This window comes from Leopardus geoffroyi, chromosome A1 (genome assembly GCF_018350155.1).
Source record: "Leopardus geoffroyi isolate Oge1 chromosome A1, O.geoffroyi_Oge1_pat1.0, whole genome shotgun sequence".
Lineage (NCBI taxonomy): Eukaryota > Metazoa > Chordata > Mammalia > Carnivora > Felidae > Leopardus > Leopardus geoffroyi.
Window position 1 is genome coordinate 48,055,897 of NC_059326.1, and position 72,089 is coordinate 48,127,985.

At 38.4% G+C, this 72,089-nt stretch overlaps 1 long non-coding RNA gene across 1 annotated transcript; it reads left to right on the forward strand.

Moving 5' to 3' along the window:
* The first annotated feature begins 6,344 nt into the window (after nucleotides 1-6,344).
* Nucleotides 6,345-25,047, forward strand: LOC123598571. Its single transcript, XR_006712700.1, has 2 exons — nucleotides 6,345-6,588; nucleotides 24,734-25,047. It is a non-coding gene; the product is annotated as an uncharacterized LOC123598571 (long non-coding RNA).
* Nucleotides 25,048-72,089: the final 47,042 nt, after the last annotated feature.

Here is a 72,089-nt window from a genome sequence, read left to right on the forward strand (position 1 = left end):
ACTTAGCACTGTATACTGATTAGAGTGTGTATACTCAAACATTTGTTAATGAATGAATGGTTACTTCCACTGGGGAAAATACAACACCAAGGCATCAGTGACAGTAAATTCTCTGCTCACTGAGCTCCCTGATGTCTGTGGCTGGGTCTTTTCTAACGCTAGTAGCATAGATGGTAACTGAAACCCTAACTTGAAATTCTGGGTCTCATATTTCTAATGTCTACTTCAGTATCTACCTGGTTCCACACAGGCACTCTGTAAGTGTTTGTGGGATGAAGAGAGCAAGGAAAGGAGGAATGGGAAGGACAGTAGCTTATGCTAATGATGCTCAATCGTTTCATCCTGTTTAAGAACCACGGACTGGGGTGCCTGGGTGGCTCAGTCGGTTAAGCGTCCGACTTCAGCTCAGGTCAGGATCTCATGGTCCGTGAGTTCGAGCCCAGCGTAGGGCTCTGTGCTGACGGCTCAGAGCCTGGAGCCTGCTTGGGATTCTGTGTCTCCCTCTCTCTCTCTCTGCTCCTCCCCCGTTCATGCTCTGTCTCTCTCTGTCTCAAAAATAAACATTAAAAAAAAAAAAAAAAAAAAAAAAGAGCCACGGACCACTCAAAATGCTTTATCGGGATCATGTCATTTACTTCTATGAGGTAGATCCAATCAGTTTCCCCACTGCCAAAAGACAAAGCACAGAGAGAGAAAGTGATTTGCCCAAGCTCACACAGCTGATAACTGGTAGACAACAGGATTTAAATTCAGTGTTCTTTATCACGGAGTTATACTGCCTCTTGATAGAACCACATGGAGTTTCAGTACAGCACAGACAGGAGGGAAGGAGGAAAGAATGGTTACTAGCAGAGCATCAGTGATAGCCGATATATGATAGTGGTAGAAGCACTAGAGAAAGATCCAAAAATCTTACGTCTCAATAATAATCTTTCCTGATTCATTTAACTTCATCTAATATCTCTGGATTCACTATTCTAATCTGCTAAACGGGTATAATCATCCTAGAACCAATTTACTCAAAGTTGTTAATTTATGTAAACACAATTTCCACTGAGTGAAGTATAAAGTCCTGGTACTACGTCAGCTGAATATTCTGATAGCCCTTATATACATGGCACAGTGCATGTAATTAATCTGTTATGCTCAACACATCTTCACGTAGCAAGTAAAATTGACCTTATTTGACTCAATAGAAGCACTAAAATGAGCAGTAATAGACTCTCCATACATTCTTGGCAAAGGCAGTTTGATAAAATACACACATCTTAAATATTATCATAGACTTTCTATAAAATTTTTACGATGGAGCATGGATGGAGTCTCAGCTTAGTGCATGATGCATTGGGCCTTACCCAACCACCTTCCAACACAATGGTGGGGAAGAGGGTGGGAGGGGGTAAATGTCTAATCAGAGGAAAGAGCTCCACCTACTGATCAACAATTCCACTTCCTCCCACAGCCTTGGAAATTCATGTAATCTGTACCTTTCGGAGCACAATTACCGCTACCCCCACCCCACACACAGGCAAACATACAAACCCTGTCATTTATTGAGCATTTATTACTTGACAGACAATTGACAGTTATTTTCATTAGTTCTAAAGGCAACCTTAGCAGGAGTAGTCAACGGCAGACCTGAACCCAGATCACCTGCACTCAGAGCCTGAGTCTGCCATTTTCTAGGTGTGTGGCCTTGGGCAATTCACTTTAGCTCCCTGGGCCTCCATGTCCCCATCTGTGAAATAAGGTCTATAATAACATCTATCTCATTGGGTTGTTATGAGGATGAAACGAATCAACGTTTTTGAAGAGTTTACAAAAATGCTTGACATATAGTAGGTACTTGTGAGATAGATTTCAAGAAGGAAAGAATGGTTGAGGAGGCTGAAGTTTATAGAAGTTTGTCACAGAACTCTTCCAGAGGAGCTGAACACAGACTCTCTGACCCTCAATGTGCTCTTAAGCACTATGCTATGTATCTTCTTAATATGAGATATATCATCAAAATATAACCTAAAGGAACTAAGGAGGACATGCATTTGGGATCTTGTTCACCGATGGCGACTTTCTATTTTAATTAAGTTTCACCTTTTCCATATTAGTTCTCCATTCTTATCTTGGATTCCTAATCGGTGCCCAACCCCCCAGATTCATCCAATTGTTACTATAAGAATTTTCATGAAAACTAGCAATAATTCCCCCAGATTATTATGGTCACAGAACGTTTCTCATTCTATTTTTCTGGTAATTTTGAGGGCTTTTCCTAAACATCTCCTTGCTATTGCTTACAAATTTCTTATTTCAAGGTTCTGTCTCAACCTGATTGTTAAAACCACTACCCAACTTCTAATATAAAGGCCTGCAGCAGTAATGATCATGTGTTCACTATATTGAAGCTGCTTGTAGGAATGCTCACGAGGATCATAAAGGAAAGACTTCGTGTTTTTTATAAACTTGAATTAGTGCCGCTAAGGCAGTAACTTCAGACTTGCTGGAAGAATTTGGAATTTGGGTTGAACAGTAGGATTTTGATGACTCCTAACTGAGGTAAATAGGCTAAAGGTGGAGGGAAATATTAGACAAAAGTTCTGAGCATCAGCAACCCCAAAATGAAGACGAATAAGAGACAGATCCATAGGAAGACTGGTAGCCTATGGTTTCTTTTCCTTCCTGCATCAATTAGAAGGTATAGTCATGATAAATGATATGTGAGATGGGATAAAATATTTATTTGAGAACATTTTCCCCAAAATAATTAATTGGGGTGACTATTGGTGATTTTTCACACCATTTTAAGCATGGTTGGATCTCTTTATATTTTACATGGGATTTACAAAGTTTATTAAGCACCCAGGGGGAAACAAAGATAATCAAAATGTTGGGAAATAGAATAGATGAAGAAAAAACAAAGGACTGCGGGGAATGTAATCTTGGGGAAAAGCAATTAGGGATAACATAAGGGTTTTCAAGTCTATGGATTGCTATTTGTTAAAAAACCAAGTTATTTGTTCCCTATTTCAATAGAGATCAGAAATAGAAATGGACTTGTCGCAAGAAAGCTTATGTTTACACACAATAAAGAACTTCTTGATTAAACTCTAGAACTTATGAGGGAGCAAAATTGTGGGTCTTTGCTTTAGGAAATCTTTAAGAATTGAAAAGGTAAGCCTTGGGTAATCTCATGTGGTGTTGGGTTGAAGCAGAAGGCTTAACTGGAATTTCTTTAGGTCTCTTCTAGTACTTAAATGTCATGATTGCATAAATAAGAATGCATCCACAAAGCAGGAAGAGAAGTAGACAGAACAATCAGGCGTGACCCACTTAGCAATACAGTTGTTATTCCTGAACAAAGATTTTGGAAATCTCTGTTTTGAATTAGAGTTACAATAGCCAAAACCTTGTGACCACCTTGGAAGATTCTGGTTGGGCATTCTTTTTTTTTTTTTTTTTTTTTTTTTTTTAGCTTTATGGGTAGGGTTACCTTGAGTAACAAAGGACATAATTGGACAAAGGACATTTGTGTGGAAATTTGTGACGTGCGTGTGTGTGTATCTAAAAACAGTTCATGTTGTAATAAATATAATATCTTACATTTGTCTGAGACAGACACAATTTAGTCAGTTACTTTTTGGTAGTTTTCTAGTGATAGATCCTGGACTGAAATTAAAGGCTGATGTCTAAATCTGGAGGTGATGGTGAGATGTCCCCCAAGATTTTGGAAATTAGGTCGTCCCTTATTATTTTTTTAAGGTTAACTTAAAAAAATTGAAGTTAAAAAATTCTTGCACAATGGCTATGATTAGCCATTTAATATGGTAAATGGAGAATTTAGGAACAATTGACACTTGAATCAAAGTAAACTGAAGAAGAAATATCAGCAAGGAGAACTAGAATGTAGTTCTAACTTTATAAGAAACTTAGACATTTACTTCTTATCCTGTCCTAGAGAAAACCTCTGTGAATATGACAAGACTCATCAACTATGGAAGCTTTGAAAAGGCCAAGTCACAGAAGCCAAAATTATCAGGGGAGACTTGGTAAGACTCTCTTCTATTGGCTGAATGTCTTACACTACTTAAGGTTCTCTTAGTCCTCACGTTCTGATTCCATCCATACTCACCAAGATGATTTGGCTTTCCACACCTCTTGACTGTGGGAGATAGTGTATTGATCTGCCAACTCAATCATTCTAACCTTTTTGACAGTTAAATTTTTCATTGTAAATGACTTATAGATCAGTCCCTGTGAGCTGAATAAATGTAAATCTACTCAGGAGAGATGGTTCACCATCGGCATGCTGATATTAGTGGTCCGAAGCTGAATCTATAGGTTTCATATCCCGTTCTATTCACCAAGGCAAATGCCAACATTCAGGGGTTTGATTAGCCTCTCTCTCTCTCTCTCTTTCTCTCATTACTTGCCTTCCTCAAGCTGAAAAGAAAATATGATTTAAAAATATTTTCACACAAATGACTCTTCTCCAGCTCATACACATGAGAACTCCCTCACTAGTCCTAGAGAGTGGAAGTGAGAAGACCAAGTTAAGACTCAGGAGAAAGAGGAGAGACTCTCAGGCTGTCCAGCAAGAAGAATAATTCTTATGCCACAAGTGAGTGAAAAATGACTCACAAGGTCAGCAGCCACACTTATCAGAGACTTTGTGCCTCAATGATTTTGAAATGTAACAGCCCTGGTATTTACTGCGACATATATTAGCAGTTTAGGAATGGCTTTGTCTAGATAACTGGGATCTCTATGGTGCCATACATCATAAAATTCTATAGACATACGTGCATTGGCTTCAGATGGTAATGGGTTTCCTGACTCTTGCACAAGCACTCTAGTGGATCTCGCTACCACACCAACTCCAGTTGTGACCTTATCAGACTTCATAGGCTAACTAGGCTTTGGCTCGGGCAGTTTGTGAATGGCAGTGGTCCAAGAAAAACCAGGTGCTACAGGAAGTGGAATTGGTGATTCAGTCAGGTGCATTCTTCCTTATGATTCAGGCTGACCCACTAACTCATCATTGTGAGTGGGCTCTCTGCTTTCAGGGGTGCTTATGAATAAGATGTATAGTAAAGGTCTTAATCACTTTTGCTGACTGAAGAGCTTTCACAGAGATTACTCTATGTAATGCCTTCAGAATTTCAAAATGGAGGAATCAATTCTATTGTGGTAATAACTGTTATTGCTAATACCATTTTAGGTATGCTATATGCTCTACTTCCTATCTTTACTCAGTATTGAAATGTAGAATATATTATTACATACTCAGGCATTTTGCTCAGAGGTACTTTTGCACTTGGTAGTGGGTAGAATGTATTTCTTCTTCTTCTTTTGTTTTTAACTTGTCAAATCTGTGGACTTTAAAGCAATACTTATAAGTAAGGTTACGTATTCATTTCATTTGTTTACGCTCTTTCTTTAGAACTTAAAAAGGACTCTGAAGTAGAAGCAAACAAATTAGTAAATAAGAAAATGGAAGCAAGAAGAAAATACAGCTGAGAATGTATGGCAGGAGAGGAGTGAGCAAACATATATTAAAATATCTAAAGCACATATTATTGCTAACCTATAAAATACAATTATAACTAACTATTCTCGCCTAACTCAGAATAATTTAGGTCTTTCGCTTTGCTGTGAGACGGATCCGAGTTTACATCTGAACTCTGCCATATACTAGCTATGTCATTTTGGGCACGTTACTTGATGATATAGACTATAAAATGGAGATAAGAATAGTATCTACTTCAAAGACTTATTAATAAGTATTAAAGAAGATAGTCCATGTAACATATTTAGCATGATGTTTGGTACATAGTAAGGTCTATCCAATGGTAACTTTTTATTATGATAATAATTATTATATTAATTCCCATAAATTGATGACTGGATGGAGAAGTTCCCAGTTGCCTTTTTTTTCTTAACAGCTTTACTGAGATTCAGCTGCTTTTTAAAAACACGTATGCTTTTGAAGATTAGAAGAAGCATGAATCCAGCAAGCCATGAAGCATATGACATCATTCAAGTCCATTTTTTCCTAAGCACAGAGCAGGATCTCTCAATGACACCCCCAGTCAGCTCCTTCAGGGCTGGAACGAGGTTCTTGCTGTATTTCAGCCGTGCCTTCTCCTTGTCATTTTCAACTTTTTAAGGCTACATCTGTGATACCTAAAGGTTTTGATGGCCAATACAGGGATCTGTTAACGAGATATTCATTAATTTTATAAACAGTTGAAGTTTGCAGAGACTGTAGTTTTTTGGTTCGTCTTCATTTTGAAGTGACTTGAAGATCTACTTATCTTGGCTGCCCCTCATTGTGCATGACCTGGAGAAAATGGAATCTTCCCAGGGCTTTGGCAAATACCTTGTATAACCTGCATAGATCCTCACCTAATCCTTCCGTCTCTTCTTCCTTCTTGAGGAGCTGTCCCTGATTCTCTGCCATAGGCACAACCACCTACTTATTGAGAGTGAAGCTTTGATCCTGAAATACAAGCATTATCATAATGAAGCTGAAGCTGCCTTGGGCAAGATCACAGCTCACTATGAATTTGGGGAAATAAAAATCTGCCAAGGAAGGTAACACCAAGGGGGCAGGGGCTGGTTGTGGAAAATGAGGGGACCTCACTTTCCTTTCTAAAAATGTTTTATGACATTAGGGAAAAAGATCTAATTCTAGGTATTGTTTATTTCTTGAGGGCATCTACTATAAGGAAAATAAATCATCTGCCAAAAGTTTCTTTTCAGACACCCCATATTTTTTTTCAACATTTCTTTTTATTTTTTTCTTTTTCTTTTCCTTTCTTTTTAATTTTTGAGACAGAGACAGAGAGCACGAGTTGTGGAGGGATAGAGAGAAAGGGAGACACAGAATCAGAAGTAGGCTCCAGGCTCAGAGCTGTCAGCACAGAGTCCAACGAGGGGCTTGAACCCACGAACCTCAAGATCATGACCTGAGCCAAAGTCGGACGCTCAGCTGACTGAGCAACCCAGGTGCTCCAACATTTCTTTTTAAAATATAGTGATAATGTTTACATATAATTCAGGTAAATTCAAGACTAGCAGAATTTTCCATCTGAAAATAGAGCAGCCATATTTGAGGTGATAAGCTTAAGTGTTCTAGAAATGAGCTCATCAAGCCCTCCTGTGCATTTCCCCAGCATCTTCTGTGAACCTTTGCCTTTAAACAGATATTCAATTAAGTAGAGTGGTTGAACTGCTAAAATAAAATCTCTGCCCTGGGTGTATTTGTCCTTGTCAGTTCTTACCTGAGCAAATGCAGATCTTACATTTCAAACTTTTGTATAGTCTCTGAACTTGTTCTCTTCTCAAATTACTAAATATGATTACTTTGGTGAGCTCTGGAATAAGAGTGGGTTCAAGTCCCAGTTCAAGCACTATGTTGTGTGCCTTAAAGCAGGCCATCTTGGGGCACCTGGGTGGCTCAGGTAAGCATTTGACTCTTGGTTTTGGCTCAGGTCATGATTTCACAGTTGATCAGATCAGGTCCTGTATGAGGCTCTGCGATGGCAGTGCAGAGCCTGCTTGGGATTCTGTTTCCCTCTCTCTGCCTCTCTCTGCCTCTTTCTCTCTCTCAAAAATAAATAAGTAAGCTTTTTTTATTTATTTATTTGTTTTTTTTCCCATTTTATTTTTTTTTATTTTTTTTTCAATATATGAAGTTTATTGCCAAATTGGTTTCCCTACAACACCCAGTGCTCATCCCAAAAGGTGCCCTCCTCAATACCCATCACCCACCCTCCCCTCCCTCCCACCCCCCATCAACCCTCGGTTTGTTCTCAGTTTTTAAGAGTCTCTTATAAGTAAGCTTTTTTAAAAAGAGCTAGAAAAAAAGCAGTCCATTTCATTTTTTTTAGTCTGAAATTTTTTCATCTCTAAGCTAAGTATTAATAATAAGTTTGTGAAGGTTAATACATGTCAATTGCTTAATGTACTACCTAGCACATACAACTTGTGTTATCTATTGCTGTATTATAGTCATCAGTATTTCAATGTTAAATGTTAACTCCAAAAGAGATCAGTTTAAAGGATATGGATATATGATTTATAAAAGGAGAAATTCAAAAGGCATCTAAACTTATGAAGAAACATCCAAGTTCACAAACACCCAGATAAATGCAAATTAAACATTGATCATTTGTACTCAACAATTGAAAAAGACTATTGAAAATGATAATTTTCTGCTTAGGCAAAAGCACTGTTAAACAGGCAGTTACTCTCATACCTAAGTGCGAGATTATAAATTGTTATAACCTTTTGGGAATATGTATCAAGGGTTTTAAAAGTTCTCATACTATTTGACCCTATAATTGGATGTGTCCCTTAAGGAATTAGTCAATGAGGCTGTCAGAGATTTTTATTAAAGCAATATATATAATAATGATAATTGTGAGACTAATGTGTGAAAAGAGATGAATGGTAAAATCTACCAATGGGATGTTGTGAAATTTAAATAGAGTTCTTATAGGGCACTTAAGGTTAGGAAAAATACTACAATATTATACAACTGAATAGAGTGTATGATCTCACTTTGTTATTACATGTGTATTGTATGTGAGTGTTAGTGACACCTTTAGACATCTCCACATGAATGGCCAACAGACATCTCAAACTTGACCTGTCTACATCCTAATTTTTTTATTCCCAGCCTCCTGTCCCTAAATATCTCCTTAGTCTTCTTCATCTCGACAAAGGGAAATAACATCCTTCTAGTGGTTCAGGTCAAATCTTTCCTGAACTTCTCTCTTTCTCTCATACCCACACCCAATCCAGCAGCTAATCCGTTTACCTCTTCTTTCAAGCTGTCTCAAATCTGACCACTGTCCATCTCCAGCTGCTTCTCTGGCTGAGGCCTCTGTCACCCTCTGGCTAGGTCACTGCAGACGGCCCCCGGACCTGAGTGCTCACACCAGCCCTTCAACCCACTGTGCTCTTTTCTCAGCACAACATCCAGGGTGAACCTTTAAAACACGTCCAATCATGTCACTCCTCTGTTCAAAGCCTCCAAAATAAAGCCAGCTCTCTTATTGGCGTATAGAGGCCATTCTGACTGGCATTTCTGCTCTCTCTCTGGATTCATTCTCTACCACTCTCCTCAAACCATTGGTTCCAGCCACTCTAGCCCTTTGTGTTCTTTTCTAGTGGGCTTTTCCACCTACTCTTTCCCTCTACCAGAAATGGTTCATGTAGCTGGTGCCATCACTATCTTTGGGAATTTGCCTGCGTGTTACCTCTCCATGTGACCACTCATGTTAAAGGACCCCTTAGATCCCCTGCCAGAACCTCCAAACAAGCTCTCAGGGTCCGTTTGTGGGAGAACGTAGGGTAGTCGAGCTTCCAAGACTCCAGACACATCCAAATGAGACACTGCACGTGGCACTTTCTTTCTTTCTTTCTTTCATTCATAAAAAGACCCCCAACCTTAAAGCCCCAGTATTTCCTCTCTCTGCTCCCTTAGAAAACTTTTCAAAATAGCACTCACCACCAAATGACTTACTTATACTTTCCTTATGCATGCTTTCTCCCTCATAGAATGTAAGCCCTCTGAGAGTTAATGACATTTTTTTTTTTTGCTCACTGTTGGATCTCTATTACTTAGAACGCTGCTTGGCTTATTTATTGAATAACCAAGCAAATGAACAAATAACATATCTTTAAATTAATTCGATGTTTTTTATTTCCTTGTTTATACTTTTCTGTACTTTAATTTTCAAAAATGAGATTTTTTTCCTTACTTTTATTATCAGAATAAAAACCACTATAAATATTGTTCTTTTTAATTTTTAACTTGGCAATTGCTTAGTAATTTAAGGACTAACTGAATACATGAATCTTCCAGTCTTGTCTGTATTTTGTCTATGGAGCTCACTATACAGCCCAAGTCAGCCTGATAAAGGGCGAAGTTATTTGCCTTTCCTTAACTCCTTAACTCTCACTTCCTCTTTTTCATGGCATTATTGAAAAATACCATATTTTCCTCACTTTCTAAATCTGAATCACCATGTATTCAACTGGTGAGTTAATTCCTTGCCTGTCCTTTCAATTTATTACTACCATTATGAATACCTTAATTACTTCACTGTAACCTTTACATTTCTAGCACCCCTCTCCTCTTCTTCCAGTAGAGCAAATGCTATGTTGTTGTCGGTGTATCTGTGAACATACAAAGGATGCTAATATTTATATGATGGTCCAAGTTCTGGGAATCTGGTCTAGTCATTTTACATATACTGTATCCTTTTATTCTCAGAATAACCTTTTTTAAGCAGCTATTATTGTCCCATGTGACAATGAAGAAAATGAAGCTCGGGGGGCTTTGGAAACTCACCGAAGAGCACACAGCTAGGAAGTAGGAGAAAGCACATCTAGCTGACTCCAAAGCCCACACTCTTTCCACTTTTTATAATACACTGTGGTTGCCTCCCAGCTTGCAATTTGTTTATTTCTACATTTATACACTGCCTCTATTCAGAAAGGATTTGAAGGAGATGATGCTATTGTTATTATTACTCTGGCTTCTACCTCCATTCTGCCCAAGCCCAGGAGGTTGGGGAGGATGGCATGGGCTGGAGATGGGTTGGGGGAGAAAGCTCATCCTGTCCCCACAACCCATCATCTTTAGCATCAATTACCAAGGGTGGGGAACTTGTAACAGAATCTGTAATGTGGGGTATGCCTGGTAGAGGCAGTGTTGGGGGTGTTTGCTATAGGGCGATTCTAACCTTAGCTTGGTAACCACTAACTATACTAATAGGTCTTTGATTTAGAGTTTCCATTGGTCCTTTGGTGACTATTTTCATTGCAAAGTTACTTTTTCTTTTGATTTTTTTTATCACTAAACATATCCTTATTCAATCTTCTTTGTGGAGAATAACTTCATTAGTTTTTAAGAAGGGAAAAAGATGGTAACTAATGTCTGTGGAGTAACACTTTAAATATATTATCTTGTCTAATCTTCACAAATCCCCACGAAATAGATCTCATTATCCTTTTTTTTTTTTTTTAACAGATGAAGAAATTTGGGTGGAGAAACATTAAGTAATTTACATGGCAGGGCCCTAATGTAATTCTGTTGGACTTTAAAGTCTATTTTCTGCCTACCACTTTGTGTGTTCATTCTAGATTTTACCTATCTCTGCAAATATTGAGATATGTTGGATTATGGCTCTGGCACCCAGGATCTTTTTAAAAAAGAAGAACATATAGAACAGTTTTAGAGTTTGAGGCTGCTGAGGAAACCGGCATTATTCCAACCAAGTACAGAGATGCAGCCTCCTGGGCTTCCCAGGAGGTCTGAGCATTGGCATACTATTGATGTATCTATCTATGATTTGCTTTCTGATTTGAAATAGGTCTCTACATGTTTGTTTGTAATAAAAAGATGTTGATATTCCTTACCAAAATTAACATTACCAGGCTGCTTTGATGTGTAAACATTTGTGTAAGAAAGTTTAAATGACTTGTCTGGGACAACATGAGGATTAGCAAAATGGCTTCCTCAGCTCCCTTTCTTATTCTGACGGATATAATTCTATTGCTAAACTCACACTGCAGTCATATGTTATTAATGATATATCACTTATCTAGAATGTGATCTTCTAAAAGTTGCTTGCACTTGGGAAGAATCAAGTTCATCTCTGATGGTATTTAAGGGGCTGTAGAAGTAAACTAGTTCCACCAGTGTCGGGAAACTGTGAGTCATTTCATCTCTCATGCTATCTGACTCTGAATGAAGAAGGGCAATGTTCACATAGAAACCGTATAATTTGTCACGTTGAGAACAGACTGATCTTGTTCTAATGCTCTTGCAGAACTGCAGATATCTTTATATAAGGAGAAGTTTTCAGAATTTAATAAAATAAGGTTCAGCCTTAAGGAATGTGACTAATACATCTGAGATGTGTGACTCAAAACACGAGAAGGAAGAGATGCCTGTAGTTTTAACGTTTGAACAGTTTTGAGTTACTTGAGTTTTTTTTTTTTTTTTTAGAAAAAAATAATAGCTCATTGTTTTCATACTTAAAACATTCAAAAGTTCCTTTAGTTCATAGACTTAAAGGAGAATCAACCACTGGACAGAAAAAGATTGAAAAAAAATAATGGTCCCTAAAGGATAATATCTTAGTATTGTTATCTCATTAAAAAGTGAAAATACTTGATGCAATTATTTGCATATTGACCTTAATGTGTGATATCAATCCCAAGATAATTTCTTAAGATATTTTTCTAATGTCCACATTTCCCTGAGTACTTCGTGCCGCTCCCAGGTGTGTGTGTGTGTGTGTGTGTGTGTGTGTGTGTGTGTGTGTATGATTAGGTCTGCAGACTTGTGGGGACAAGTGTACATGCAAGTGCATGCAAAGGTAATAGCCAGCCCATCAGGGATGTCAAACATGCTGTATATTGGAAATGGGCGATGTTCCGTGTTTGATGACCCTTGCCAAACTGCAAAGTGCAAATTGGCAAAGTGAGTTTTAGCACTCACATAGTTTTGAAGATGGAAGAAATACATATTTACTCAAATCCCTAATTCAATAGAGTTGCAGACTGAGGATTTCTTTATAGCACATATCCACCCTTTTATACTTAAACATGCCACAGATTGTTTACTCACCACATAGTAAGGTTGCACAGTGTTCTCTCTTATGTTCTCAACACTTACTGCATAGCATATAGTTACTACCAAATACCTGTTAGCTACTGAATAGATGAATACACGAATAAGTGAATGAATGGTTAATGATAGAATGAGTCTCAGAAAGGCTGTACAAGCACACAACCAGGAAAAGAAAGCCAGGTATTTCTTATTCTTCTATTTTATAGTCCCTGTGAATTCTCTTTAGATGACTTAATTCCTTATTCTCTTTTACTCTTTATTCCTGGAAATACCACCTGTTCCTGGCTGAACCAGGCCCTTCTTTTCCCCTATTTTCACTTCTTTCCCAAAGTTTTGTTTAGTAACTGGGAAAAAAGCAACTTCTTCCTCAACTCCACTTTGTCTGAACATGCAGCACACATGAGTCACTCATCACTTCTAAGACACAATTGAGCCTTCCATCGCTCATGTTTGCTATAAATATTTACTGCCCCGATCTCTGATGTACTTAATGTTAACACAATGTCTGGGCAACCTCAGACCTTTGATATATCTATACTAGCCTCAGTATTTGTCTAGTCTAAGATCTCAAACTAATTTAAGTTGTAAATATGGGATCCATTCCAGTTAAGTCAAGGTTTTTGACAAAGTTGAAAACACTGTGTCTTTTTTTCTGGGTTGCTAGGTGTTGTTCTAGAGAATGCCTGTATGTCTATCCATCTATCACTTGTCCCCAAATTCTTCTAATGATCTTATGGAGTAGAAGGTGTTAGCCCCATTTTTTTTTTCAGATGGGGATGTTGAGACTCCAAGAAGTGGAGTGACTTTTAGAAAGTGCTACATCCAGGATTCAAAGTGAGATCAGTTTGATTCTTCAGATGAAGTTTTTTCCACGACACTGTGCACTTACTTCTTCCCACTCTATACTTGTAGAGGTCATTTAAAGGCACTGGGACCATTAAGAACTGACCAGTGTGTGCCTATCAGAGCAGACAACTACTCATTACCCCTTGCAGGTCTCTAGATCCTGGGAAGGCAGAGAGAACAGGAGAAAACAAGGGTGTAGAAAGCTGTTCTCTTGACACATCTCTCATCCCAGTTTATAGTGTTACTGAATGGGGAGTAAAGAGATATGACCACTTCATATTTTCAGAACCAAGGCTCATTAATCTCCCTTTCATATCTATGGGGACACTTCATTTTTACTCACTTGAGCTCAGAATACCAAGTTGGGGTGGGGACATCAGAGCAATTGGTCAGTTATGTTTTAGAAGGCATTTGCATATGATTTCACATTACTGCTATAAAAATATTCTCACACTTTTCCATTTTCACAGCTCTCATTCACTTTCTCCATTTGAATACTATCTATATTTTGAATAAGTAGACATGCAGTGTCTATCTTATGAGATTTACTCTAAAAGGTGCCAGGAGGATATGAATATGTATAGTGTCACTTCTGCTCCCTTTCCAATGGAGGAGAAAGGCATGTGACTCTTGCAAGCTAAACTGAGGTCAACGCTATAAATTCCCTCATTCATCCCTTCCATCAACAAACATTTATTAGGCTCTACTATGTGAAAGACATAAAATCGTAGAATAAAAGGCAGACATAACATGAAGGATGTGCAGATAAGGAGGTACAGAAGAGACAGAACTTACAGAGAACAGAGAAGGTTTCATGAATAATGTGGCATTTGTACTATATCTTAAGTAGAAAATTCTATACAGATTTATAAGGGATGGGGTCAGGTTACAGAAGGGAAATGGTAAGTTGGCCAGTTTGAATGAAAAAAAATTGAAGAAAGCAAGTGAGGAAGAGGCCAGAGAGGATTAAACTCTTTCTGGAAGACAGGAACCACGTTTAACAAGATTGCTTTATCTTGTCAGTATGTACTTGGAGTGATGCGCAAACCTCACAAATCACAAGTGTAGATCAGTAGGCCAGAAAATATATTTATGGAAGACTGGTGGTGGTAGTAATGGTGATGCTGTTGGAGGTGATGAGGACTGTGGTGATCTGGTGTTAGGGCTGATAGAAGAGGAAGAGAGGACACAGTAGGAAAGGCAGAGTATTGGGAAGGGAATGGAGATTCCACGTTTTTCCTGTACCACATTATTGGTGAAAGTCTATCTTAATTCTACGTAAGGAATGCAGCATCAAAGGTGGTATTGCACAGGGGAGATCATGAAATTGATAATACAGTAGATTTAATAGTCAGCTAAACTAATTAAAGAAGGCTATGAATCTAATGAATGTGATCAGGCCTCTTTCAAACAAAAGAAGACCCAATTAAAGACAAGTAAAACTGCTAACAAGGGAACAACCTAAGATATATAATTAACCTGTAGAACTCAGTGTCAGAGGATAGAATTAATGGACAGTATTAATTTAAGTAGAACTGTAAGATGTAAAAAGCATTTGGCACTTACATGAATAAACAATGTTATTAGTATCTAATATCCCAAGAGATAAGTATCATTATCATTTGTTAATGTCACTTAAGATACTGAAATACAGATTCTATTGCTTCCCTTATGAAGTTCAATAAATATAAGAATCTTACATTATACAGGCTTGAGTTAATTAGGAGTTACATGAATTCCATAGTGCAACATTGTTGAAATAAATAGAATCGACATAGCAATTGATCTATGTTTTTGTTGCCAGAATTGTTCTCCCTTTTTTCAGAATTCCCATTAATATTATTTTCAGCTGGTTTTCAATGTCCCTACAATGGTTTCCATTATTGCCCTAGGGACATTATTCTTTAAAAGAATAGTTGTTGCTGTATAGCGGCTTTTCTTTACTCATTGGCTTCTTTCTTTCTTATCCATCAACTAAATCTCAAGTCCAGATGTACATTCTTCAAAAAAAAAAAAAAAAGGCAAAAGTTCTTACTCAAGTCTTATATATATATTTATTTCTTCCTTCTAATTGGTGCAATTCCATATTCTTGAATCCTTTTTTCCTGAGCTGATTTCTTGCGTGTATTCATTAGTTTGACAAACATTTTGGGATGCTGACAGAAGGTTTGGAATGGCTTTGGAATATGACGGGTCAATGTTTAGATTCTGGCTATGGTGCATAACATCCAGGTGGCCTTGGACAAGTTGTTTGACCAACTTGAATCTTGTCCTTCATTTGTGAAAGTGGGTGGAAATGCCTCCCTAGCAGGTTTCTTGTGAAGATTCAAGACAATGTCTGTCTAGTGTCCATATGATGGACACTCAAGAGGTGTAGGCATTTGGGGCTATTTTCCTTACTCTGTGGCAAATGCACTGGCCTACTTTAGTTTTGCACTATTGTGCCTTAGGGAAGAATTCAGAGCAAAGTGTCTTTTAGCTTTTTTTCATTTCTGCTGCTGCTTCTTGCTTTCTATATATTTTACTTCTGGAATCTCATTTCATGCCTAACTAGACTCTGAGTCTCATCAGGAGACTCCCAGGGCTCCTGTCTATTTTCCAGAGTTGGTATATTTGTGCTGGCTGACTAGGCTACAGGGAAGGCCACCCCTGCATCCTCGGAGAGCTCACTTTGATGCAGACAGTGTTTCCTTGTCCTTTCTTCCAGATTTATGGGCTATTGTAATGATAGGGAAATAAAAACTTTATTTTATGAAATAATTTTGTTCCTGATTTATAGGAAGGAAATGACTTCGTAAGAAGGAGATTTCTTCTACTGTAAAGGTTCAAAAAGACATGAATGGTATTTCTGGAATAGTAGAGAAAATTTTATCTGTTTATTGCTGCCTGCAAAATAGATAAAATATTATGAAGCTGCAACATAACATAAAACGTACCTGCGTGTTTCCTTGTTGCTAGCTTATATTTTTAGTGCTTGGCTGTGTTTTAGCTTTGGGTTGTTTTAGAAGTATGTCAAACAGTGCCCCCAGACTTGAAAATGGGAGAGGAACAGAGAAACATCCCCAGAACGAAGATGAGAAACAGAGATAGGTAGAGAGTGGAATAAAATTCAAGTAGGGTGCTAGGAATCAGGGAGTCTTGCAAGTTTAACTGAGTCAGGGTTTGCAAAGGAACTGCAGTAAGTTTGGAGTCCAATGCCTGGTATAGGGCATTAAGGCAATAAATATCTGTTGACTGACTGCTGGCAGCTACATGACGTCTTCCAGTTCTCCATATGGAAGAGACCAATCTCTCCTCTTCCTTTTAGTCAAACCTTATAAAGGAAAAACTTACAACTTCTTTAAACTACTGGAGAGAAGACTTCTACATTTTCTTTCACCCTTTCCCTCTCAAAGTCTCGAGAGCAACATCCTGAGGTTAGGGCAAGGAGAGATTGCATGTGTAGCTCAGGGGTGCTAGGCTCCCCCCCTTTTCTGTCTAGTCTCTCTAGAAGGTGGACACCTACCTGTCCTACTTCTGTCCCTCCCATCAAGGCACACCTGTCTCAGGGCTTAACACTTACTACCAAAAGACAGGTCAGAGGCCTACCTGACCCTGGGTCCTGATGGGGGCACTCATTCTGCAGTCTCAGACATGCCTCTTCACAGTACTTCCCACAAAGGTTTCCAGGTCTAGATTTCTGGGAAATTTGAGGGAAGTCTCTTTCCAACTAAAAACCCAATCTTATTTTCCAGTCCAGGCTTACAACAAAAAGGTATTTGGATTCCTATCTGACTTTTGAGTATATGTTTCAGTGGATGTCAGTCTCAGAGAGGGTAAGAGGATAAGGTGTGTTTCATGTTCCTCCTTACAAAATGCAAAACTTCAGACCTCATCATCCCATGGTGAATTCACTGGGGAAGCTTGAGAAATAGGCCCAAGGGCTAATTTACATCATTATCACTACTATCATCATCAACAAAAACCCTTGGAGAGATCAAGGCTGTGGGCTAAGCAGAGGTGGGAGGTGTGGGTGCTTATTAAAACACTATTCATTGGTCTTTTTTTTTAATGTAAAGTTTTGATTATATTAGGTTGTTTATTGAACACAATGATATAGTCTAAAGTATGGTGTAGCTGTATGAGGCTTGTTGAGATGTATGGCAACCCAATGGCCTTCTACCCTTCTCCTTTTCTCCAGTGGAAACCACTTCTCAACTCCTATCTATAACTGGTTCTTTTGGTATTCACCTCCAAATGGTTACTTCTGGATTTTGAACTTATCGACATTTCTTATTGACTTAGGCTTTATTTATTGACTTCTCACTTTGGAAAATAAGGATCTGGGTCTGTTTCACACCCCATCTACCTCCACACAAAAAACCTTCCTGTGCCCCATTTTCCTAATGTAGTTACATTGTAACGTTGGCTAGTTCAATCTTCAGGATTGCGTTATTGTGATTGTGAAAGAATTACTGGCAGCTTAATTCTGTAGCATAAGGTCATTGCTGTTCCTTTTCTGCACTACTCTTTGTTTTTTCATGGAATTAGTAACTGTCATTAATTCAAGCCCAAACTCGTGCGTTAGTGCACTAGTTATTCTATCAGTTTCATTTTTGGAAGATGTCTCTCCTGGAGATGACCAATCTCGCTAGTACAGGCTGGTGCTCTACCGTCATCTTGGGATCTCTTTTCACTATAACCCTGAGGACTCCCTTCTATCACTTTTGCACCGAATCCGTTCCTTCTTGGACACTAGGCCTTGTTCTTTGCAAGGAGGACATCCTCCGTTCGTTTCCTGCCTAAAACACTCAATCTAGAGGAATCAGATGTTATTTTCCCCAGAGATGAGTCTCTAGTCCTGTAACTCTCCTCAAAGTTAATAGAAGTGAGTTACTTCTTACGATTCAAGATTTTCCAAGCAATTCTATATTATCACTAGGTTATACTCTCATAATGAGAACCATCTATGAGAACCTTATTGGAATTTAGAGTTTAGTCTATTATCATGATTAAAAACTCAGAGTTAATAACACTGAAAACACACACACACACACACACACACACACTCCTTTACTTTTGAAAATCCCATATGACGGACTCACAACACAGTGTTTCATCTTCCTATTGCTGTTGTAACAAGTTATCACAAACTTAAGTGGCTTAAAATAACAAATTTACTATCTTACAGTTCTGGAAGTCAGATGTTTGAATTGGCTTTCACTGGGCTAAAATCAAGGTATGGACATGACTGTGCTCCTTTCTGAAAGTCCTATGAGAGGATCCATTTTTCACCTTTCTTAGCTTCCAGAAGCTACTTTCACTCTTCGGCTTATGGCTCCTTCCATTTTCAAAGCCAGCAAAGACCAGTGGAGTCTTTCTCATGATGTCATCTCCCTGGATCTGACTCTTGTTTCCCTTTACCCATTTTCCCCTAGTGCGATTACACTAGGCCCACCCAGGTAATCCAGGATGATATTCTTTTAAGTTCAGCTGATTAGCAAATTTAACTTCATCTACAAGTTTGATTCCTTCTTATCACGTGATGTAAACTAATCACAGGTTTGGCGGATCAGCACATGGACATCTTTGAGTGGCCATTATTCTGCTGCAACATGCAGGAACTCTTTTTTCCTCTAAAATGCATTCATTTTTGAAATAGATATGACAGTCTTTAACTTTGCACCCTGAAACTATTGATTTAATGGCATAGGACAAAAAATGAACAATAATTCATTCAATCCAAACTTGGGCAATTTAAGTCGGCAAACAGCTGGGACCCTGCGTTTGTCCTCAGTTTACCAACTTCTTTGGTCTTGATAAAAACAGATACTTTTCCACCATCATAATCTAGACAGAGAAAGTATTATTTTAAACCACTTGGTCCTAAAAAAAAAAAAAAACTCAGTATAAGTGGTTTAATTCATTTGATAGAAATATAAACTTTTACATTCTTCACAGTACTTTGGGTGGTTTTACTTACAGATTTATTTCATACAATTGATTGAAAATAAAGTTATTAGTGTCATTATACCAACACTGAAAAGAATTCTAACAGCAGTATACACCACACAATGAAAATAACAACACACACACACACACACACACACAACCACATACTTCCCTATTGTTAATAGTCTAGAAGTCAGAGTCAAAATGGAAAGATTTGTTGTAAAGATATTTACACACTAATAATCAATCATAGATTATTGCTTCAAGAGATACATTGAAAGTTAAAATAGCAGGCATTTTCCAGGAAAATGAATATGTAATACTCTAAAGGGCTGCATCTTTCTTTGGTCCTTCTAATAGGCTCATGGTTTCATTTCCTTTGTTTTGCTCAAGTCAGTAATGCAAATGTTAAGCTCCCTCTATTAGTGCCCCTTTACAGTAAGTTGATACTTTGGAGCTTTTAAGTGGACCTAAATGGTTTTTAGACATTTTCATTTCTGTTTTCTACCAACCAGGAAGGCCCTAAGGGTGGAGAGTCATGCCTTCTTTGCAATTCTTCACAGTTCCTATAGAGTTTATTACAAACTTAGATTTTTGTTATTCACTCGGGAATATAATAGTTGGTGAGTAGTTGCCTGTAGAAATGAACAGGGAAAGAAACGTTGTTTACATGGGGAAATGGTATAACTTCTAAACTACTAAAGTACATTTTTGAAGCCCATTTTTGAGTTGAGACTCAGAGTGTAGAAAACTAAAGGTTTTATAAGATATCTTTTTAAAAAATTTTTTTTAACGTTTATTTATTTTTGAGACAGAGAGAGACAGAGCATGAACGGGGGAGGGTCAGAGAGAGGGAGACACAGAATCTGAAACAGGCTCCAGGCTCTGAGCTGTCAGCACAGAGCCCGATGCGGGGCTCGAACTCACGGAATGTGAGATCATGACCTGAGCCGAAGTCGGATGCTTAACCGACTGAGCCACCCAGGCGCCCCATAAGATATCTTTATCTAGGGTTATTTTACTTTAAATTAGTGATGCTGTCTCTCTGAGCCCAATGGTGCAAGAATCAATTAAAATATGTTAGAGTTAAGCTTGCAACCATTCTGTCCCACTCCCCAAGTTTCTAATTGTTTTGGGTGCCTGATTTAGAGACACTTTATAAAACGTGATGGTTTTCTAAGCTATAAACTAACAGGCAACTCAGAATATGTGTGTGGGTCATCTTCTGTCTCCAAAGTTGGTGAAGTAAATTGCAGCAAATGACTCATTTCTCACAGCTCCAGCATGTTAAATCAATGAGTGTGTTTGCTTGACTCTTGTCTCCTAATGAGCTGAAACAGATAGAACATTTCTCATGCATCCAGATGGGATTATTTTGGAAAGTAAACTAATGCACATGCCCACACAAAATTCCTCTGCTATCTCTGGCCAGATTCTGTTAGCTGCTCCCCAAGATGATTTACCGGCCATATGAGACTGAGCTGCTCCTGAATGTTATTGGCACCATAGGAATTCTTCCAGAAGACAAATTTTTCTATTTTTCTTTGTTCAGTTTAATAATTTTATGTACAATATATTTTTTAGAGATTTTAGATATTGTGTTTGTATGTGTACCTATGAGTGTGGGGGAGGTTTACGTTTTATTACAGCAGGTGGAACTGTATGTTGGTACAGTTATTTGACTTTGGATTGATTATTTACGTCAATGATTGCTAACATTTAAAATTATTTCACAAAGTTTACTCCCCTTAATATGTAAAATTCTCTTATGAGTCACTAAGAAAAAGTACAAACAACCCGAAAGAGAAAAGGAACTTCCTTTGGTTATGTAAACCAGAGCAACTTCTAGAGGCATTTTTCAATTTGTACCAAAAGTGTGATAAAATATACTTTCTGTGCTGCCAGCAGTTACACTTCTAAGATCATATACTAAGGAATTAGTTTATAATAGCCATAGGTCAAATCTTAACACACGTTTCACTACAATGCTATTTATTAAAAATAAATAAACACAAAGGCTTGAAATAACCCAACTGCCCCCAAATAAGGAATTGGTCCATGTTAGCTCAGGGCTTCCAAAAACAGAAGCCAAGATAAAATTAACAATACGAGACGTTTATTAGGGTAAATGGCAGCGAGGGGAAAATGTAGAGGGAGAACCATCACACTGCAATGCAGGTCTCACCCTTGTGAGAGAGAGGGGGAAGGAAGGAAGTTTGAGCGAAAGAGCTTTAGACAGTAGTGCAGTTGAACAGTTTTGGCGAGGTTGAGAGTTCTTAAGCCAAATTGCCTATCAAAGAAGTCCTGTGTCTCTCAGGAATGCTCATGGGAAATGTGACCTTTGCTCAGATTCAGTGGTGATTCAGACAGCAGCAGCTGAAACCGTCAGTCAATTATACTCTATGCAATAGGAGATTTGAGAAGAGTATTTTTACAGATACCAAGTGTTAAGCAAGTTTTGGCATGACCGCATATGGATTTAATCATTATAGTGAACTGAAGGAGATGAATGTTGACAAGGGAAAATATTATAATTTACTTTTCTTCACAATTCTATGTTTAAATTTATAATTAAAATATTAATTCACTTAAAATTTTAATTAACTTTATATCCTTTATCATATACATAAAGTAACCACAGATCATCTTTATACCTTTTAAAATTTGGGAAAAAGAGACAACTGAGATTCGAAAATGCACTAGAAAGACACTGCAAAGACAGGGGCACCTGGATGGCTCAGTTGGTTAAGCCTCTGAGTCTTAATCTCGGCTCAGGTCATGATCTCAAGGTTTGTGAGATGGAGCCCCCTTGGGATTCTCTCTTCCTCTCTGCTCCTCCCTGGCTCGTGTGCTCTCTCGTGTGCCCTCTCGCGTGCTCTCTCTCTCTCTCTCTCTCAAAATAAATAAATAAATCAATAAATATTTTTGAAAACTAGAAAGAAACTACAAAGACAATTCAGTCACTTCACATTTACTATAATTTTTGCTTTCCTAACCTTTGATGCTAAGTTTTAATCACAATAACGAGAAAGGAACTTATGAAATTCCCTATTGAGCACAGGTCAGTCATACATGAATATTAAATTGAGAAAAGTATTCCAGTTAAAGTATAAGGCTATAACTGAGGTTATTGCTTTAAAATATTTTAAAATACAATTCCTCTTATTTTTCTGGAAAAGACATGAAGTATGTGCGCTGGATACAAGGCTAAATAGAGAAACAGACCTTGTCGATTACTTAGACTTTATATTGCACATAGGAAAGGCCAGGGGAATAACAGGGTACAATGACTAATAGCAGTAATGAGTAATACCAGTTCACACTATGATGAATCTGGGACCTTCTCTTTCTGACCATGGCATGTATGCACAGAAGATCAGCACCCCCCCAAGGGTGAGGAGAATAGGTGGAGAACAGGAAAACCCTCCTGCTGAGGTAGGATTTTAAATATGTCTGCTCTGTTCTGTGTTCCCACACATCCACCTGTGAAGTACATCATTCAGTGATGATTAATAATTTCTGTGACGATGACCTTTGTATACATGCCAATTTGCAATTAGCTACTTCAGATGGAAAAATGGAATTTTAGAGCTGGAAGCAACCTTAGATTACACTAGTCCCATGATAGTCTATGAACAAGAGTCCCATGGTCAAATAAGCTTACATATTATTACATGGTACAGCCCCTCAACTTATGATAGTAATTAGTATATTAAAAGATATGAGAAATCTTGTTGTAAAACTCCATATTTTAAAATATAGTATTTCTTTTTAAAAAAAATTTTTGTTTAGTGTTTATCTATTCTTGAGAGAGAGACACAGAGCGTGAGTGGGGGAGGAGCAGAGAGAGAGGGAGACACAGAATCCGAAGCGGGCTCTGGGCTCCGAGCTGTCAGCACAGAGCCCGACGTGGGGCTCGAACCCACGAACCATGAGATAATGACCTGAGCCGAAGTCGGACGCTTAACCGACTGAGCCACCCCAGGTGCCCCAAAATATAGTATTTCTAAATAAAAGTAAAAATCTTCCTCCGTGTAAATCTCATGTTTCTTCATGAGACACGCTGTGGGAAACCAGAATCTTATCCTATCTTTTCATTTTTATGTGAAATCTTTGAGCTAAAAGGGTTCAATTTACCTGCCCACAGTCACATAACTGGGTTCTGGAAGATGGTGCTAAGACCAAAGCTGGCTGGCTCAATAGTGCTACTGTTAAAGGTCACGTGGCCATTTTGCCATCTTTAGGTAAAGATAGTTAAACTAAGTAGACCTTTGGGAACTTGGATAAAAACATCTACAATAGCTGACTCAGAAAGTATCCAAATATTGTGAAGTGTACCAAAATGACATGTAGAAAATAAGATTCGTTCTCGTCTTCCTTCCTCCTCAGCTACTGTTTTCAGGATGTGTTTTAGATTATTGGGCTGAAGAGCAAATTTCCTTGAGGAGCTGCTTCTGAGTAGCAACTTATTAATTGCTTCTGAAACGATTTTGAGTTATGTTTCTTTTATTGGATTCCATTGTGGAATCCTACAGAGTGTGCTGCTTTTTCTTCGATGCTTTTAGAGTTATTATGAAGGCATCTATTTGGCCAAGTGGAAAGCAGACTGAAACGCAACCCTCTAAATGTACGCTTTGGGGTGATTGTAGATTCTTCATCTCCTAAGGGAGACTGAGCATCTGGACCCTCAGGTTGCCCCTTCTCCTGCCTTGAACACTGAACTAATTTCCCAGAAGAATAGAAGTAGATTGATGTAAGGGTGTGCAGGCTGGGGGTCAGACCATAGGCTAACTGGCTCTTCCAGTTGTTGATGTTTTTGTTAAAGTTTCCAGTGATCTTGATGCCTCATGTTGAGTAAGAGATCCAAGAATGTAGCCAGGTCACTGGACTGAGACCAACTATACAAATTCTGAAGCTCTGCTGGGTTTGCACCAAGAAACACAGGTGGTCTTACCGAGCCACTTCAATCCCACCCTGGCCCGAGAAGAGCAGCAAATACCTGGGCGTGTTTATTATTCTCTAATAAATATTTTCCCATTTATTTCATTTTTAAAACAACCAAAGACAAAGCTTATTCAGCTGTAAAAATGAATTTATGTCTTGATTCGGTTGACTTTCCTTTTGTATTTTTCTCGGCAAAAGGGAAAGTGCTGGGAAATGGTAATTATTTGTACAAGGCCATCAATTAAAGAGCCCTTAAAAGAAAGTGTAACCTGACATTTTTTGCAGGGGGTGGAATAAGGGTCCCCTGGCTTACTCAATTATTTCTGGACTCTTCCACAAAGACCCTCTGAATGTTTGTTTCCACAGAGATTTCGACAAACACTGGAGACTCATCAACCGGAGTGAATTCCCTCAGTGAAATCGCTATCCTCTGCCAAGAATCAAAGGTCATCCCAGTGGAGTGCCGTCTTCGTGTTCAGCCGCTACGGAGTGTCTGGAACAGAGTGAGAACAAAAATTATCCCAGTTTGGTGCCCCCTGACTCTTTCGGGAAGAATCCCAACAAGACTGCCACCGGGAGTTCAGAGAACACATTTGAAGACTGGGGAAGGGCCAGGCTAAACAAGGGAGAATAGTGATGTAAAGACAATAAGATAAAGGAAATAAATGACTCAAAGACAAGTTTTAAGCCAATATTTACACCCATATTGCCATATTTACAGCTTAAACACTATGCCCCGAACATGCAGGAAGCAAGTTTTTATGAGTCTCTTAATGAATGTTAAGTCAATAATATCCCAAACAATGGGCCCCAGTGAACTTTCTTATGAAGGCCATTCAAGTGAGTTACTCAAATGTAGTCAGCTGAACTCTGTAATGCACATTTGTAGAAAAGAGATTTTCAAATTAGCCATTTCTGATATGACAGAAAGCTTTCTATTTCTTATTTTATTCATTTTAAAATGTATTTATTTTTGAGAGAAAGAGAGAAAGAGAAAGGGCAGAGAGGGAGAGGGAGACAGAGTATCCCAAGCAGGCTCCGCACTCTCAATGCAGAGACTGACGCAGGGCTTGAACCCGTGAACTGGGATCATGACCTGAATTGAAATCACAAGTCGAACACTTAGGCAACTGAGCCACCCACATGCCCCGATAGAAAGCTTTTTAGACCATGACATAGAATTAGGAGAAATTATCAAAAGAAGCCATGGCATAGAATTAGGAGACTTCTATAATGCCTGACTAAAAACATCTACACAGCAGATTTTACTGTCGACAGAAGCAGTGGTCAAAGAACAGGTACCACCATCACCATCATCGTAAGAGAATAATTATCCATGCAGATAAAACTAATTAAAGGACCAATTAGCAAAATAATATGCACAACTGGAAAGTTTGCGGCAGCCAGGCAACTGAGCAGATAGAATGGATGGGATCAATGGCTTGGTGCCACGTAATCAGGAACTGCTTTTTTTTTTTTCTTTCTGGTCTTAGAGACATCTGACCTATATTGGCTCATTAGCAGGTCCAGATGAATGATCAATAAGGCAGAAACACTCTGATCTCATAAAACACAAGCCCAGCAAAACTACCACTCAACTCTTTTGATTTTAGTGAGATGCTCAGATAGCACTTCTAAAACTTGTATTTATTTTTTGGGTGCCCCATTGTTCGGTTTCCTCCGGTTGCATTTATAAGTGTAACAGCAAATGACAGTCCTGCCAGTCCTCCTTGAAAGGTCAAAGACCACGTAAAACAAACCTCATTCAGAGACATTCCCCTCATGTGCATATCGTGCTAGACAACCAGCATCACAGAGGGACCTCATATTTTGAGCCCATTCAGTCTTGGAAATTCTGACTTTATAAGAAAAAAAAAACCCTTCTGATCACAAGAAGATAGTACTCTGATGGCTCACATACAAATTAGTAGAAAATTATTGTCTCTGCTGATAGTCAAACAGAGCATCACATCCAATTCTCTACCTGGAAAGACTCAAACTTCATTATCACTCAATTTAGACGAAAACCTTATTATCACTTAATGTAAAGAGAAAGTTGTTTATATAGCTTCCACCCTTTCTTAAAAGGAAAATGTCATTATTCAGGCAAATGTTACTGTAGAGTTGTAGAGGTAAAACCATTGGTGATAAATATAGATTCAAATGCTGGCTGGGGAATAGTGTGGGGCCTGTGTAGGCCACAAAGGTATAAATACGTCTCTCCGGGCCTCAGCTCATGGACAAGACTACCACAGTATCTGTCTCTTAGAGTTCTAATAACAATGAAATATTTGTACATACGAAATTAGGGAGCTCTTTGCCTGGTTATTTATTTATTTTGAGAGAGGAAGAGAGAGAGTGCGTGTGCGTGTGTGTGCTCAAGACGGGTAGGGGCAGAGATATGGGACTGGAACCCATGAGCCTCAAGATCACTGAGCCAAAGTCAGACTCTTTTTTTTTTTTTTACATGTATTTATTTTTGAGACAGAGAGAGAGAGAGCATAAACAGGGGAGGGTCAGAGAAAGAGGGAGACACAGAATCTGAAACAGGCTCTAGGCTCTGAGCTGTCAGCACAGAGCCTGACGCAGGGCTCGAACCCACGGACCGTGAAATCATGACCTGAGCCGAAGTCAGACGCTTAACCGACATCAGATGCTTAACTGACTAAGCCACCCAGGCGCCCCCAAAGTCAGACTCTTAACTGACTGAGCCACACAGGCACCCAGACAATTGGTTCTTACTACCAGAGATTTCTATTGATAGAATCTTGTGGTGTGTTTCCAGAAGTGTGCACTCATGAAGGAATGTGAGAAAAAAAGTTAATAATAATCATCTTAATATTATTATGAAAAGAGTTTTGACTTCACCCCTCACAGGGTTCCCCAGTCCAACCTTTGAATGCCATTAGAATAGGCAAGGCATTTGAACCTGTTGGCCAGAAAGAATCCCTAATAGGAGCAGCAAGAAAGAGAAAGAAGAAACGAGGGAGGGGGGATTGACTTGAGTCCTCCTCTGTCAGGTATTTTTTACCAAAATCTCCAGGCAAAATGTGTCATGGTGGGCAGGTGCCAAAGAAGAGATGGTTGCTAAGGAAAGACACATTAAAACATATGTTGATGATTCTCAGGAAGATAAAGTAAGTTGGCAGATAAGAATAGGTATTTTCCCCCCTTAGGCTCTAGCCCCTTACTTCTTTTTAGTTTTATCTATCCTGTTTTTAAATCAATGTTTCTTTAAAACCAATCGCTTTTTACATTATTTATTTACTGCGGTACTTGTAGCTCTAGATAGGGAAGGTGGAGGAGTTTGAATGAGAGGCAAGCTCTGGCCTGGAGAGAAATGAGCTGACCAGGGTGATGGTCAGAGGGCTCACGTGAGCAGTACTGAGAGTGGAGGCTGGATCCTTGGGTTGGACTCAGAGGGGTAAAGAGGATCAGGGGCCCCCAGGCTAGGACAAGGCTCTGGGAACACACCAGCAGGGTATCAGGAAGCAGCCATCTTTCTTCACATGTGTAATAAACCAGGAATGATGCACAGGTTAGAAGTGCTCATCCCGGGAAACCACAAATTTCCATTATCAGGATAAAGGTAAACGCATACCCAACATTTTGTTGTGGCAACCGGGGCATTGTGTTTTAGGTGCTCAGTCCCTCAATTCCTCCTGTTGAAAACTGCAAATGATCTATTCAAGCATGTTCATTCTAAATTAAGTTAAGTGTGAATCTATGGTGGAGATCTGGTGAAACTTTTCAAACTCCAAAAGATTTCAGGAAAATATGCTTATGGAACATCCATATTTCAAGGATGAGAATTCAGAGGGAGAGTGGCTTTTTTCAATCACTATTTTAACAGGTCCCAGAATGAAAATCAATGGAAAAACAATTGGCCTGTTGTGTAATTCACAGCTTCATATATTAAATTCAGCATTGTAGTTTCTTAGTTTTTTAAAAAAGTTTTGTTTAAATTGAGTTAGTTAACATATAATAATGATTTCAGAAGTAGAATTAAGTGATTCATCACTTACATATAACACCCAGTTCTCATCCCAACAAGTGCCCTCCTTAATGCCCACTGCCCATTAGCCCGTTCCTCCACCCAACACTCCTCCAGCAACCCTCAGTTTGTTCTTTGTGTTGAAGAGTCTCTATGGTTTGCCTCCCTCTTTCTTTTTATCTTATTTTTCCTTCCTTTCCCCTATGTTCATCTGTTGAGTTCCTTAAACTCCACATATAAGTGAAATCATATGATATTTGTCTTTCTCTGACTGACTTATTTCATTCAGTGTAATACATTCTAGTGCCATCCACCTTGTTGCAAATGGCAAGATTTCATTCTTTTTGATCACCAAGTAATATTCCATTATATATATACCACATCTTCTCTCTCCATTCGAGAATCAATAGACGTTTGTGCTCTTTCCATACTTTGGCTATTGCTGATAGTGCTGCTATAAACGTTGGGGTGCATGTGCCCCTTTGAATCAGCATTTTTGTGTCCTTTGGATAAATACCTAGTAGTGCAATTGCTGGGTCATAGGGTAGTTCTATTTTTAATTTTTCGAGGAAGCTCTATACTGTTTTCTGGTTTGCATTCCCACCAGCAGGGCAAAAGTGTTCCCCTTTCTCTGCATCCTTGCCAATATCTGTTGTTTCCTGGGTTGTTTAGTTTCTTAATTTTTTAAGTACAGTTTGTACTCAATATGGTAAATTTAAATAATGTAAAAAAAAAAAAAAGGAAAACTATTATCATCCCTTTATCATTCTAAGAAAAGACTAAATGGCCCTCAATAAAAATAAAATATATTCAGATACATTTACATGCCAGTATCCCCAGCTTTTAGAAAGTTTGCACTATGCCACTTCACTTTTATGGGAGACCCTCATTAGTAGCTGTTTTCGCTAACACAAAGAAATTGGATGAGGATTTTCACTTTTAAGAAAAAAGGTGGGGGCGCCTGGGTGGCGCAGTTGGTTAAGCGTCCGACTTCAGCCAGGTCACGATCTCGCGGTCCGTGAGTTCGAGCCCCGCGTCAGGCTCTGGGCTGATGGCTCAGAGCCTGGAGCCTGTTTCCGATTCTGTGTTTCCCTCTCTCTCTGCCCCTCCCCCGTTCATGCTCTGTCTCTCTCTGTCCCAAAAATAAATAAACGTTGAAAAAAAAAAAAAAAAATTTAAAAAAAAAAAAAAAAGAAAAAAGGTGAAGAGCAAAAGTAGTGTTCAGTTTGTTTTGCAGCAAGCCCTTACAGAGGCAGCCAGCACACCCCCCCAGCAGTGAAAGTGATTCCGCCAAACTCCTTCCCCAGGAACGAAGCTCAGCCCCTTGGCCTCAAGACACCAGAGCTTTGAACTGTTGTCTATGAACATCTGTGCTTCATCTTAATTTATTTTGTACATCCATTAACAAAATGTGTCCTAAAGTATCAGAAAAGCTTAAAAAAGTTTTTTTTTTGGGGGGGGGGGCGGGTTCGGGATACACTCAAAGACTTTTCCATGTATTATTGGCAATTGTTTGATTTATGTCATTTCAGTTTATGAAAGTTTTCATAGGAATGTTCTACTTTCAGATGGGGGGGAGAGCTATATTCCATTTTCATTTAAAGCTATAACCATAATTTTGCTTGCTCCCAGATTCACCTTTCTAGTGACTTATAACAAATTTTTTCAACACAGAGTAATGAAATATTATTGAAACATTCTGCTTTTTGTGTGGATTTTTTTCTTTTACATACAGATATAATAGATCCCCCACTCCTGTCCTTTAAACAATAGTATTTGGAGGGGCTCCTGGGTGGCTCAGTCGGTTAAACGTCTGACTTTGGCTCAGGTCATGATCTTACGGTTTGTGAGTTTGAGCCCTGCATTGGGCTCTGTGCTGACAGCTCAAAAACCTGGAACCTGTTTTGGATTCTGTGTCTCCTTCTCTCTCTGCCCCTTCCCCACTCACTCTCTGTCTCTCTCTCCCTCTCTCTCTCTCTCCCTCTCAAAAATCAATAAATGTTAAAAAAAAATTTAAGCAATAATATTTCAAAAATAGGTTTTGTTGACACTTTTTCCACAAGATGGTTGTAGGTGTTTCCTAAAGAAAGTTTTATTATCAAAGAAGTTTGGAAAATTATGAGTTCAACAAAGAAGTTTCTTGATAATAGTACTTTCATGAGCTTTTGTTATGAGTGTGTTCATCAAGAAATTTCCAGAAGATTATCCAGAAAGAAATGCTTCCAAACTTACTTGGTTTGAAAAAACTTGATTTCATGGGAGATCTAGCATCTCTTAGGACTAGTATTCTGAGCAAAAGGGCTTGAGAAATGTTGCTTTGCACTAATACACAAAGTGACGAGATCTGTATTTCATATGTTTGCAGAGTTGATGGGTTCTAACATTCTGAAGGCAACTTCATTAGGGTTAAGGAAAAGCAAAATGCAACATGGATATGGCAGACCTCTTATTCTAATGTTTTGTTGCTTTTCAAAATGAACATTGACAAAAGAGCTTATGTTAGAATAACCAAGTTAGGAGAATGTCATAGTAGAAATTACATTCCTCCTCTTCTCCCTCTACCAGGATGAAATAGAGCAGGTAAGAGGGGGATGGACTTTGCCTCTGAAAAAGAGAATGCTCTTGTTATGGTATATATGTGTAATTCTTTCTATATGTACATAAGTAGACAATAACGGTTTAATTGTCTATAGGTCAACTGTCAGTGGCCACTTTCTCATTTGCTTTTGCTCAGGCTAACACATGTACAGCATTGACTAGCCACGTTGTCAGTGTCTTGCTTGGGATGTGGAGAAAGGAAGGGTTGTGAAATTAATGGAATGGGGAAGATGGCTGGTCTTCTACCTTTTTTCAGAATTGGGCTTCATTATTTTGTTTGAAGTATTTCAAACGCCCAGAACTCAGACATATCTTCAGTGAAATACAAACCCGAGGAGAAATATACAGGATTCTTTTAATGTTTTCATTTTCAAATGTTATGCTACCATTCTCTTTTATGGATACAGATGTTCCAGAATTGGCTATACTTGGTTTAGTGCATATACTTAAACATTAAATCAACAATCTATTCAAAATTAAACTGCTCCCATTTTAAAAGGACTTAACTAGAAAGTAACATATATTAAATACAAAAAAAAAAAAAAAAACAAAAAACAAACCACCACCCACTACACAGAGTTTATAATTTAGTTAAATCATTGTACTTCTCCATAGCATTCCCACCTGCCACATACCCCCGTACTCTCTGGATCCCTTCAGCTACTCTGAAAAAGCCTTAATTTATTAACTTACTTCAATAACCATATGAGCCCATGTGGTCTAAAGTAGAAGACAACACTGATTCCAAAAAAATTAGGGGTGTGGGAGAGGAAGGAAGGCTGACGTCTAAACCTAATTAGCCAGTTCAGAAAGTGGCCAGCACAAATGAGTTCAGAATTCCTTTTAAGAGTGATAGCATTTGGTTTTCTATATTTATATTCCTATATCCTAGTGTGTACAATGTAAGCTTTGTGATGCTGTGTCTGGCGGTGTTTTGCCTCCCTTTATGACAGGCAGTAATTGTAGCTAGTACGTCATGTACCTGGGGGTGAAAAGTTGCTGGAGTCTCCTTTTGGGCAGGATGCTAGCTGGCACAGCCATGATGTTTTCTCCCGCCCTGTTCCTCCAACCCTTCTCAGTTTAATGACAGTCTTATGTTTTATTTGTTTCCTCTGATCCAACATGTTTATGTGAAGGCAGTTCTAGAATACATAAAAGTCAGTTGCAGGGTGGTAATTATTGACCATGGTTTTACATAGCAGCTCATGTGGTGAGAAGATAAATGTATAATCACCTGGTAATATGAAAAACTCTGACTGAAGGACCAAAGGACTTTGTCATTTTACTCCACCCTCCGTGAGTCAGTGAAATGGATTGAATTATAAACCAGAAACAAGCACTTCAATTTGATGAAACTCATCCTAAAGAGGAAAGTGTCATTACATGTTGGCAGTTTATAAAATGTGATGAGCTGCCCTAATCCATTGGAACCGACATGTCCTTAATAATAGCAACATTCTTTGTAAATTAAATAGCTATTAATTTTTTAAAAAACTTGTCAGGATATGCTTATGCAGTGATGCACATGTGATCACAGGCATTTCCATTGTGTCAGATATACAGAAAAATAGCACCCACTTGGGAATTTGTAAAACAATGTCAGCATCTGTGTATCTAAAGGCATGGACAGAACCGGACCTGAAACTCTGGAGTGATTTTCCACGTCTGAAAGGACAGAGTCCTTAGGTGGTGATATATGTCACATGGCCATTGTGCATCAGACCCCCAAATCAATCATCCGACAAATATACATTCATTGAGTGCCACTGTGGGTCCAGGAACAACGCAAAGGGGAATGCAAGGAGGTGGCTGGGATCTGATCTACTCCCATCCCTCTGCAGCTTGTGTAAGCCTCTCCAGTCAGCAGCTGGATATTCTGATATTCTGGTGCCTTCTTTTGTCTCATGTGAGGAAGTTCCCTGTCTCCAAGGGGATGACCTTCCCTGGGGCCTGGGCCTTCAAGGCTGTCCCTGCAGAGAACACTATGCTCACAGAACAAGAAGGAGTGTGTTATGTTGGTGGCTTATTAGCCAAAAAGAAATGTGTATGTAGCATGGTTCTAAGTTAACTTTTTCTTCTCTTGTATCCACCATGGACCTCAAGAGAAATTCCCTAGAATTATGTTAGAACACATTAACAATTCTTTTGCAAGGCTATTCAACTGCTTGATGATTAGAACACATAGAGTTTGTCACATCAAGTCACCGAAGCCAGGCTTAAAATAATTTGAAAATAGAGTTTTCTGACATGTCTTACAGATAAACCACGGCAAGAGTCATCTTAAAGTAAGGCTTTATCGTTGATACATCTGTTTATAACCTTGGTAATGACATGTCTGAAGCAGACAGGATATGGCAAACTGGGATGTAATTAGAGGGCTTACTATCAGCAGATTTCACTTAATGGAATGTTATCAATGTTTTGCTGAAAATTGCGAATATCAAGCTTGAAAAAACTGATGGTTGCTATTTTGTCCATAATCCTGAAGTGAAAACAGCAAACGAACAGTGAAGATCAGAGCTATTGTATATGTAAGCTGGGCCCTGTGTAAGAGCACCCCGTGCGGAAGGCAGTTGAGTGGGGGTAAAACCCAGCTTGCATCATGCTCACTGGGCCATGTGCCCTGTGGTTAGGCTATGTCTTCCCAGAGCGGTGCCTTTTTCATACTTGCACAGAGGTGCTGTATGGAGTGACTCTGGCACTACCATGCTTGTCTTCCCAAGGCAGATTTTTGAAAGTTCTGCTAGTCCGATGAAAAAGGAGGCAAGCTTGACATGGCCAGGATTTGGGAAGAGCCGTCTTACTGCTTAATTGGGGACTGATTCCAACTACGGTTGATATTCTTTCTTTAAGCAAGATGGGCACACCTCAGTGATTCCAAGTTCTTAGGCGAATCTGGGGGTTGAAGAGAATTTTTGCTCCACCCACCTCCTTTTCCTGGAGAGTTGTCAAGAATCGAGATTTCCCCAGAGCTAGAATAATTAGCAGTGTCCAGCCCTGCTGAGAAGTTGCAGAATAGATTTCCCCTGAAGGGGATGTCTCTCTCCTGCAAACTGCTACCTGAATCAGAGGTGTAGTTTAAAACTCTGGTCCAAGAGCGCTGCAGAAATGGAGAGCCTGGACTTAGAGCTGCTCCCTGCACTGTGCGAACATATCGGCTTGTAACAATTTCCTAGGTTTCCAGTGTTATCACACACCACTTCCATGAAATTCGGTTGGATCTCATTGACTTTGTGGAATGTTCCCTATCTTAATGCCATCCTCTTTTGTGTGTGTGTGTTACATGTTAGACAGCCCAAGAATTACCACACTGTTCCACTCTACATTTGCTAGCTCAAACACATACACATGCCAACCACTATCAGTACCAGTAAAATTCAATGAGAGAAGCTATCAGGAAATAGATAAAGAGTCATACAATAGAGACTTTTTTTTTTTTTTCTGGAGAGAATGAGGCCAGGCAAATGGATTTTAAAATTCTGTTACTATGACTGCACTACATTTATAAGCTGAAGGCATCAAGAGTTGACACTGCTCATAGAATACCAAGGGAAAATTCTGAAAAGGAAGTATCTATTCTCTTATTACCCAAATGTAAATTATATGTGCTCTTGAAGTATGCCCTTTATTTAATTTTAATGCATTTTAAATTTTAATATGGATTGCTCTACATGAATCACGCTCTTTGTTTTCAACACCATTAGCACACAAAAATTGAGGAAGGGCTTCTATTTTCTGGCAATTCAGAGTATTTTATAAAGTGTAGCACATAATATTGCACCTTCTATAGAGGAGGGACTCAATATTTGTTGAAGCAATTTCAGTGTGATATGTTAGCTATGATCTATCATGAGTAGGTAATGATTTCCTAAATTTCCAGCTTAAAAGGATTCTTCTATTGCCATTCACATTTAAAAAATTCTCGGTTCTCAATAAAACCAAAGCGTGGTTTTATTAGAATATGTTGGCATCCCTCTCAAAGACTTATGCAATCAAAGAGATTCAAAGTCAATTGTTCTGTGCCAAATTATTTTCTTATTCTATAAAGATGCTCTACAAAGTCTGAATTCTTTTTCATTTGAATAAAGCCAGTGATCGAAGAACCTGTATTTGAAGCATGGCTTATTTATGTTAGCGAGGTATATAGAGTAAGAGACAAAGGTATTTTAAAAACAAACAGACAAAAAGAGATTTGGCTCATGTTTTGATGTACTTTGGACTTTGTAAAGGAGAAAAGACAAGAATACAAATAATTGTGTTGCAATTTAGAATACAAAATATGTGAGACAAGAGACTCCCAAAATTAGGGCAGAAGTTCAGAGACAAGTCTGGGGCAGGATGGAAGACATCATGGAGAAGGTGAGGAATACGGCACGGATGAAGGCACAGTGGTAGAAATGCTTATAGCCATTGGAAGAACACAGAGCAGTCTCATTTGGTAAGAGTAGAAGACACACAAAAAAGAGAAGTTGTAAGTTCAGGCTGCAAGATAGGTTGGAGCCAGGTTGAAAAAGGCCTTCAACACTGGATATAGGAAGGAACATCCTGTTAAATGTTGAATAACCAGATACGGGGGTGGGGGGTGTGTGCGGGGGTAAGAGTTGCTAGATTTGTACTATTTGCTGATTTTTTATCCTCACATGAGGCCACCGTATGTGGAATTGAGAAGAGGTGCCAACAATCAGCTCTCATGAGTTGGGACAAGCTGGCTCCAACGCATTCCTGGCTGTTAGTTGAAGCTATGAGAAGGGAGGGAATTGGAAAGGAGGAATATAGAAAAAACAAAAGAAACAATCAAAGAGGGAAAGACAACCTACAGATTCCCTGCCTAAGGATAGTGCGGATGATGTGGAGAGGTGCTAGAAGTTAAGAAAATAGGACATCAACATGAGTGAGTGTCATAGAAGCCAAAGGAAGAGAAAGAATATCATGATGGAAGAATTACTGCTGAGTTTGGCAATTCCAAGAAATTTGAGGGTTTTAAGAGAACATCCTTAGGCAATTGGTAGTCATAGAAGACAGAAAAATAAGGGATTAAGAATTGAGTCTGTGGTGTATGGATTTATATTTATTTGCAATCACCACTGGGTCATATTCAAATAATTCCACTGTCTCAAGGAAAAACTGTAGAGGGAATAAAAACACGAATTAATCCAAAAAATTGAAATAAAAAATTCCACACTCAAGATTTTGGCAAACTCTCCATGACTCAGCTGATTTGAGATGCTTCAATGACTTTCTCATTCTTCTCCATTTCTTGCCATTGTCCTTTCAAAGAAAGCCTTCTCAAGCCTTATTCGTGAGCAACTAGCCATGATATATGGGACAATTTTTTTTTCTAATTCCACATTGAAAAGAATTTTCAAAATGATTAAATCCAGAGAGTCGGCTTAACTCTTACAAGACCCTTTGGCACTGCCCACATTTAACCACCCTCCTCTTCTCCTGTTACCCTCCTGGGCCTTTAACTGCTGTCCATCTCTCAAAGGGCACAGGAACTGAAGTCTTCAGCAATGCTCTAAGAGCTCCGGGCCGTGGAGTTATCATATATATCATTCTTCTCTGACCCTTTATCTAGAGTGACCAAAAGATTTATTTTACAAACTAAGACACTTTGGAGAGTGAAAGAGTATGTCACAATAATTACTCTGGCACGATATGCTTACAACTGCCTTTACCTCATGTGATGGCTTGCCAGATAAAATACAAGATGCCTAGTTAAAATTGAGTTTTATATAGACAACAGTAACTTTTTAGCATACGTATGTCTCATGCAATATTTGGGACTTATACTAAAACTAAGTGTCTATATGTTTATTTGCCAAATCCGGTGACCCTACTCATGAACACCTTACCCATTTACATGAGTACCACACTGCATATACACTGAGCAACAGAACTATTCTGACCTCAAACTGGCTAACATAATTTTCAAGGCCTGGTGCAAAATGAAAATATGAGGTCTCCTTGCTAAAAAATTATTCCCTTTTTTAAGACAATGACAATGAAGTATTAAATTAAGCATGGGGCCCTTGTAAGCATGGGTGATGGCACAGATCACACGTCCATAAAGCTGGCCCTGTTTTTACCATTTTGTATGGTGTGTGTGTGTGTGTGTGTGTGTGTGTGTGTGTGTATGTGTGTGTTTTACAGTGAAATCTAGAAATATTTCCTCTCTATATAAAAAGTAAATAGGCAGAAATGAGCAACTTTAAACTTGGGATTTTGATGAAACAGTCTAGGTGATAATTGCATCTGGAGGGGAGCTTGATTATAATGTGCATGAGAGTAGGGATTATATATGCCCTGCTCACCCAGTTCTATGTATAGTGCTTGAGATATGGAAATCGCTTAATATGTTGAATGAATGTTTTATAGGCACACATATGGTGTACATTTACCTGGAAGTGGCATTCAAATTAAATAAAGGACACATTTCAAGAGGAATTGTAATTTTCACTTGAATAATAAGAGATCAAATGGCAAAAATGCACCAGAACATTATGTATACCATGGCATATGCATGTATATTATATAATATGTATGTATGCATATTAGGTGGTGTTATGTGTGTTCCTGGCTTCTCACTGTAGTTGGTGAATATATACTTCATTGACAGTAAATGTCCATGTCTTGATGCTGTGAGCTCCCCTACTGATAACAGATAGGCCTAACTTTTCCAGATTCCCCTCCCTCAATATTTCTGAAAAACTTTAGAAGTATTATGTGTAAATCAAGTGTCCCGTATGCCACCTTGTTGGTGTTAGGCAAGTCTCTTGACCTTGCGAGTGCCAGGAGGGGGATAAATGGTGGAAGTTCCAGTGCCAGGGACTGTGGCTGTCACTCTACATCCTTCTCATGGTCATTTTGCTGCTTTTGGACATTGTGTCACTGCTGGCTCTCTCCCTGCGACCAAGAGCTCTCACACTGTCTGTGACCAGGTCCTTCATGGTAGACTCCCACAGCAGAATGGTTTGGGTACCAGTAATACAATCCTTGCATTTGCATCATGTAGGGGCTCCAGGAATGAGGGAAAGTGGGTCAGTGGTGGCCACCCACAACGCTGGACTTCCCCCCTCAGGTATGGAAGCCAAATGATGTTCTGTTTACTGCCAGGGTCCCGTTTTTTCCTCCCTAGAGGGGAAAGGGCGTTGTTTCATGCGTATCAATCTAACCCCCAACTCAGTTACAGTCAGAGGTCAAGATCTTTCCCAGGGAAGCTTGGGCCCCAGGCAAATCCAAGATACATTGGATTTCTGTGGTCCTGAAAAGTCTGTGATAGTTCTGAGGCCAGTCTGCCCAGTGCATATGAAGGACATCTAGGTGATGGTATTGTCTATTTTTCTAACGTTGCAAGGACAGTGAAAGGAGTTCTCAGCTGGTTTTGTAGGAGAACAAGTGAGTATCTGTGTAAATATTAAGCTTCTGGAAACTTCTTTTTGTGCCATGTTAATTTGCTCCTAATTGTATTACATAATTGTTCCTTAAATTTTTACTAAGTAATTTTTTTTCCATTTTCAAACTTATTCACAAAAAAAAATCTTGGATGAAACGAAGTAGGCAGTGCTTTCTTATTCTCCAATCCAGCCAAATCAGAGCTTACTCAGGAATCAACTTGAGCACAGGCATTTTGTTTTTTGAAATATGATTTATAAACTCTTCAAAACTGTCAGTCTATTTTTAATGGATTCTTTTTTATGTATGCAACTTACTTAAAAATTAATCATTAACAGGGGCGCCTGGGTGGCGCAGTCGGTTAAGCGTCCGACTTCAGCCAGGTCACGATCTCGCGGTCTGGGAGTTCGAGCCCCGCGTCGGGCTCTGGGCTGATGGCTCAGAGCCTGGAGCCTGTTTCCGATTCTGTGTCTCCCTCTCTCTCTGCCCCTCCCCTGTTCATGCTCTGTCTCTCTCTGTCCCAAAAATAAATAAACGTTGAAAAAAAAAAATTAAAAAAAAAAATTAATCATTAACATTTATGTTAATCAATAACAACTCAAGATGGCATCCAGATAGCCCTCATCTGGTATAACATAACAATACAATTAAATTTTATATTTTATATTTTTAAATTTTTGCTATCTATGTATTAATCCTTACAGTATGAGGATCCTTATGCATATCTGTTTGAATACCTCAGCTCATCCATCCAAGCTTCATATATATACATATATGTATGTGTGTGTATACATATATGAGAGTTTTCCTTTTTTCTACATATGGGCTAAGTAGAATGATTATAGTAAGTTATTAAATGCTGACCCACAACATCAATGTTAAACAGTGATTTTCATGGTACACTAATGGGTATGTTTTCTGGTGAGAGAATTGTACCTAAGTGATAGCATAGCTTCTTATTCCTAAACTGGATATACCTGAGTAGATGATGCATAAGGATATTATAACATTACTTTTCAAGACTGCATCAAGAATTTCAAATATGCCATGAGTTGAATACCATATATTTGTGTTAGTGAGGTGTTTCTTTTCATTTTGTGCAAGAAAAAGATTTTGGCATTCTCAAGTTTTGAGGTAGCAGGATATGGTGGAAATAACATTGGTTTGGGAGTTGGTAGTCCTGGCCAATAATCTCTAGCAACTACTAACTGTGTGAACTTGGGCACATTACTGATCTCTCTGAATGTTGTTTTATGTATTCATTGTAAACTCAAAGGTTATAAGAATTAAAGATGCTAATGAAAGACATATGACTTTAGGAATGAGAACACATGGTATTGACTAAATAACCATTTTTTTTCTTAGATTTGTTCAAAAATGTTTATTTTCTAAAAATACTCTACCCTTATTCCATCCTTACTTATTGGCTGTCATTTGTCCTATTGTCTTGTTATTTCTTCCCAAACCAGTTCATAAACTATGAGGCTAGCTCAAGAGTACAAATGGAAGCCCATATACCATTTATCTAAATATTTACAAGCTATAAATCAAGCTAACACACTGCTAACTTAAGTGTATACTGTCTTCCAGCTTGATAAATCTACATTCACAATGGCCTGGAAGGCTATTTTGATTTAGAATTCTCAGACTCTTGATGTGGTGGGGTGAGAAAATCTGGCTCGAGACTTTAGTTATTGGTCTGTCAGTTTTCTTCTCCCATCCTAGCTCCCACTCACACTATGAGGATCCTTATGTATATCTGTATGAATACTGCAGCTCACCGATGCAAACTTCTTTCACACTCTCTATAAGCAGTCACTTCTTGACCACGAGTTTGGCCTACTGATGTGTACAATAGAGAGTAGATACACTTGGCCTTCAGGAGAATGAACCAAATAAGAGGACACACAAACCCTGGATGCAGATTTAGGACGGGAAACAACAAATCTGGGATCCCAGATACCCAGAGCATGGTCTAGATGTGGAGGTAGGGTGGGACAGTTTCCTACTGGATATATACACTAGTTCCATGGATTTTTCATTCTATAGGAAAGGGAACAGTTAGAGGAAAGCCAGGGCAGCACCCTCAAAAGCACAGAGCCCAGGACTTAGGCCATTTTCTATAGATCTTAAGGCAGTACTTTCTGGTCCTTGTACAAACACTTGGATTGTATTTTTCAGAAATGAGCTCTAAGATGTCATTAGTCTTTAATATGGTCATGTATATTGTGAATCTCCAAGGTTTCTTTTCTTCTCTTTCTTTTCTTTTCCCTTTCCTTTCCTTTCCTTTCCTTTCCTTTCCTTTCCTTTCCTTTCCTTTCCTTTCTTTTTATTTGAGAGAGAGAGAGGCAGAGGGAGAGAGAGAGAATCCCAAGAAGGCTCCATGCTCAGTGTGAGCCTGAGACAGGGCTGGGTCCCATGACCCTGGGATCACGACCTGAGCCAAAATCAAGCCAGAGCTGGACCCTCAACTGACTGAGCTACCCAGTGCCCCTGACTCTCCAAGATTTCTGACCATGGAACAGTTTGTGTGTGTGTATGCATGCACATGTGCCTGTGTGTGGAACACCTCCATAGGACAGGTTTTGGCAAAACCTATTCTAATCTCTAATGTCATAGAGTGTTTATTTCTCTTCCTCCTACTGTCTCTTAAATGTAGGGGACTCTATGTTTACTTGCTTATATTTTCTTGTTCCACATTCTTGCTAGATGATTTCATCCATATCCAAGGCTTTAATCACTAACTGTATTCCAATGATTCCAAACCGTCCATCCCTCACCTCTCTCTTCAGCTCTACACTTACTACTGAATGACTCTACCTGGATACACAAGTTCCACATGTTGGAAACTCAACTCATTATCTCCCTCTGGTCCTGTTTATCCTAACATGCTTCTTTAGTGAGTTTCTTAGTGAGTTACTTCTCTCACTAAATTCTTCATTACCTAACACTATTTTGCCAATTGCCTTGGCCAGAGTCATCTTTGATTGTTTTCTCGACCTTACCTCCTTCCCAATTTATCTCCATATTTTGTTGATTTTACCTCTTCAATATTTATCCAATCTCTCAGATCTATAATTTTCCAAGGATCTTCTCATTTCTTGAGCACATACTTGCAATTTTCTATTTCACCAACCCTTCTTCTACATTGTAATGAGAATATTTCTTTATAAAAGACTGGGGAAGAATTTTACATTATGATATGGAAAAATCTCCATGATATATTATTAAGTAAAAAAGGGATTCAAAACTGGACATAGATTTTGAGTTTTATGTAAGAAAGGAAGAAAATAGGAAAATATATTTATTTGTATTTGCAAGCAGCTAATAAAATTGGCTGTTTAATAGGGGCGTTTGAAATGAATGTTTCAGGGCAGGGATGTATATGAGATAATTTATTGTATACTTTTTGTTTGTCTTGATTTTTTTAAATGTAAATCTGCTAAATACAAAAATTAAAATTCAAAACTATTAAAAAATTTTAGGGGCGCCTGGGTGGCTCAGTCGGTTAGGCATCTGACTAGGCTTAGATCATGGTCTCGCGGTTTGTGGCTCAAGACCCGTGTTGGGCACTGTGTTGGCAGCTCAGAGCCTGGAACCTGTTTCGGATTCTGTGTCTCCCCCCTCTCTCTGCCTCTCCCATGCTCACGCTCTGTCTCTCTCTATCTCTTAATACTAAATAAGCATTAAATTTTTTTTTTTAATATTTAAAAGTGTATTATGTACTACTCTCTCTTCCTCTCAAAGTAAATAAATATATATTTTTAAAGGGGCGCCTAAGTTGCTCAGTTGGTTAAGCATCTGACTCTTGACTTCGGTTCAGGTAAGGATCTCATGGTTTGTGGGATCAGGCCCCACGTCGGGCTCTGGCGCTGAGTGTGCAGCCTGCTTGGGATTCTTTCTCTCCCGGCCCCTCTCCTGCTCTCTCTCTCAAAATAAATAAATCAACATAAAAAATAATAGTGTATTATGTATTACAATGTAGTTATTACATATTATAATACATGATAAATAAAAATTTAAAAATCAAAGAATGAAAAGATTAATAAATTCTATATCTAAATATGCTATTGCTTCACTTAAAATATATCTTGGGTATGGGGGCGCCTGGGTGGCGCAGTCGGTTGAGCGTCCGACTTCAGCCAGGTCACGATCTCGCGGTCCGTGAGTTCGAGCCCCGCGTCAGGCTCTGGGCTGATGGCTCAGAGCCTGGAGCCTGTTTCTGATTCTGTGTCTCCCTCTCTCTCTGCCCCTCCCCCGTTCATGCTCTGTCTCTCTCTGTCCCAAAAATAAATAAACGTTGAAAAAAAAATATATCTTGGGTCCACTATTATATTCAATACCAAGTAAAGATCATTTAGAGTGGTATGGAACTCTTTTCAGGATATGGATTTTGTCCGCTTCTGTAGCCATATTTCTTCCCACAACCCAAAAGATTTCACACTATGGCCATATTAAATGGTATGATCATTCACATCACATATTAGGTCTCCCATGTCCACATGTTTCCACTATTTGGAGTTCCATCCTGTTTGATTTGGTCTGCCTGTTCATCCCAACTCAGTCTTTTTTTTTTTTTTTTAATGTTTTATTTTTGAGAGAGAGAGAGAGAGAGCAAGTGGGGGAGGGGCTGAGAGAGAGGGAGACACAGAAACCAAAGCAGGCTTCAGGTTCCTAGCTGTCAGTCCAGAGTCTGATTTGGGGCTTGGACTCAAGAGCCATGAGATTGTGACCTGACTTGAGGTTGGAAGCTTCACTGACTGAGCCATCCAGGTGCCCGCCAACTCAGTCTTTAGAGCTTAGCTCAGACTTCCCCTTTCTTCCCCTAAGTTGGATTCAGTGATTTGTTGCCAGCTTTATTACTCTATACCTTTATTTCTTATTGTCCTCCCCAATCTTTATTGAATTGACTTATATAATTCCTGATCTAGGCTGTGCGTATATTAAAGATGAAGACTATCCTGTATTCACCTCTGTATCTGAGGCACACAACATAGCGCCTGGTTTAGAGTTTGTTCAATGAATCTATACATGGAAAATGAACGAAAGAATAAATGAGTGAGTGAGCCAACACACAGGGGAAGGATATTTACAATGCTGGGAACCTGCTATGAACCCAGATGGGGTACATGAGATGAAGACATTGTTTTGTACCTGACTTCTAGACTCTTGATTTTGGCATAGCTTGTTGTTAATCCCTCATACTTAAATCACATTTATCCTTTGGAAATTAGTCCCAAGTGTTTTCTCTCTTGACCTGAATAGTTTAGCTCTCTATTTTCATTTCACTTCAGCTTTCTGAGAAACGGTCAGTTACTCTAATGATCTTTCCAAAATTTCCCTGAAGTAGTCTTTGTTGGAGGATACTACAATACTCCCGTCTCAGTGTTAGGGTTCAGCCCTTGAATAATAAGACAAAATAAAGAAAAAATAACGTGCAGTTTTTTCCTTCATAAATAAGGCTCATGTATAATAATCAAACACAGTATGTCATTCTCTACAGAAAACTGCCAAAGAGAAGAAGAGTGCAGTTCAGTGTTCTGGGAATTGAGATTTCCATTTTTCATAGGTCATAGAACAAATATCCTTCTAAAATTAGGTATTTCTGTTTTAAGTTTTCAGAATGCATTTTAGTGACTCTTGGAATAAACTTCCTTGGAAGACATGATCTTTCCAAATAATACTAAGAAATGAATTGTGCCTAGCAAAATCTAAAGTAAAAGACATCAATAACTCATTTTTTATGCCAGGCTATAAGTAAACCTAATTCACAAGTAGTGGGTGGATTAATCTGGAACTCTGAGCAGAGTCAGGCCCACTCATCTGCTTCCCAGGCAGCAGATCCTGGATATAGGACTGCCCCAAGGGCTCCGGGAAGATGGTTGCTGCTCGGGTCTTGTGGTGAGAAGAGCCCAAGGGACCAAACCCCAGGCAACTGGCCTCTTCCAAGGATTTGGTTTTATTGGATACAATTTTGTACTTTGATGTTATTCCACTTACTTGGGCTCTGGACTCATCAATACCACAAGTTTATAAATATTTTAATATTAAAAGAGATTGTGTTCATGGACTATGCTGAGAAAATTATTCTCTTGGACCTACTTGGTTGAACCCAACTGTTTGTTTTTTTGCATCTGAGCTCAAACCTCATACTTTGTCTATCATTGTTCCATTGAGATGTGAAGAAATAAGGCCATATATTCAGAAATGTTTAAAATTGAGTTAGAGAACATGCACTATGAAAGATGTGTTACTATTAGGATTTCCAACTTGTGACTGAAGCAACAGACAATTAAAAAACTTGCCCATAGCCAGTAAATGAATCTCTGTCAGTGTTACACCTTAGTTTTGGACTGAGATTTCTGTGGTCATCTGTGCTTATTAATGTTGTGTTTAAGCTCAAACACTCTTCTCTTTCTCTCTCTCTTCACACACACACACACACACACACACACACACACACACAATTATATTGTACATAATATAAGGACATATTTTGTTACCTATTATAGGCTAAGCTAAAATTCTAACTTTATGTTTTTAAATGTCAGAGTCCTGAGGAATGTGAAACTCATAGTTAGAGCATTCAGGCCTCTATTTTTTTTAAAAGACTAAAGGGTAATTTTAATATAGATGTTAGTACCTATGAAAGACATCAGATAAAAAGATGCAATGTCCCATTTCTTCTATTTATGCACAGAATAGCTATTCAGTTGTTCTGATCACATATTGTTCTGGTAAAATCAAGGGCACTTGACACATTGTGGTACCCTCCGTTTGGGAGATTATTTGACTTTTAATAAGGGTGAATCTTTTGGGGAGATTTGGACTAAGAAATGAATGCATTTTTGGTAGGACTCCTAACTCGATCCTCCCTAGGCACAGAAGCCATGATGACTGCTACAACAATATTGTCATGTGCAACAATCCTATTTGTTCATGACCTGCACACTGCCAAAGAGCAACACAGGCTCATCCCTCCCATCTCAAAGCTTTGGGCTGGCACTGGGGTGTATCTGTCTGTGTGATCTGGCTGCATGTACCTTCTATTTTCTGGTAAACTTGGTCTATTATTAATCACAGATTTTGATCACTGATTTATTAATAATTCGTCCAGTAGCTTATTATAAACCTTGTCTGTAATACTATTTTAGGTGATTTCATGAGTGGATCCATCCCATAAGAAAACATTTGTTAGGTACTTTCTGGCAACATCTGTTAGGTTTGGGCTCACTGTCCTTGGGTGTGATACCACTGCTACAGACCAAGATAACATGGACTGGGAGACGTATACATCTGACAGCCAGACATCAAGAGAAGAAGTGAAATGAGTATGCTAATCAGTTTGTTTTGGGGGAAGATAGGAATAGCCATAATAAGGCCCCTAAAGGACATTTACTTACAAGGAGATTTGAAATCTGACTTGTGAGGAGAGTTCTAGTGTTAAATATAACGTCATTGCATTATCCAAGTGTCAATTTATGAGTCAGTTTTGAGAGTTAAATGAAAAGGTTTTCATAAAAAGTTATTAGAATATAGGATTATTAGTTTTCTCTATGCATTAATTGGATTATTTAGTTCCATCCGGTGGCTCAGCAGAATTTGCATGCACAAATATAGAATAAACATCTGCTTAAGTACATTAAAAAGGCATTTTTGACGTTTTAGCCTAGAAATCTGCTAGTTTTGTTAATATCCCAAACCTTTCTTTTCAGGCGTGATTATAGGTGAGCTGGCACTCAAGCTACAATTGCATCTATAAGGTTTAAGATATTTAAGAAGACATGCTATTGCTTCACACAATATGAAAAGCTTTGATTTGGAACTGAGGATGAGAAGGAATGGGGGAGGGTGCCTGGGTGGCCCAGTCCATTAAGCATCTGACTTCCAGCTCAGGTCATGATCTCAGGGTTCGTGAGTTCAAGCTCCACATCCAGTGACCATCAGCCCAGCTTTGTGTGAGCCCCGCTTCTCTCTCTCTCCCTCTTTTCCTTTCTCTCTCTCTGCCACTTATGGAATTCTCTTTGTCCCTTTCTCTCTGCCCCTTGCTCACTTGTGCCCTCTCTCTCTCAAAAGAAGAAGAAGAAGAAGAAGAAGAAGAAGAAGAAGCAGCAAGGGGGGGATTTTTTGCCTCAAAAGAATCAAGCAAGCAAGGAAGAAATCTAAGATAACCTCTAGGTAGTTGCTACCAAGAGCATTGGTCAACCCAAGTTCCAAGCATTCTCTTAGAACAAGGAGAGCGGTTGACAGAGCTTTTTATAAATGGGAACCTTGCAGAGAAGAGAGTAGACTTGGAATTATGGAAACCAACCAGCTTTTTGGTAGGCAGCCAAAAGCTTTGTTGGAAATGCCCGTGTCTTTCCCAAACCATTTGGCTCCCCTCCTGACGTAATTGCAACTGAAAGAGAAATATTTAAATGGCCTGGAGTGAGGGTAATGGAAGGATTTCAATTACCAAGGTACATAGGAGATTACTTTAAGTGGCATAAATCGGCCTTAAGGCAAACTCACAGATCAGGCCCAGCATTGCCTTCCAATGCACTCTGCATCTACCCTCTCCGAAGGTAACGCTGTGTGCTTTTCAGTAATGTAAAACAAAGGTTAGGAGTCAAGATGTAATTTGAGCACATATCTATTGGGAAATACAAATCATAATTTCGAATGTGGAATAAAGCCAAAATAATTGAGCATGCTGAAATAATGGTCAAGGGGCTTTAGGTAAGTTTGAAATGATATAAATGATTTTAAAAATTCATGCAAATATATATTGAGAAACAGTTGGAGGCACCAGAGAAAGCAGTTCCAAAGTTTTAGAGCAAAACATAATATCTTGAATATCCAGCCAATAAAAAAAAAAAAAATAGTAACTTTGTATTTAAACACTTAAGCAAAATAGAATAGAGCTTAGCACTAAATGTAGTGATACATGTTTCACTATTTCATGGCATTGGCTGTGTATGAGCAAGGCCTACTTACTGAATGCAGAGGGATTTAGCTGGATCTGTTTGCAGTTGTAGAGATATCTGGGCTGTGTAGATTGAGTGAGGCAACTGTCTTTAACATGACTTATTGTTCTAATCCCTGCCCATCTTGTCGCTTTGCTTTCTTCTTACACAGATTTTCTCCTATAACACTTCTTCTTTTTAAAATTTTTCCCCCAACGTTTATTTATTTGTTTTGAGAGAGAGACACAGAGAGTGAGCGGGGACGGGGCAGAGAGAGAGGGGACACAGAGTCCGAAGCAGATTCCAGGCTCTGAGCTGTCGGTACAGAGCCTGACATGGGGCTCGAACTCATGAACCAGGGCTCGAACTCATGAACCGCGAGATCATGACCTGAGCTGAAGTCAGACATTTAACAGACTGAGCCACTCAGGGTGCCTTTCCTATAACACTTCTTAAATTCACTTGTCTTCCTCCTCCTTCCCCAACTAAGACCCCACTTCTGACTCGAAGCTGGTTTCTTCTCTGAAAGTGTCACATTCATTTTGCCCACCTGCCAAAGCCTCCCTGACTGGAATGGCATCTTCTAAACTCTTCCTTATTTCCTCTTTTAAGTCACCTTATATTCTACCCATCAAGCTTTTCTGGTACTTGGTCAAGTCAGTCAGGAACAACATGTGTATTTTAAATACGATTGTCTGAAAAGAGGGATTGAGACAAGCTAGTCTGAAATAGCCTATACCTGGAAAAGAACAATAAACAAAATAATATGATAATGGTACAAATATAGGCATATGTGTTGATGGTACAGCAAAAGAGGCCAGAAAGGAAATCTAATGAATTTTGAAATGTCACATAGCTAACATTTACTGATTACTTACTATGTATGGGATGCTGAATTCACTTGTCACAGTGAGTGGATGAGAATGTCATTTGAGATGAAGGGGTTGAAGCCTGCAGGAACTTTCCCCAGGTGAGCTGGGCTGGAGCTAATGTGAAATCCAGCCCACTGGGCCTCAGAGACATATCTTAACCTTTACACTCTACTGCTCTGGAAAAAGGAAGTTTAATAAAGCATTTGGGAGAGTAATCATTAACTAATAAGTATTTGGGGGTATAATTAGCCTTATGGTATTTTATACCATTAGCCAAAATGAACCAGGAAAAGTGACACATATATATTTAGGCCATGGAAAAAAAAAAACACTAGAAACAACAACATAAAATTCATTTCAACCTTGTAGGAATGATCATTTTCTAATTATTGAACAATACAAAACATGACAGGGACAAAGTCACACATTTGTCTGTAATTTATCACAAGTTATAGTATTGACTTTTAAACTTCATCACAATTAAAAACAATAAAACAAAACTTTAAAAACTAATAGAACAAGAAACCACTTGTAATGAGTATGATTAATAGAATTGGTGCATCCAACATATAAAGAGCTGTAATGTTTAGGAAAAAAACCAAGGATCTCAAAGAGCGAAATTGGCAAAAGTGATTCACATAAGAAGAAATACAAACAAAAATGAATAAATATATCGGTCAGGCCACATACAGAGTGTTACAATTATTTATTTAAACTAATTTTGTTGTAAAAGGGATATAGAAAAATTAAGTATGTCACAAAGACCAATGAGAATGATGAAGTGATCCGAAACAATTTTAAACAAGGAATGGTGTACAGAGAAGTTACCAGGGAAAGGAGATTCAGAAAGTAACAGGAGATGATGCCAAACAAGGTGCCCGGTGGTCATGTTTGGTTCACAGGACTACCAGGCCTTGAGCTGGAAGGAGGCTCAGAAATTAGGATGTAGTGGGGCGCCTGGGTGGCACAGTCGGTTAAGCGTCTGACTTCAGCCAGGTCACGATCTCGCGGTCCGGGAGTTCGAGCCCCGTGTCAGGCTCTGGGCTGATGGCTCAGAGCCTGGAGCCTGTTTCTGATTCTGTGTCTCCCTCTCTCTCTGCCCCTCCCCCGTTCATGCTCTGTCTCTCTCTGTCCCAAAAATAAATAAACGTTGAAAAAAAAAATTAAAAAAATAAAAAATAAAAAAAAAGAAATTAGGATGTAGCTCATGGCCATAGTTATCAAATTATAGCATGCATCGAAATCACCTTAGAACTTGTTAACACGAAGCCAGGCTTCACTCCCAGTTTCTTATTCAGTGGGTTTGCAGGGAGGCCACTGCCTCATTTCTAGGAGGTTCTCAGGTGATGCTGATGCTACTGGTCTGGGGCCCACACTTTGAAACTGCTGGCTTATAGAATCACCTGGAGACATACAGCTGAAGACAGGAAGCACAGTGAAATCAATAATGGAGAAAAGGAGGGGTGGAGGGAGAGGAGACAGAAAAGGATGGAGAAAGAGAGAAGGAGAAGCAGCTAAGTATTTAAGGAGACAACAATGAAAAAGGAAAATATTTTTCTCATTAGAAAGTATCTAGCCAGGGCAGCTGAGTGGGGCTAGAGTGAATTACAAGACTGATATCACTCTAAATTTATCATCACCATTTTCTCACCCTTCTCTACCCTCCTTCCTTCCCTTTCCTGTTAATGATTTTGTGACTAATAATCTACTATACTCCAGCCCCCTGCACCCTCAAAATGCACCCCAGCCTTCACCCCTAGCACGCATTCCTGAACTCTCCAAAGCCCATCTCCTACCTTCACCTCACCATTGAAATGATTTTCTTAAAAGTCACTGAATCTGTAGATCTGTTCTCAGTCCTATGTCCTTGACACATCAGCAGTGTTTGTCAGTTAACTTCTCCCTTAGTTTATATGACACATTAACCTGCTTTTCCCAAATATTGGGTCTCTGACCCGTATCTTTGATTTTCTCCTTGTTTACAAAGCTTATATTTTAGAGTAAATCTTCTGGAATAAATTCTTCTCAGATTCTCCAAAATTGCTTTCTTGTACCAGAGGAGATAACTAGGCTTTGCCCACTTGGGCACAGGGAGACAGTAACTTTCAGTATTTATCATTTTTTTTTTTTTTTTTAATTTTTTTTTTTCAACGTTTATTTATTTTTGGGACAGAGAGAGACAGAGCATGAATGGGGGAGGGGCAGAGAGAGAGGGAGACACAGAATCGGAAACAGGCTCCAGGCTCTGAGCCATCAGCCCAGAGCCCGACGCGGGGCTCGAACTCACGGACCGCGAGATCGTGACCTGGCTGAAGTCGGACGCTTAACCGACTGCGCCACCCAGGCGCCCCTCAGTATTTATCATTTAGTAAGTATTTATTAAGTATCTATGGAATGTCATGCCCTGGTGACACTGTGGTGCACTAGCTTGATAAAGCCTTTGCACCTGTGAACCTGACATTCACAGGAGAGGATATAGGCAATACCCTGGTTAACACATGAATACATTAGATAATTAAAGCTGGTGAAAAATACTCTAAAAAATAATAAAACAAATTGATATAGTAGTGTGTCAGGAGGGGAGGCAGTAGTTTGGGTAAGGAAAGTCAGGAAGTTATCTCTGAAGAGGTGACTTTGAGCTGAGATCTGAATAACAAAAGGAAACAAGCCACGTGAAGATTTGAGGACAAAGTCTTTAAACAATAGGAAGGAAGTCAATGTGGATGGAGTGTAGTAAGTAAAGTGGGAGGGGTAGGTAATGGGGCAGAAAGACAAACAGGACCAGACCATATGGGGCCTTGAAGGCCATAGTGACATGTCTAGATCTTTTTTTTTTTTTTTTAAGTTTTATTTAGTTATTTGAGAGAAACAGAGACAGTGCTCGTGGGGGAGGGGCAGAGAGAGAGGGAGAGAGAGAATTCCAAGCAGGCTTCACGCTGTCAGTGCAGAGCCCAATGCAGGGCTTAAACTCATGAAATTATGAGATCATGACCTGAGCTGAAACCAAGAGTTGGACACTTAACCAACTGAGCCACCCAGGTGCCCCATTGAGCTTATTCTTTTTTTTTTTCCTTTCAGATTTTTTATTTTAAAGTAATCTCTACACCCAATGTGGGGCTCGAACTCACAACCTGGAGATTAAGAGTTGAACGTCCCACCAACTGAACCAGTCAAGTGTCCTTTGGATCTTATTCTTTATTTCTTTCTTTATGTTTTGAAGGAGAGAGAGAGAGAGTGAGTAGGGGAAAGGCAGAGAGAGAGGGAGAGAGAGAATCCCGAGCAGGCTCTGCACTGTCAGTGGAGCCCTATGTGGGGCTCGAAATCATGAACCATGAATGAGATCATGATGTGAGCCGAAATTACAAGTCAGATGCTTAACCAACTGACCTACCCAGGCAACCCTTGGATATTATTATTATTATTATTATTACTACTACTACTACTACTATTATTATTTGGATCTTATTCTTAGCATGATAAAAATTCATTGGAGAATCTTAAACAAGTCATTTATTTTGGATAAAGATGATAAGGATGAATGTTTGACCACATGTAGCTTTCTCCTTTTATTCCAAAGACTTTTCTGAAATAATAGTGAAGGAATAAAAAAAGGCACAAAACTTTAAGAATAATGAAAAAAGGAGAGGAGAGAGCAGGAGATGAAGCATTACCACATATTTTTGGAAAATGCAAACAGATAGAGGAATGGTAACTGATTTAGATAGAAGTGGGTAATTATAGCCTAAAGTATGTGCAGAGAGTAACAAAGATGAGTGAGTCAATTCTTACTGACCAGGATTTGAAGTCATGGGGTTCCAAAGGGAGGAGGGCAGGGGAAAGGCCTAGAAATAGAGGGATTGGATGGAAGTTTGAATGCAAAGCTATTAGTCTCAAGAAAATCATGACCAGTCATGCATCAAGATGATGTCCTCTCTGGGAAGAAAAAGGGCATACACTCGATGGAGTATTTGAGTAGTGAAAGAATGAGGGGCACATGGGAAAATGAAAGATGGGTATGTGCAACTTGGGAATGAAAATAGATTAACCTAAAGTTTGCAAACTGAGTAGAGTAATTCTCATTCCCTTTTAATTGCCTATTGCATGAACATTGGTCTTTACTACATAGGCAAGAAACTCAGAGAACCTTTTCTTGGGAGAAATAGAAAAACTCTAGAGAACATACATCCACGTAATTCTCTGATTATTCAGATTTCAGTGGAGCCCAGCACTTGATCAGTCCTGATCATGGACTGGATCTGGTTTCCAAGCATTATTAAATATAAACTCTGAAATAATAATAATCAGACATTTGAGAAAAACCTTCAATTTAATCTCCCTAATAAAAAAAAGAGAGGTACAATCAAATAGAATAGAAAATTCTGGAGGAAACAGAGGTAAATCAAAGAACAAAATAATTATTTTTTAAAGTTTTTAATATCATCAGGAAGATAAGATATTGCATATCTAACACAAGATCAGAAAACTATAAGAAAAGAATCAACAAAGAAAACAGGTTTAGATGAAATGAAAAATACAAGAAACTAGTTGGAAAATAAAGTATAATAAAACTTCCAAAAAATAGAACAAAAACTAAAATGGTGGGGAAAAAAAAAAAAAGAAAAGGAAAGACAATTCTTGGAGGACCAAGGTGTCTAACATTTAACTTAGAGTATTTCAGAGAGCTAAGAAAAGACAGAAGATTGTGAAAAAAAATAATACAAGAACATTTCTTCCAATTAAAGGACATGAATCTTTAGATTGAGAAAGTTGACAGAATACCCAGGAGAATGAATAAAAAAGACCTACTTCAAGACATACCATCCTGACACATAAGAACACCATGCTGAGAGAGGCTTCTAGAAGCTTCCAGAGATAGAAAAAAATAGGTTTAAGGGAATAATTTGCAACACACCATTCAACTTTTCAATTGTTATATTACTGACAAAAGGTAACAGAGGAATACTTACAAAGTACCAAAGAAAATTATTTTCAACCTTAAATTTTATACCCAGTCAAATTATCATCAAGTTTAAAGGTAAAATAAAATTATTTTCAAACATTTGAGTCATGTAAGATCTTAAAAAAATTATACCCGCAAGTAAGACCCAAAATATGTATAGAAATATAACTACCCAGCTCTAGAATTAAACTATATTTAAACAAGCAGACTCATGAAAACTCTGGTAAGTTGTTTAATACGAAAATAGCAATATGACTATTCTGAGGGAAGTGGGGAGGAGAAGTGGAGAATGGTGTTTGATATAGGAGAGCTAAGTCTTCACCAAACAAAAAGGAAGCCCCTAGAAAATATCCAAATTCACAAAACAAGAAATGTCAATCATATTATTTGGAAATATGAAAGTAAATGGCACAAGAAACAAGATAATACAACATAAGAAGCCATGACATAAGGAACTTCTTTTTTTAAATATTTATTTATTTTTGACAGACAGTGTGAGCAGGGGAGGGGAGAGAGAGGGAGATTTGTTGGACAAATCATCTCTGTGGGTATTAAGTGACAAAGATGGCCCAAGAGCAGTCCTAAGTGAGTTTAAATTCTCAATAAAATCGGGTAATAGCCAAGGGAGGTTAGTAATAAAATTGAGAAAAAAGTAGATAAATGGTCTCCATTCGTCAGGGCTTTTGATGGAAAGAGGGAAATGACCCAAAAATGCAACATATCCCCAACTCCAGGCTCTTGTGTGCAAAGATTCACGAGGACAAAAAAGCTTCCGCCAGAAGGCTGTAGAGGGACTTGTGACCTGTGGTCAAAACCCCTCACTTGCACTGGCCCCACCTAGGGCAGCTGTAAGCTTTTTATATTTGTCAGTTTCATACACATTGTCCCAGGTTTATATTTTGTTATTTTACTTGTTTTCTTTTCTTTAAAACTGTTCCCCAAATTGTATATACATTTCAGAACTGAAGAGCCTGGATCCACCCTTGCTTGGAGGAATGGGCGGGGTGGGACTGCAGATAGTTTCAGTTAAAGAAAGTCAAGAGAGCATTCAGAGAACAGGTTGATGATACGGGAATTTGCCAATGACGCATGGTGAGATTCAGAGAGTATACTGGAGGGATAGAATCAGTTTCCCAGGGGACTCATAAATTACCATCAGCAGAGAAAAAGTGAAACACAGATCCTTGAAGTTTTTCCTTGACTTCCTTTCTGGAAGTTCCTTTTTGAAACAAAGCATGTCCCTTTTGACACTTTGAATATACTTGCCTTGGTCTACTGGTTGAATGACTTGACACAAAAAGATAAAGATAAAAATAAACCATTCATTTTTGGCGTGGGCAAAGATTTTTAACTGACTGAGCCAACCAGGCGCCCCTGTGTGGGCAAAGATTTTTAAAGCAGGACATGAAAAGTGCTAATTTGAAGGGGGAAAATAATAAATTGATCTGCATTAAAATTGATAGCTGTTCCTCAAAGACAGCATTAGAAAAGTAAAAAAAAAATCAGGGTGTCTGGGTGGCTTAGCTGGTTAAGTGTCTGACTCTTGGTTTCTGTTCAGGTCATGATCTCATGGTTCATGAGATCAAGCCCCATGTCAGGCTCTGTGCTGACAGTGCAGAGCCTTCTTGGGATTCTTTCTCTCCCTCTCTCTCTGCCCCTCCCCTGCTCTCTCTCTCTAAATAAGTAAATAAATAAATGTTAAAAAAAAGTTAAAAAAAAGTTAAAAAAATCAAGACACAGACTGAGAAAAGACATTACTTGTAATATTATATGCAAATTATACTAACCAGGAACTTGTATGAAGAATTATTAAGGGACACCTGGGTGGCTCAGTCGATTGAGCGTCAGTTGAGTCAATTGAGAGATTGGCTTTTGATTTCAGCTCAGGTCATGATCTCACAGTCATGGGATCTAGCCCTGTATCGGGCTCTGCACTGCCAGCACGGAGCCAGCTTGGGATTCTGTCTCTTTCCCTCTTTCTGCCCCTACCCCCTTCAGTGCGTGTGTGTGTGTGTGTGTGTGTGTGCGCGCGCGCGCACATGTGTGCTCACTCTCTCAAAATAAATAAAGAATTATTAACAGCTACAGTCTATGTGATTTTTGTTGATTTTAATTCCAGCCTTTACCTTATGTATACATTTTTGTTTTATTATTGTGTTTCTGCTTTATTTTACAAAAGTGGGATCATGCTCTGTGTTAGTTTGTACTCTATCCCCCTCACTCAATTTAGTAGTGTATAAGTAGTAGGATCTTAGAAATATAAGGCACAAATAAAACATATCGTCTAATCATTTTTTTTAAAAAAGTCAATGTCATTTCATTTTGTTATTGGGATGTAATTGACATATAACATTATATCAGTATCAGGTGTATAACATAATGATTTGATATTTGTATACACCATGAAACCATCACCACACTAAATCTAGTTACACTCATCACCACACATAGTTATAAAATTTGCTTTTCTTGTGATGAGAAGTCTTCAGATTCACTCTCCCAGCAGCTTTCAAAAATACAGTATTGCCACCACCCCTGAGGACCTTATAATTGGAAGTTTGAACCTTTTGGCCACCTTTACCCATTTTGCCCACCCTCCGCCTCTGGCACCACCAACCTGTTCTCCATTTCTTATAGCGTTTTGGAGGAGTGAAGGGACTCCCTCCACGTTACATAACTGGTCGATCCTGGTGGAGCACTGTGTCCTGACCCCAGGTCCACTTCTCTTCCGCTGGGGAGAGAAACTCTTCCGGAGAGCCTTGTATTAATCCTTTGCTTTCACCCTAGGTTGTACCCAAGTGGGTGCCTGCCCCTTTGTAAAAAAATATCTGTGAAAGCAATTTTCATCATTTGTTTCACAAGCTCATTTTTTGGGGGTGTCCAGAATCCTGTAGAGATGAAATTTTGACCAATTATAATATCCCTTCGTCTGCAGGATAAAAAAGAAAAACTCTTGAGGAGTAAGAAGGAAGAGAAACATGCACTGCTAAGAAAGGTTCAGGTTGCAAATTTCTCTTGCTTATTTATTGAGGTTAAAAGTTAAACTGGATTAGGACAATCATATTTTTCTGACACGTTGACTTGCTTCTTAAGAAAACATATTTAGCTTTTCTTCTTCATGAATCATTTCAGTAGAAGAGCCAGGAGTTATGTTCTTATGCTGAGTAGAAACACTGAAGGCCCCTTTGTGAGGGATTTAGCCAGCCACATGTATTTATTTGGCTCATTTTCCCCCTCTGGGCTAAATCTTGATTTAAAATTTGTGTGTGGACCAGAAGGAGAGGCATTTGGGCTCATTTCTGTGATTTTCCATAGACAAAATTAGCACCGAATTTATGGGCCCGATAGCATTGTTTTCCAAGCCACGGGCAGGAAGTTTTTCTCTTTGTCATCATTTCCTTCTTTGCCATTTCCCTACAGTTACTCTTTCTCCTGGTTCCCAAAATCTGGCTCATTTTGTGCTGGGGAGTGAGAAGAAATGGGGCTGAGAATAAAGTGAAGAGGTGCCAACCTTTAGAATAACAACAATTTGATATTAATAAATCTTCCCTTCAAATGGACTGCTCCACTCATAAAGCTGATTTATGCTGTCACATATGGGACTTTTCATTTCACGTGACCCTTTTGTTTGCAGAGGTCATAACCTCTGCATGTAGAAATTTCCCATTATCATTGTTGGAAGGTTTCAGGTATGAGGCACACTTTCCATTTAGGTCTTCAGTAGAATATAAATACGACCTATTTTCTTTGTTTGTTTTGAGAGAGAATTAAATTTCACACCCACCTAATCAAAAATGGCTGGAAATTACTTATCATGACATTTCCCCCCTTCAAAATAGGGAAATAACTTTAGGATTTTTATTCTGATTGTAAATAATTTAGGCAATACAAACACATATAAAGGAGAAAGTAAAACTTCTACGTAATCCTACCACTGAAAGATAACTTGATGTAATTTTAATGTATATTCTTCTTAAAAAAAATGAGATTCTACTATAAACATTCTTTTGTAACAAGTCTTTTTTAGTTAAATGTATATTGGTCTTTTTATATGTCAATAAATATAAATTTATATCCTTAATAAATAATATTCCACCTATAAATGCACCATCTTTATTTGATTCAGTATTGATAGACAGTTAGCTCTTTCTAATTTTTGCCAATGTGCGAATCCCTGTGATGTATACCTTTATATATAATACTCTGTGCTCTTCTCCAATCAATTCCTAGGGAATAATCCTTAAGAGGAGAATTTCTCTGTACATCACTGAGGTTTGTAATGCATTATCACCATATTTCTTTCTAGAAAAGTTTCACTGCCTTACCTTCTCACCAAGAATGTATGAAAATGACTTGTTTCCTTCAACCTCATCAGGATAGACATTTGCATTTTACAAATTCTTTCTCTGCCCACTAGGTAAAAGTAATATTGTTATGTTAACTTGAATTTCTTTGATTATCAATGAGGCTGAATATCTTTTCTTATTTGTTATTTGTGTCTTAAGATGTAAATTCTCTTTTGAATTCTTTGTCCATTTTTCTATGAAACCATTTCTTTAAATTGATTTTTGAGAACTTCTGGATTAAGCATGGACAACCTTTTGACCACCATATATTTTACATGTTCTGTTTCTAGATTTTTGTTTATGGTGGGTTTGGCTCTACAAATTTTATTCTTATTTGGTCCAATCTACTATGCCTGATCAATAATTTCTGAATTTGGGTGTTACATTCAGAAAGGCCTTCTGAACTAATTTTTAAAGAGAGATAAAGAAATATGTACTAGCCTCCTTGCACACTCAGTAATGGATAATATAAATAGATTAATAACAGCAGAGTCTGGATTACTGGAGGACTTCAGATTGGATACTTTTTAAACATAGAATTTTCAGAAATTTTTACTCATGGAGATTAACTTACAGCAAATGAAAGACCAAAAAAATCTGTAATTCACAATTACTTTGTGATTATAATTTTGTAGAAGTTATTAGACTTAATTTACATTTAGGTATTTGTCATTGGTTGACATTTATTCTTTCTGTCTTTATTCCATACCAAGATATCCATTTTTGCTTTTCTGGTGGGTATTCAGTTCAATTAAGGTAAGGCTGAGTAAATTAATAATATTGAAAAGTACAATGCGTAAAAGTCTATTTAAAATGATACAGTGACATCATAACAAAAATTAGTATATTCATACTTCATAAACTAATGTTTAAATTGACTTAATTATTGTTTCCATGTTGTTTGCAGCATGACTTCTGCCTACCAGTGATTTGGCACAGGTTTCCATTTGCTTTGGTTCTGTCATCCTTCCTGGTTCTGTATATCTTGTTTGTGTTATTGTTTGCTATATTGGGATCCATTAATAAAATGTTAACTTGAAAACTTGCTGTGAAAACATTTCATAGTCTTGGATCCAATCTGTGTAATTTACTCAGGTTGTAGGTAAAACACTCAATGCCTTCTATTGTTTTTTTTTAATTTTTTTTTTAACGTTTATTTATTTTTGAGACAGAGAGAGACAGAGCATGAACAGGGGAGGGTCAGAGAGAGGGAGACACAGAATCTGAAAGAGGCTCCAGGCTCTGAGCTGTCAGCACAGAGACCGACGCGGGGCTGGAACTCACGGACCGCGAGATCATGACCTGAGCCGAAGTCGGACGCTTAACCAACTGAGGCACCCAGGCACCCCACAATGCCTTCTATTGTATTGCATCTAACTTGGGTCCTCATGAAAATTCAAGTGTAAAATGCTTTATATAAGATGACTATGCTTTTTATCCAAAGTACAGTATCTTTAAGAGTAGAAGGATTGTAGAGACTATTTTAAAAAAAAAAACTGTTTTTTAATGTTTATTTTTTTGAGAGAGAGAAAGTGTGAGCAGGGGAAGGACAGAGAGAGAGGGAGACACAGAATCCAAAGCAGGCTCCAGGCTCTGAGCTGTCAGCACAGAGACAGAAGCAGGGCTCGAACCCATGAACTGTGAGATCATGACCTGAGCCAAAGTTGGACGTTTAACCGACTGAGCCACCCAGGTGCCCCAGGATTGTAGAGACTAATAACTAAGCCACAGTAACAGGAATAAACTGGAAATATCCCAGGTAAACCAGGGTAAAGGATAACACTATTTAGAGAAAGATTATAAAATACATGTGGGGGATATTATCGTAATTGAAAATAAATTTCTTCTTGAAATTGCTTATTTAGATATATCTCTTAATGTTCTGACATAAGAAGATAGATTCTATACTAACTCCTTAATCTGGTTATCTTTCATTCAATTTAAAGCTTCCTAGTCCCCATTCTTAATAAGATATAATTTTTCTTTTTCCTTCCTTCCTTCCTTCCTTCCTTCCTTCCTTCCTGTCTCTTTCTCTCCCTCTCTCCATCCCTCTCTTCCTCCCTTCCTTGTTTCTTTTCTTTTCTCTTTTTTTTATTAAAATTTTTTTTTTAATGTTTATTTATTTTTGAGAGAGACAGAGACAGAATGAGAGTGGGTTAAGGGCAGAGAGAGAGGGAGACACAGAATCCAAAGCACCCTCCAGGCTCTGAGCTGTCAGGACAGAGCCCAACATGGGGCTCAAACCCACGAGCTGTGAGATCATGACGTGAGCTGAAGTTGGATGCTCAACCAGCTGAGCCACCCAGGCGCCCCTCTTTCCTTTCCTTTCCTTTCCTTTCCTTTCCTTTCCTTTCCTTTCCTTTTTCTTTCCTTTCCTCTTTCTTTTCTTTCCTCTTTCTTTCTCTTTCTTTTTTTCTTTTCTTTCTTTTCTCCCTCCCTCCCTCCTTTCATTCCTTCCTTCCCTCCCTCTTTTCTTTCCTTCCTTTCTTCCTTCCTTCTTTCCTTCCTTCCTTCCTTCCTTCCTTTCTTCCTTCCTTCCCGTGCAAGGTTGAGGAATGGAAGAAAAAAAAAAAAAAAAAAGATTTATAGTAAGATACCTCAACCTGAAAAGGCTATGTTTATTTATGTAATCTGTGTATTTACTTGTTTTTGATGATTATGAAATGTTTGTAGGCCATTAGTTAGGGACTTACTGGATTAGAATGTAGTTTGTGTATAGTAAATATTAAGAACAGTAATAGCTAATGAGCAGTATAGCAGAGTATGAGTAAGCGGAGAATAATAATAGTCATTCTACATATATTATCTTTAATCCTTATAAAAACCCTGTAAGGTACCATTAGCCCCATTTTACAGATGAGGAAAATGAGGTTCACTAGCTTGCTGAAGGTCACAAAGTTGGGATAAAAGATAACCACTGTCTGAATCCAAACCCCATGATCTTCACTGTACAAGTTGTGTCTCTCTTAAGACCTGGAAATTGCCCTTGTCTTCTCTCCATCATCATCTTAAATTTTCTCCACAATGATTAAGAACCTATAATTATAATATTGTGTGTCTTTTCCAGCAAAAATAAATATGTTATTTATGTTGTCTATACAGTCAATTTCCTGGTCTACTTGTTACGCCTGCTTGGCCAACATGTTTCACCAAACAGAATTACAACAGTCTTCCACAACCAATGGCTGTATACCAGGGACAGGAGTGATAGTATTTACTCACTTAGCTACAATAGTTTTGGAGGTTGTAATGGACTAACAAATAATAATTTTTTCCTAAAACAGATTATAGACCTGCTTGTTTAGTCTCCAAAGATGGCAATCTGCCATGGTAGCCAGTTTAAGCCACTTCTAAATTTTTTTTTTTTACATTTATTCATTTGAGAGTGAGAGAGACAGAGCATGAGTGGGGGAGGGGCAGAGAGAGAGGGAGACAGAATCAGAAGCAGGCTCCATCCAGGCCCTGAGCTGTCAGCCCAGAGCCCGACGCAGGGCTCGAACTCATGGACTGCGAGATTATGACCTGAGCCGAAGTCGGACACTCAACTGACTGAGCCACCCAGGCACCCCTAAGCCACTTCTTACATACTCTTTCTACTGTACCCCACAGCCATAGCACGCCCATCTCCCTGAGCCTCATTTAGGTAATAGGAGCACAGGTCCCTGATTTCTGTGGAAACTGTTCATAAAAACACAGTCTGATGAGTGGTAATGACACATTGATAAACACAAACACAATGCCATTGATTATATACAACAACAACAATATCTAACTAAGGGGATCTGCTCTCGTGTGTTAGTAACCAGGACAAAGGCTAAATCAGAGCCCCATGTAGAAGCTGAGGTCCTGGAACATTGGGAACATTGGCTCTGAAAATTCTAGCGCCTTTTATGTCCATTCCCACTAATCTGACCTGCAGTCCACCTACTAATACATTCTGGAGTCACTCTGAAGTCAAGGGCACATATTCCTGCTTTGAAACATTTGCAATCCAACTTCCTGAAGGCCAAAGTAGACACTGTTGGCCTCTTTGCCAATTACTTTCTTTCTACTATCCCATGAAATCTACCATGCTGAATTGAATCATTTATTAGACAAGGTTCCAGTTGTAGTTCTCTTCTAACTTGATTCCTCCACCCTACCTATAATATATTAACATTCTCTTGATTATAAAAAACAACTCTCCCCTTCAAAAAAGTCTCCCAACAAAAACTTCACATTTACTTAATAGTGTCTCCCGTTCAAATTCTTGCCCTAACGCTAGCTTTTTAAATTGATATTGACATACTTTTTCAAACTTCTTTTTCTATTTAAAAACATGACCAGTGATTTTTTTTTTTAATTTGAAACAATCCCAGCTTTTCAGAAAATGGGCAAATACAGTATAAAGTACTTTTCTCCCTGAGCTGCTTGAGAGAAAGTTGCCGTCCATCCTAAAATATTTATGATTTGGGACAGAGACTTCAGTAATGTTCATCTCTGTGTTCTCCGTAGTGAGAAACCATACTGCTTTCTCCATTGTTCTGCCATTGCAACTGCTGAGCCGTTTAGTTCAACTTCACTAGACGTTGTTAAAGTCTTCCTCAAAGGAGATGCCAGACTTTCTGAAATAATCTGGTGTCTTCCACCTTCTTCACAAGCCAGTCAGGCTGGGCTCTACTCTGGTCCTCTACAGGAAGGTCTCCTATGAAGATCGTATCAGACCCGTAACCGTTCACACTCTGATGTTCTTACTCTCTATTCTTATCCTCTTTCGTTGCTCCGTAGCACTTGACATGTCTTACCTCCCCGTACTTTTTGAAACTGTCCTTGTGACTGGTTTCATTCACTTGTTTATTTATTCAGCAGATATCTGTTGTTGAGCACCTGATGTGATCCAGGCACTCTGTTAGGCACGTGGGTCCAATGGTGAGTATGACAGAGAAGCCCTCCATCCTTGGGAAGCTAACGTCAAACTATATTAATTTTCCGAAACCACATGTTGCATCATCCACCATGTGTTCCTATGCTTATAATGCCTTCTTTTAAATTGAAAACAAACTTTCTAGTCCTTATTTATTTATTTTTTTTCAACGTTTATTTATTTTTGGGACAGAGAGAGACAGAGCATGAACGGGGGAGGGGCAGAGAGAGAGGGAGACACAGAATCGGAAACAGGCTCCAGGCTCTGAGCCATCAGCCCAGAGCCTGACGCGGGGCTCGAACTCACGGACCGCGAGATCGTGACCTGGCTGAAGTCGGACGCTTAACCGACTGAGCCACCCAGGTGCCCCTCTAGTCCTTATTTAACAGCCTCCTATAATGATATCCTAGACTACCTTTCTAACGTTGCCCTCCATTACTGTCATACCTGACACCAGTAGTTTCTAAATAGAGCACCAAAGACCCCTGCCCCGGGGAACAAAATTATTGTGTCAACGGATCCATGAATCCATGTATACCTCAATATTAGACTGAATCAATACTATCCTTTGGACATCTCATCTCTATGTTGTTCAAATGTATATAGATGTTGTGGTAAATTTATTCCAAAGTGAATTTAGAGTGACTTTGTCTATGACAACGTTGTCTTGATGTATTATTTTCTATGAAAGGCTACAATGATTTCCATAGTGGGTGGGGCACAAACTCTTTTCGTGTTTACAAGTAAACCTAAGTTTCCAAAAGTCTTTATTCTAGCAAACGTGGACAATTTTTCCCCTCACTATCTTGCCTTCAAGTTTTTGCTAGAGTTCGGTTTCCTGTGGCTTACTTTCTCCTTTAAAAATTCTTTCTAGAGGTATCTCAGTCAATTAAGCATCCGACTTCGGCTCAGGTCATGATCTCACAGTTTCTGAGTTCAAGCCCTGCATTCGGTTCTGTGCTGACAGCCCAGAGTCTAGAGCCTGCTTCAGATTCTGTGTCTCCCTCTCTCTCTGCCCCTTCCCTGCTCTCACTCTGTCTCTGTCTCTCAAAAATAAATAAATGTTAAAAAAATTAAAAAATTCTTTCTGCGGGTGCCTGGGTGGCTCAGTCGGTTAAGTGTCTGACTCCTGGTTTCGGCTCAGGTCATGATCTCACGGTTTGTCAGTTCGAGGCCCGTGTCTGGCTCTGTGCTGGCAGCAGCATGGAGCCTGCTTGGGATTCTCTCTTTCTCCCTCTCTCTCTGCCCCTCCTCTGCTCTTACCCATGCTGCCTCTCTCAAAATAAATACAAACAAGCTTAAAAAAAATAAAAATTCTTTCTGAGGTTCAGTTTTTGTTTAAAAAATTCTCTACTGCAAAGTGCCTTTTCCTGTTGTAATCTTTCCCTGGACTATCCTTTTCTATGATTATCCCAGTGCTATGTGTAAGAGACTATGTTTAACTTGTCTTTGTGTACCTGAAACACCCAGCATAGTGCTACACATCAAAAGAGCAGAAAAGCTTGTCACGTTGACATAATGATTGTCCTGAAAATAATCAGTATCAACAAATATATAACATAAAACTCATACACTAGAGTCAACAGAAATAAGGTGACATATTTGATTTATTTATTTATTCATTTATTTATTCATTTATTTACTTATTTTGAGAGAAAGAGAGAGCGAGTGCGTGAGCAGGGGAGGGGCAGGGAGAGAGGGAAAGAGAGAATCCCAGTCAGGCTCCACACTCAGCATAGAGCCCCACACGGGGCTCCATCCCATGACCACAAGATCACTACTTGAACCAATATCAAGACTCAGCTGCTTAAGCAACTGAGCCACCAGGTGCCCTAAGGTGACATACTTCAATTATTTTTTACTTTAATGAAAAAAAAATTGTATGAATCCCCCATTATGCTACTTTAGAGCTTGTAGAGCTCTAGAATTTATCCTGCTTTTCAGCTATTTTTAGCCCCTATACCTAATGCACAAGAGGCTGAATTAACTCCTGTTTATTTCACATGCAAAATAAATTTTCTCTTATAGATAATATAAGAATCTACCTCCTAACAATAGTGCCTAATTAGTGTATTTCTATGAAGGACTCACTTATCAAAGTTAAGGGAGGAACTCATCCTTGGTATTGTGTTGTGAAGGAAATCTGACCATTATGTACTGCACAACTCTGAGAGATTTTTAAGTTATCACTGGGGACAGAGACTATCTCTTTCATCTCTGTACTTTTCTACTCATAGAGAAAACATATTGCTTCACATGTAAAGTGTGTTCAAAGCATCTAGTAAGTGAACACACACCTGAAACAGCCACAAGGCAGCCTCTGTGCTGAGCATGAATTAGGTCTAGTTAAGTCAAACGGGGGCCCCCCGAGTGATAATTACTTACTATCGAGGCCCAATACATAGGATAGGCCTTCATCTATATTTACATAAGAGAAAAATATTAAACCCTATTATGCCTCTTCTTTGTCCCATTTTATCAAAATTGTATGGTATATTTTTCTCACTCTATTCACAGAGAATGATAACAATTTCAAAAAAAAAATCTGTGCCTTCCTCGGTTACCAGTGTTCAAACTACATACTGCTTTTAGATCAGTTACAGCTGGACAGGTATACATCTGAGAATAGGAAACTGCAAAGCGATCCTTGGAGACCTTCCAGAATTGCAAACTACAACTTTGGCTAGTCTCTATCAATCAAGAGAAACTGGTGATGGGGAGTTCAGAAGTCCATTTTTCCCTTGCCCTTTATCTGTGACTTACATTTATTAGAGAATGGGTTATTATCGGTTGAGATTCAGGATATCACTTCTTCGCCAGTTTAGAGACCAGTCATTCTGACTTTAACTGGGAAATCATCTCAAAGTTAGAAGTGATGCTTCTACATAAAGAAAAATTTCTTCTTGTCTTAGTGCGAACAGAGTACTGAAAAAAAGTCATGAGGCCTGAATAAGAGAGAATTTCCTAGGGAGGGATTGAGAACTGCAAGCACGGGTACACTTTACACAATTGTGACCTGGGTTCAAAGCGGCTTGGTGGGACTGACCGAAACCGTCCCCCTCCCACTGCAGAGCCAGGAACAGAATTTGGGAAATCCCATGAGACTGAATTGGGACTACAGTCAGAATGACAGTCATATAAATTTAGAAACTAACTCCTCATGGCAGTCGGATTAGGAAAATGTCCTGAAGTTCAATTGATTCTATCATCAGACAGCTATTTTTAAAAATGTTTTTTAAAACCTCCATATAGTCTTACTGGGGTGCGGTGCTTACTTCCTCCTTCCTTTATCTTGGCAGAACATCCCCATAATCAGTTTCCCACAAGGAAATGCCAAATCCTAACATCAGACGGTTAGAGCAAATAAAAATTATTCCACATTTTCCTTTGCTGAAGAATCATTAGTACCATTACCATTAAATCTTTAAGAATATATCCAATTGTTGAATACATTTCTAGCAACTGGAACATATATTTTTAAAGATCTTAGCTTGGGGCGCCTGGGTGGCTCAGTCGGTTGAGCGTCCGACTTCAGCTCAGGTCATGGTCTCGCGGTGGTGGGTTCGAGCCCTGCATCGGGCTTAGTGCTGACATGACAGCTCAGAGCCTGGAGCCTGCTTCCAGTTCTGTGTCTCCCCCTCTCTGTCTCTCTCCCGCTCACGTGCTTACGCTCTGTCTCTTTCTCTCAAAAATAAGTAAACTTAAAAAAATAAATAAATAAATAAAGATCTGAGCTTTAATAAAAATCCAACCAAAGAAGAGAGTAAAGCGTGATAGTAATGAGACAACTAATCAGACATACTTTGAAGGTCACCAGGCTTTATCAGAAATGAGGATGTTTTAAGACAGGCTCTCTTCCTGCAACTCCTCAAATCCAAGTGTAGGCTGGGAGTTGGGGGACGGGAAGGGGAGGCTGTCACAAGGTGTCCCTGTCCTGGAATTGCTAGGGTCCAATCATAATAGTTGAGAAGATGCCCAAGGAGGAGGGTAACATTCTGACTCATCAAGATTTATAGTCAAGCTTAACACCTCCCCCCACACTGAGAATCAAACAAGGATCATGCGCTGTCCTCAGCCACAGGTGTGAGCCAAAGCAGCCTGAACTTGCCATTATCCCTCTTCAGACCCCTGTTAAATTGTTAACCTGTCACTTAACACTAGTCCTGGGAGGTTGCTTGATTCGTCTTTATCAGTTAAAGAAAAAAGAAAAAGGCAAGGAGGACTCGTTCTTTTTTAGGTTTCACCCTGAGGGGCACCCACACTGGATAATCCAATTTAAGGACACTATCTTGGCTTTTCCAGTTCTGTTCACAGCAAAATGAACTGAGTAGAGCATTCAGACTTGCACTTAGAGTCCATCCTCTTTGGAAGGGACAAAAATACTTTCTACCAAAATGTTGCTTCCCATTCTTTCTTTAAAAAATACTTTCCAAATATCCATGCCATTTATTCTTATTATTGCTATTCTTATTATGCGAGAGTGAATTATATTCACTCATTAAGGAGATCCATTGATGTGCTAACATGCTAAGATGATTTCTTTACATCTTATCATACATTATCAAAGCCCCCAAAGTCCAAAGCGTAAAGTGTGACATCATTAGTGCTTTCAGTTAGCAAGTTTAAACAGATTTGTGTAAGAGTCATGGGTATTTTTTTTTTTTATGACGAATCATCATTTATTTAAATCTAAGTAAATATCTACCAACTTGTGCCAAAACAAGGTGTTCATGCTTTACTTGATTCTTTAAATCGTATTGTACTTAAATAATGGCTCCTCAGGATTGTGTTGAAACCCTTGGTTTCTTAAGTAGTATGTCCTCTATAAGAGGTAAGTTCCAAATAAATAGGACATGACGCCATTTTATAATCGGTGCCAAGATAAAACAAGAAAGCGCCTCCTAAGTTAAGCCAAACAAAAACAGACATTGTGGCAGGTCTGTCTACTCATAACTCTGCATCGTTAATTCAGGTTATCTCTATTTGTCTAAAGCTGTTTGATTTAATCTGGTTTTATAAAATGTCTGTTACTGAGTTGATGCCAAGACTTACTTTGTGATATGCTCTGTTTTTTAAATACTGGAAGACAGAGAATATACTTTAAACGTATCAATATTATTTTTATTTTTAGCTTTTTATTATAGAATGGTACAGCAAAATAATATGGACGCAAAAAAGGTTAAAGTTTAAGATTGGCGTGATTGATACCCTAACATCATGTCACATTCCTTTTATTTTTTTGCATTTTCTTTTTAAAATTTTATTGGTAAAACACTTTAATGAGGCATGATTGATATTCAAAAAGCTATACATATTTAATATATACAGCTTGAAGAGTTTTGTGATAAAATGCACTGTGAAACTATCACCATGCTCAAGGCTGGAAACTTATCTATCACATCCAAAAGTTTCCTTTCTTTTATTTATTTATAATATTTTCTGTATTTTGTGGTAAGGGCACTTAACCTAAGATCTACCTTCTTAGCAAAATTTTAAGTCTACGATACAGTGTTGTTAACTATGGCCTCTATGTGGTACAGTGATCTCCAGAACTTGTTTATCTTGCATAACTGAAACTTGGTACCTTTTGACCAACGTCCCTTCATCTCCCCTTTCCCCCAGCACACGGTGATCACAATTCTACTCTCTGGTTCTATGAGTTTGACTATTTTAGATTACTCATGAAAGTGGAATGTAGTTATTTGTCCTGTGACTGGCTTATTTTACTTAGCCTAATGTGCTCCAGGTCGGTCCACCCATGTTGTTGAAAATGGCAGGATTCCCTTCTTTTTTAAAGCTGAATAATACTTGATTGTTTGTACATATCACATTGTTGAATGGAGTTAATAATTGACATATAACATTATTACCAGTTTCAGATGTACAACATGATATTTGTATACTTTGGGAAAGGATTACCACAAGAAATTGAGTTAATATCCATCACCATACATTGTTACAATTTTTTTCTTGTGATGAGAACTTTTAAGACGTACTCTCTTAGCAACCTTTAGATATATAACGCACTGTTATTAACTATAGTCACCATGCTGTACATCCTCCTGACTTATTTATTTATTTTATAACTTCATTTGTACCTTTTGACTACCTTCACCCGTTTCGTGTACCCCACCCTCTGCCTCCGGCAACCACCAATCAGTTCTCTGTATCTATGAGCTTGTTTTGTTGTTCTAAATGTTTTGTTTGTTTTGTTTTAGATTTCACATGTAAGTGAACACATACAATGTTTGTCTTTCTCTGTCTGACTTGTTTCACTTAGCATAATTCTCTCTAGGTCCATCCATGTTGCCATGTTGTTGCAAATGGCAAGATTTCCTTCTTTTTATGGTTGAAAAACATTCCGTTTTATATATATATACCACATTTTCTTTACCCAGTCACCCACCTGGACATTTAGATTGCTTCCATTTCTTGGATATTTGCTGCAATGAACACGGGGGTGCATATATCTTTTAGAGTTCATGTTTGCATTTTCTTAGGAAAATACCGGAAGTAGAATTGCTGGAGTATACAGCAGTTCCATTTTTTTTTCTAGTTTAATTGAGATATAAATGACATACAGCATTATATAAGTTTAGGTATACAGAATAATGATTTGGCTTACATTTATTATGAAATCATTACCACAACAAGTTGAGTTAATATCCATCATCTCATATGGATACCTACCTACCTACCTACCTACATATATATACATATATATATTTTTTTTCCTTATAATGAGGAGTCTTAGGATCTACTCTCCTAACCACTTTCACATATTCCATATAGCAATGTTAACTATAGTCATCATGTGGTACATTATATCTCTAGTACTAACCTATAACTAGAAGTTTGTGTGTCGCATTTTCTTTATCCATTTATCCTTCAGTGGACGTTTAGGTTTTTTCCACATCTTGGTGATTATGAACAAGGCTGTAGTGAATATGGGAGGACAGACATCTCTCACAGATCCTGACTTCAATTCCTTTTATATACTGAGAAGTGGGGTTGCTGATCAAGCGATAATTCTATTTTTATGTTTTTGAGGACCCTCCCTACTGTTTCCATAGTGACTGCATGAATTTACATTCCCACCAATAATGTACAAGAGTTCCCTATTCTCTACATCTTCACCAACACTTGTTATCTTTTGTTGTCGTTTTTGTTGTTGTTTTTATAATATCCCCATTCTAACAAGTGTGAGGAGAGATCTTACTATGGTTCTAATTTTTCCTAACGAGTAGTGATGTTGACCACCTTTTCAAATACCTGTTAGCCATTTGTGTATCTTCTTTGGTAAAAAGTCTATTCAGGTCCTTTGCCCATTTTTAAATTAGAATATTTGTTTTTTGCCATCGACTTGTAGGAATTTCTTATACATTTTGGATAGTAACCCTTTATCAGATACATGGTTTGCAAATATTTTCTCCCATTCTGTAGGTTGCCTTCATTTTGTTGATCTTTTTTTCCCCCTGTGCAGAAGCTTTTTAGTTTGGTGTAATCCCACTTGTCTCTTTTTGCTTTTGTAGTCTGTGCTTTTGGTATCACATCCAAAAAATTCATTGTCAAGTCCAATATCTAGAAGCTTTTGATGTTGCTTTAGTTTTAAAACATTATCCCATTTTGCTCCTTTAGGATCTTAGTGTGTTTAAATTGTGCATTTCTCAACTACTTGTTAAAATAAAGGCCTGTGGGTTCCTGGGTGGCTCAGTCAGTTGAGCGTTTGACTCTTGATCTTGGCTCAGGTCATGATCCCAGGGTCGTGGGATCAACCCTGTATCAGGCTCTGTGCTAACATGGAGCCTGCTTAAGGTTCTCTGTCACTGTCTCTGTCTCTCTCTTTCTGCCCCTCTACACAGCTCATGCTCTCTCGCTCTCTCTCTAAATTAATTAAAAATAAAATTTAATTTAATTTAATTTAATTTAATTTAATTTAATTTAAAAGGTCTGATAAATTCCACATTGTTTAACCCTCAAGTCACTGTGAAGCCAATCTAGGATTCTTCTCTATTCTCCTATGGTCCTTTGTCCTAATCCTTCTGTCATAGCAGTTGTCACACTGAATATACATCATTACTTGCAGTCTCTTCTGAGTCCTTTCCAGATGGTCATTTCTGGATGTCTATTCTTTTGTGTACGTCCCATAACACCTTGCACCATGCCTGGCATGTAGTAGATTCTTACAAATTTTTTTCAGTTAATAAATGAATGAACTAATTAATACCATAAGTATTTAAGAACCTGGAATTGAGCTATTTTAAAACCCCATGAATAGCAGGACAGCTTTTAGAGGTATGCACTGTGTGCACAGGAAGCTTTCTTGCTGCTTATGACCCTTTCAAAGGCCAAAAGGAAAGCTAAATATAACCTATACATCAAACAGTAATTTTATTGGATTACCAGATTGATCGATTTGATTTAAAAAAAAATTTTTTTTTTTAGAAAACATATTAACCAGAATGTTTTTACTCTTAACATTCTAAATGTTTGACATCAATGTTCATGTTCTGAGATGCACATCTTTGGTGATGGTTTGTTTGTTTTCATTGGTACAGAAACTGCCGCTGAAATAAAACCTCAAAAGGCTGTGTGAGATGGAATCTTGAGTATCTAAAGGTATTTAAAATAAATATTTCCACCCTTGACTTTAACAATTTTCAAAACAGATGTCTTCTATCAAAGAAAGCAGGGTTTTTTTTTTTTTTCCCTTTTAACTTGGCAAGGACATTTGTACTTTCTACATTCTCGATTCCCTGATAGGAAAGGTTTTTGTTTTGTTTTGTATTTTTCATTTTTCATGTTTTAGAGTTGTTCTCTAAGAGATAGAGGTAGGATGATGCACGGTTAAGGACATGGGCTTTGTAGGCAGGCCGTGCACAGTTCCAACGTCAGACCACGTAATAACAATGGCTAAGATTCGTGGAGAGTTTAGTAGGTGCCTAGCCTTGGGATACTTTTCTTTGTATGAATTATTTCACTCAACTTTCACAACTTACAAGATATTATTATGCATATGTTTTACAGGAGGAAATTTATGCTTAAAGTATTAAGTAATTTTCCAAGTACACTCAGCCAGTACCTGAAAAGGGAGCATTTGAATCTAGGTCTATTTAATTCCAGAACCCATATTTTAACCATTACACTCCCAAATGACTAGTAATTGTGACCTTGGTCAAATTTCTACACATCTGTGCATCTTGTTGCCTTATTGGGGGATTTTATAAATGAACATTTATAAAACACAGGATGGTGCTTAGCATAAGGTAAGCTCTTGATAAATTATAACCTAGAAATAATGATTATTTTTTCTTTTAACAGCCAATTGTCTGTTAGACAATTAGAAAAGAAGGAAAAATAATCTTCTTTATTGATCCACAAACATATTTCATGTATCTTTCATGCCTTCCTGTAATTTTCATCTGGTGTTATTTTTCTTCAGCTTGAAGAACTCCTTTACCCTTTCTTGTGGCATGGATCTTCTGACAACAAATTAGCTCCACTTTTGCTTTTCTAGAATGTTCTCTTTTTTTTCAGATTTATTGAAGTATAATTGATAGATAAAATTGTAAGAAACTTAAAGTGTACATCGTGGTGATTTGACATACCTATACGTTGTGAAAGGATCCCCACCACCTAGTTAATACATCCTTCACCTCACGTTTAGCTTTTTTGTTTCTGTGTGAGAACATTTATGCTCTACTCTGAG